The 69,949-nt window shown below is 34.3% G+C and overlaps 4 protein-coding genes and 3 pseudogenes across 4 annotated transcripts; 4 read left to right on the top strand and 3 right to left on the bottom strand.

Moving 5' to 3' along the window:
- Window positions 1–21,810: 21,810 nt before the first annotated feature.
- Window positions 21,811–23,065, top strand: LOC120123003. The gene is made up of 4 exons (XM_039142025.1): window positions 21,811–22,107; window positions 22,356–22,448; window positions 22,533–22,600; window positions 22,688–23,065. The coding sequence occupies exons 1-4, from the start codon at window positions 21,811–21,813 to the stop codon at window positions 22,905–22,907; spliced, it is 678 nt and encodes a 225-aa protein (XP_038997956.1). The 3' UTR covers window positions 22,908–23,065.
- A 311-nt stretch (window positions 23,066–23,376) lies between these two features.
- On the bottom strand, window positions 23,377–25,552 carry LOC120123002 (wall-associated receptor kinase-like 20). Its single transcript, XM_039142024.1, has 2 exons — window positions 24,571–25,552; window positions 23,377–23,660 (listed from the first exon to the last, which is right to left on the bottom strand). The coding sequence occupies exons 1-2, from the start codon at window positions 25,433–25,435 to the stop codon at window positions 23,608–23,610; spliced, it is 918 nt and encodes a 305-aa protein (XP_038997955.1). The 5' UTR covers window positions 25,436–25,552; the 3' UTR covers window positions 23,377–23,607.
- A 2,506-nt stretch (window positions 25,553–28,058) lies between these two features.
- LOC120123107 lies at window positions 28,059–29,449 on the top strand (annotated as a pseudogene).
- Window positions 29,450–32,263: 2,814 nt separating this feature from the next.
- On the top strand, window positions 32,264–37,597 carry LOC120122935 (asparagine synthetase [glutamine-hydrolyzing] 3-like). Its single transcript, XM_039141972.1, is given in 15 exon segments — window positions 32,264–32,576; window positions 32,661–32,799; window positions 33,216–33,311; window positions 33,450–33,591; window positions 34,174–34,269; window positions 34,447–34,541; window positions 35,379–35,478; window positions 35,481–35,539; window positions 36,084–36,164; window positions 36,251–36,383; window positions 36,386–36,471; window positions 36,601–36,735; window positions 37,100–37,180; window positions 37,353–37,438; window positions 37,523–37,597. Coding segments are annotated over 14 exon segments (1,389 nt in total). The 5' UTR covers window positions 32,264–32,496; the 3' UTR covers window positions 37,419–37,438; window positions 37,523–37,597.
- Window positions 37,598–44,604: 7,007 nt separating this feature from the next.
- Window positions 44,605–45,351, bottom strand: LOC120122970 (annotated as a pseudogene).
- Window positions 45,352–47,496: 2,145 nt separating this feature from the next.
- Window positions 47,497–48,209, top strand: LOC120123106 (annotated as a pseudogene).
- Window positions 48,210–65,151: 16,942 nt separating this feature from the next.
- LOC120122989 (probable trehalose-phosphate phosphatase H) lies at window positions 65,152–67,629 on the bottom strand. The gene is made up of 10 exons (XM_039142011.1): window positions 67,427–67,629; window positions 67,054–67,331; window positions 66,833–66,973; window positions 66,669–66,740; window positions 66,469–66,561; window positions 66,162–66,320; window positions 65,932–66,079; window positions 65,646–65,716; window positions 65,463–65,555; window positions 65,152–65,341 (listed from the first exon to the last, which is right to left on the bottom strand). Exons 1-10 carry the CDS (start codon window positions 67,428–67,430, stop codon window positions 65,273–65,275), a joined length of 1,128 nt encoding a protein of 375 aa, XP_038997942.1. The 5' UTR covers window positions 67,431–67,629; the 3' UTR covers window positions 65,152–65,272.
- Window positions 67,630–69,949: the final 2,320 nt, after the last annotated feature.

The following is a 69,949-nucleotide window of genomic DNA, read 5'->3' as shown; positions in this document are numbered from 1 at the left end:
CCTTTAAAAAATCCTCTTATTTCTTAATATGATGTCCAAGATTGTCCTTATACAGTTTAGATACAGCTTAGTAAAGTAATATTTTTTGAGTGGTTTTGTAGATCGAATCCTCATTTCAAGTTATGTAGTGCTTAAGCGAAATATAGGGGGTGGGGGTCTGGAAATTCTAAATTCCACTTGATAACATTTGCTTTTAGCATTGCAAATAATTGTATTCTTTTCTAAATTCCACTTGATAACATTTGCTTTAGTAGCATTGCAAATAATTGTATTTTGTATCGACATATGATTACAATATTTTTTATAACTTAATGTGAATATTGTATGCAAATGGATTGTTTATATATAATGATATATATTAGTATTATGAGGCATTAAATGTGATTTAGTTGTTATTTGTCAATCTACAATATATATATATAATTTACGAAATACAATCACGACACGAATGTGTGTCATCTCATTTATGGGGCTTCAATGACGCGCAATGTAAGTCATACATGCGTGTCATAAATTTATGACACACAAATGTGTGTCATCTTCATTTGGTGGGGGCTTCAATGACGCTCAATGCACGTCATAGATTTATGACACACAATTGCGTCATCAAAATCATGTCGGTGACTTCAACGACAGGCATTTGTGTGTCATCCGCACCCATATGACGCGCAATGCGCGTCATTAAAGGGGTTTTTTCTAGTAGTGAAAGGAGTTCACAATGCGAGGTTGAAGTAACTTTGGTAAACTTTCGGGTTAGTGAAGCATATTCTGGGCTAGTAGTATCGGTACCGGTTGAGAAAATTCCAAGACTACAAGGTAAAATATGTGATAATTATGCGTAGGGTATCGATATTGCAGAACAATATCGATACCATAAGGCAAAAGTAGGATAAATATTCATGGGGTATGATACTGAAGTAATAGTATCGGTACCATGGGTATCGATACCAATGGGGAGGTATCGGTACCATTCTGTAATGAAATTACAGAATTTAGAATGAGTATCGATACCGTGGTATGGTATCGATACTACTAGTATAGAGGTATCAGTACTGTGTTTGTAGTACCAATACTACTTAAGTTGGAAATTAGACCAGGTTTCCGGCAGTGATCGCACCAGGGACGGCCATTCTTGACACAGGTGTCACCAGATGAATGGGTATTCATGGAAGAACTTTCAATGGATGGCGGAAGCATCAGAGAGCAGCGACTTTCTTCGCGGCGAACTTCAGAAAACAAATCGTGAAGAGACAGAAGAGGCCTGATGCCTAGAATCTGGCCACGCACATCATTAAGAGAGACAGACAGCCCGACAGGAATTGAAAATACGTCGTCTTTCAGCAGCCCTTTGTAGAGTTTGGCATCTGCATTGGTTTGCCAAGCGGGAGGATCAAACAAATCAATTTGCTGCCGTAAGCGAGACAGCTGAGTGAAGTATTTCGTAATAGTGAGATCGCCCTGCTTCAAGTCGTTGATCCGGCATTCAATGGCAAACAGAGCGGACGAGTTTTACTGATTGGAGTATGTCTCCCTGGCAGCGTTCTAGATTTCCGAGGCGGTGGTGTAGAGCATGAAGTTCGCGCTAATGTTAGGCAGTATAGAGTTGAGGAGCCAAGACATAATTGTGGTGTTCTCGATGAGCCAAGTGTCGTATTAGGGATCAGAGGGGTCGGAACGGCATATTACAGAGATATTGTTGTTTCTTGCGACTTGTGATGAACAGACGCGCAGATTGAGACCAGGCAATGTAATTATCGCATGGAGGGATTGTATTACGACCATTTAGCATGTCAAAACGAGGTACTTATCACGAAGATTGGTATAATATCATAACTGAACTAGAGTAGCTATGGGTTAGAATTCTGCATGCAAAGTATAAAGTAAGAACAATTTCCCCGTCTCAATTTGTAAGCATGGGTGCTCTCGTCTTTGGAAATTCCCGAGTTCAATAAGGGACAATATTAAAGAGGGAATAGGGAACGGATCAATGGTTGATTTCTGGATGAATAATTGGCTAGGTGTATTCGGGCCGTTATGTAATGCTGCTATATCAAACGGAAATGTTGTGGCGGCTGGCTCGAGGGTTTCGGTTTGGGTGAGAATGGACGGTGAGATGAAGTGGGGCGCCATGGCTGCGCTGCTTTCGACAATATCTCTTTCTCACATTGCAGCAGTTCCTCCGCCGATCTCAATGGTGTGAGGATAACCAGGCTAGCGATGGGAGAATAACCGACGCTTTACGACCAAAAGTGCGTATCGTAGATGTGTGATACATTAGCCGATCATGATATAATTTCTTGGGAATTCTTAAATAAGTATAAAGGTCTCCCTCGAATTATGATGCTTTCATGGCTGGGTTTGGAAAGAATGACTACTATCTAATGAAGAGAGAGCTCGAAGACACCTCACGACCAATGGGTTGTGCATTGTGCGGTGCGGTGCTGTGCTGGATCGACATCGCCCGTTCTGAGAGTGCCCGGTGGCGAAGGCTACGTGGAAGAAAGTCATTAAATTGTAGCGCCTTGAGGAGTTTATGAATATGGACTTATTCTCTTGGATACATCGTAACATTATATCTTTGAATTATTTCCAAGGAATGAGGAAATTGGAATATACAGTTTGGTGCTATTTGGAATTTATGGGCGCGATGTAATGGGATACTCTTTGACGAGAAGTTTATCGCAGAGAAAGGCATTCTCAATTGTAACAAGAAGTTGATAAATGAGCTAATTACAAGCCAGCTATACTCTACGTAAAGAAAGGTCCAAAGTTTGTTACCGAATCAGCATATGAGTTAATGGTAAATACTAGCTGGGGTGGCTTAAATTGAATACGGATGGTGCACGATCGAACAGGTTAGGCACAACGTTTTGTGACGGGTGTTCCGAGATGCTGACGGCGAATGAATTGTGGGTTATGTGAAGTACATAGACGGGTGCTCAGTTCTTGATGCAAAATTATGGGGAAATTTTGGAAAGCCTTAAATTCTTGAGATTTGCAATTTCGTAAAGTAGTTGTTGAAACGGACTGTCAAGAGGCAATCGACATATTGAAGGAAAAGCTATGCATAGAGAGCTTCATCATTGCTGCCACACATCACGGATTTGATTAGCAGGGATTGGACGATTAATTTTATCATGTTCCTGGACGATGCAATATGCTAGCAGATAATTTAGCTAAAATGGCTAGATCGATGCAGCTTGGAGTTCGGTATTTCCAGAACCCACTGGGGGATGCTGCTATGGTGTATGCCTAGAAGGTTCTCGATTGCAGGCTGAAGATACTATTTTTTATCCATATATTATATTATTATTATTATTAATATTATTATCATTATTAATATTATTATTATATTATATTATTCTTATTATTATTATTTTACTATTATTAATATATTAAATCCATATAAATTACAACCAATTACAATTAAACCGGCCCAGTTACAAACCAACTAAAACCGGTTCAAATCCAACCAGAAACCCTAATATTGGGTTTCCAGTTAGGGTTTCCTAACCCTAATTTGATCAGCCGCCTCAGCTCACAGCCGTTGGATCTGATAAGATCCAACGGTCCAGATGATGCCAGAAGGAACCCTAGGGTTTGATACCCTAGGGCCACGCGGCTGCCGACAGCCCTCGCCGCCTCCGCCGCTGCCACATCCAACGAAGACTCCAGAAGATCATATACCAGCCGTCCATGCAAGGCTACGGGGTGAGTCACCACTGGTAGTCCGGTGACTCACCGAAGCCCCCTCTTCGGACCGTCCGAGACGAACCCGGTGGTGGCTATAAACCACCACCCACCTGCGAAAAAAAAAAAAGAGGAAAAAGGAGACAGAGATATACAACGAGACAGAGAGACAGAAAAAAAAAAAACGAGAAGAGATATAGAAAAAAAAAAGAGAAAATCCAAACTATTACCAACGATCTCAGCAGCAAGAAACCAGAAAAAAAAAGAAAAAGGAAGAGGACTTACCGAGGAAGCCTCGACCACCGGATCTCGTCAGAACCAACAAAACCGAAGGTATATTTGTAGATTTGCTCCGATTGGGAGCTTCTTAAGGAAAAAATACGGAAACGTCCTTAAGACGTCCGATCTATTAATGGTGTCAAAATACAATTTTCCGGCCCGGATACGGTGGCCGGCGGTGATAATCACGGCGGCACACGGTGGCCGACCGGTGACGGCTTCCCCGGTGAGGGAAGCTAGAGAGAGGCGAGAGAGTTTTTAAACTCTCGGTTTAGAGAGAGAAGGAAGAAATGAAGGTGGCCCTTCGGCCAGCCGATTGGACTCTTATAGTCCTTCCCGAACGACGTCGTTTCGGGAAGGACTATGCGCGTAAATTATGAAATAGTTAAACCCCGTCCGCAGTCCTTCGTATTTGTAATTTTACATTTTTAGTCACTAAATGAATTTATAATATTTTAATTAGTCTTCGAATTTTAATTTTATTATTTAGTCCTTCATATTAAAATAATATTTAGGATAAATTACAGATTTAATCCATAATTTTAATAATAATATTTTAATCCTTAGTTTATATTTTTAATTATTTGATTCTAATATCCAATTTAGAATTTTATTTTAGTCACCAAATAAAGAAATAACATATTTAATCCCTATAATTTAGATTAATTATGAATTAGATTTTTAATTTTATTTTTAGTTATTTTATATGTTTTCATTTTTTTATTGTTTTTAAATATATTGTTTAGTATATTTGATTTTTATATATTATTAAATTAAATATTTTAAAATATAATAAATAGTATTTTTTTAAATTTATTTTTATATCGAGAAAAGGACAGTCTTAATACAACTGGATGTCCTATTTGATATTTTTAAAATTAAAAAGTAAACAATATTATTAAAATTATATTATCAATATCAAAGAAAGAGCTGTCTTAAGGCACCTAGAAATTCTTTTCAGATATTTTTAAATAAATAAATATTTTTTTATATAATTTTGAATAATAGATTATAAATTAATATATTTTGAATTTTTAAATTTTAATAATAGAGACAATTTATAATTAAAAGTACCAATTTTGGGCGTGTAGGGTGCTAATCCTTCCCTAAACGTAACCGACACGAATCCCTTTTTATTATTAAAAAGAACGAATTTTTGGTTATAACGCAGATCAGTTCATTTTTAATTGACGTTTCTTAAAACTCTTTTAAAAAAATATTTTTTAGGTATTCGACCTACCTGCCCAAAAGGCCGATGGCGACTCCCAAATTTTTCAAAAATATTTATTAACATCAATTTCCCCGCCAAATTTAATATTTCGCCCGGACGAAAACCGGTTACGACAGCTTGGCGACTCGCTGGGACTTGGTCAAACTTTTAAAAAAAAATCAATTATAAATTGTCTATTAATTAAAAAATTAAAATTTATATATTTAATTTTAATTTTTTCTTTTCAAAATTTTTATTTACTTATTATTTTATAATATTATATGTTTTTATTTGCAATTATTTTATCATTTTTATTTGTTTCTGTCAAAGGTTTGAACATTTCTCCTCACACACAACACTTGCATTGCATTACATAAAGCTCTATAATTGAGTTGTCCCTTTTAAGTGGGAGTGAAAGCGACGTCTTCGTGAGAATTTATTCTCCGTGTCAGACCTAGCAAGTACTTCCGGGGTTCTATATGTCTTCGTGAGAATTTATTCTCCGTGTCAGGCATAGAGAAATGTATCCCCTCGAATTGAACTCGATCCACTTTAGTCTGTGATGGACTAGGATTGAGGGTTACAACCAAGGGGCACTAACAAAGACAATTCGGGGTACCTTTATTCTAGATCTGAAACCTTGCATAAAAAACCTTAGAAACTCTTCCGATCAGAAGTCATGCCGAAATTTGTCCAAATAGGTGTACACACAGGAGAAATGAATTATCTTTCTGTTAATTTATTTATTGTTTAAATTACATGTTTATTTAAATTTAAATAGAAAGCATGTTTAAATTAAATAAATGTTATTATTGAATTTTTATGTAAACTAATTTATTTTCTTTTTGTGTGTTCTTTATTTTTCTGTTTGCATTGCATCATACAGGATAAAAGACATTGATCCTTGTTAATTGTCTCATTGGAAAGCCTTCATCTATGGATAAAAGTGTTCAAGTCAAGTAATTCTAAACTCAGAAGTAAGACAGTGGGCTGAAGATTTACAAAGACAAGAAGGAGACAGTCTGCAGGATGATTATGTATCTGACTTGGTCAGTTATGCTTCAGTTTCACTAAAAAGAAATGATATGCAAGATTTGCGAAGCATTTGGGAAAGTTGGGATTCAAACAAAAAATTGCAGTTTTATCAGACTTACGAGACATCCATATTTGCTCTATGTTGAAGTTGATGATGAATTACTCAGAGCCCTAGTTCAATTGGAATCCAGGGTACAATTGCTTCACTTTCAAAAGGAGGACTTGGTCCCTACTATTGAAGAATATACAATTTTTGTTACATCTTGAAGGTGCTTTGGAGAATCGAATATATTCAAAGTCAATTAAACTCACCCTTTCGAGTTAAATTGGCAAGATTGCCGGGGTACGAGAAGAATGGGTAGCATCCCGTACAAAACAAAAGGCGAAAGCGAAGGCATAGCTTGGACCAACATCAGAGAACTTATTCAAAGCCATCCAGATATTAAAGTACGATTCGATCTATTGCTCTGGGTATATGGTATGGTCTCTTCCCAAAAGTATTGGGATATGTTGAAGCTGCAGTGGTAGACTTGTTTGAACAGCTACCGAAGAAGATTAATCCTGTTTCTGCCATCCTAGCAGAGACCTTCAGATCGTTAAATGCTTGCAGAAGGTAGGAGGTGGACGATTCTCAGGGTGTACCCAGTTGTTATATGTTTGGATCCGTAGTCATTTCTGGAGGACGGAAAAGGTTTCATACCGACGCTTCAATACGGATTATTCACCATTAAAGGAATTTCTGGAGCAGGAATGGCCTAAAGAAATTAAGAAAGATATGTGGATTAATGCCTTTCGAAATCTGCAAAGCAATGACGTTGTTTGGCGAGCCCCGTGGCAGATACAAAGAGAATTCTTTTACAGGTGTGGTGATTACAATTGGATAATGCTGCTCGGATTATGGGGAGGAATTGGATATGCACCACTTCGGTTATAAGACAGTATGAAGGTCGTCAATTTGTACCTGTCACTGCTGGACTACAGTCATCTGAGTTCGCATTCCACAGCAAAATTATGAAAGAAATATCATGGAAGCCGTTACAGCTTGGAAAACAACTTTTTGTATCCGAGCTAAAGCAGCAAAAGAAATGCTAACTCCTGATTACGAAGATTGGAGATCTGTCAGAAAAAACGAAAATATTCCTCTACCAGATCAAATGAGGATATTTCTATGGAAGATCGCATTAAGGTGGTTCCATCAGAGATTGAAATCTTGAGAGCTGAGTTTGAAGCAGAAAGAGAAGGCTGGTCGAAAGAATTAGAGCAAATGAGACAAGATAAAGCTATGTTGGGGGTAGACATTGACTTTCATTCATCACAATGTGCAATGTTGAGAAGAGATAAAGAAAAAGGTGAAGATGAGTACAGAGCCTTACAGAAAAATTACAGGAGTTATATAAATCCCGAAAAGCATCAGGACCCAGCCAATCGACGGTACAGATGACCAGAGAATTGAACATTGAGAAAGACGAGTTGAAGATCTGAAAGGAAAGAATAGTCGTCTACTCAAAAGCCTGGAAAAAGGAAAGCAAAAAATGGAAGATTTCGAGGTCGACAGAAGAGAGCGAATTATAAAACACAAGGCTGAACACCGTGAGATCATGAATGAAATGCAAAGAGAAAGAGATCGAGCCAAAGATTTAGAAGAGATGAAGAATGACATCTTTGTTAAATTTGAAAGCGAGAAAAGTATATGTTCAAGGGATTTGAATCTGAAATGAACCAGTTGATTGCTGAGCTTGAAGTCAGAGGCCAAAAGATGGAAGAATCCAATGTTGAAAAGAAAAATGGAGTTAGAAAGAAAAATTTCAATACCAGACTTGAGGTAGAGCAGGAAGTAGCTAGCAATTGGATGCAAAGATGCAGAAACAAAGATGTTCAAATCCAGAAGCTTAATCAAAGAACGCAAGAAGCACGAACAAAACTGGAAGAGGATCGGATCAGTCTAGAAACAAAAACTCAGTTTAATACTTACATTTTACAACTTGAAGAATCATTGTTTCAAGAAAAGGTTCGTCTAGGACTAATGATCTCAAGGAAAGTAATGAGGAAAATGCTTCACTGCGAAGACGCATTAGAGATCTTGAAAAAATTCTGCACAATTGCCAAGTCAGAATCACTGAGTTAGAGCAAACTCTTGAAGGAACGAATGAGAAATGGCAAAAGTCAACTGAGTTCTATATTGAAAGAAGTGAAGAAAGAAGTAATATGGTGTTCGAGGCCATGGTTCAAATGAGCGAGGTTGCCAGATATGTTGGGGAACTAGCTGTTGAAGCCGAAATAATTGAGCATCAAGTTGATCCAGTTTCTAAGTGCGGAAAGAAGGTGTCATGGTTAATGAAAGAAATTATAGAGCTTAATAGGAAAGCTATGCCTTATCTGTAGTTATGAACTATTATAAAGAAACTTTTGTATGCGATGAAAGTTGTTCTATGATAGTTAACTTTTGGGATCATGTTTTTACATACATGCATTTTGCATACATTCATCATTCATTTCATAATTTTCGCTATGAATTATTTTATTTAAGTTAAAGTTCATTAATTAAAATTTGAAAAAATAATATTAAAAGATTTCAATCGCAGTTACTCTGGCCAAAAAAAAATACTACATCACTACGGTACTAGACAAGCTACTAAGAGAATTATGGATGATAAAATACAGCGTATTGAGGAACAACATCATAAAGAACAAGAAGAAATGAGAATGAAGCTGGAAAAAATTGAAGCCAGTATTGCAAATTCACAAGACAGTATGATGAAGAAGATAGAGGACATGTTTAAAAGGCAGGCTATCAGTGGAAAAATGCATGAAAATCCTGTATCTTTGACCAAGAATCTATGTATCCTCTAGGTTTTTCACCAAACCAATTTATCATTCTGGTACTACACCTATACAAATCAATGCTCGTACATCTGCATTACAAGAAGCTAACCACATGAAGATCAACAAGTGGATCCCGCATCTTCAAGCAAAAATCCGCTTATATCAGATGTGAAAATAGGGGATCTTAATACTGATCATTTGATCCCGGATTTGAATGAGCTGAATGAGAAACAAAAAGTAAATGAAGAACTGACCAGACAGATCAAGAACTTAGAAGAACGAATGAAATCTGTGGAAATAACTGAATCATTCTATGGATTTGATGCTAGTGAGTTGAGTTTGGTTCCAGACCTAATCCTCCCTATCAAGTTCAAAGCTCCCGAATTTGATAAATATAACGGTACTACATGCCCTTCATCCCACATTACTATGTTTTGTCGAAGAATGGCAGGATATGTGAAGGACGAAAAAATTGTTAATTCATTGCTTCCAGGATAGTTGACAGGACCGGCTTTAAAATGGTATACTCAATTGACCAAAGCCAACATTAGATCCTGGAAAGATTTGGCTAAAGCATTTTTAGAGCAGTACCGCCATGTGACAGACATGGTCCCTGATAGATGGACTCTCCAGAATTTGGAGAAAAAGAATAATGAAACATTCAGACAGTATGCCCAGAGATGGCGTGACACTGCGGCCCAAGTTCAACCACCTTTGTCAGAAAAAGAGGCCACAGTGATGTTTGTCCATACATTGAAGGCTCCTTATTTAAACCATTTAATGGGAATGCAACAAGAAATTTTGCAGATTTGGTCATTTCTGGAGAATTAATTGAAATGTCTTGAAAAGTGGCAAGATTGAATCAAATGATGGGTCTAGTTCCAAAAGACCTACGTACCGGAAAAAGGAGAATGAAATCAACAATGCAAATTCTTACAGCAAGGATTCATCGAAAAGTGTTACAATAACCCAGCCAAGGGTTAAGAAAGAGGAAACAAACACGAATCGAGCAGAATCCAGAGGATCTCGAAAAGAAAACGAAAGGTTGTCTTTTACACCTTTACCAGTACCATATGCAGAGATCTATGATTCGCTGTTAAAAGCAGATGTTATACGGCCCTACCCTTTGGTTCCCATGCAACCACCATTCCCTCCTTGGTATGATACAAAGGCACACTGTGTTACCATGAAGGAATTACAGGACATTCTATTGAAAACTGTCTAGCATCAAAAGGGTGGTTCAAAATTTGATCAACACTGGGAAGTTGGAATTCAATACACCATCCGCATCAAGTCATCCATTGCCAAATCATGGAGATAAAAACGTGAATGCAATTCAGGAAGAGAATAGAAAGAAAGCAAAGACTGACATTTCTGAAATTAAATCTCCGTTTGTTTGGATATTCCAACAACTTTCTTTAGCCGGTATAATTCCACAACAATTCAGGCCAAAGCAGAATGAAGGCAAGAATTATTGTGAATATCATCAGGAGAAAGGGCATAAAATTCAACTATGTCCTGAGTTTAGAGATTTGGTGCAAAAATTGATGAACAACAGAGAAATAGAATTCTTTGAAGAAGAACCCGGGAAAAAAGAAGATGATGTTTGCTCATCAGAGGATTCTAAACCAAATCAAAGAATAAATAATCCTGTGATCATTAATGTGAAATCATCTACGGTGATTCCTGCACCAATAAGGCCAAAAGTAGTTATTATCACTCCTCTACAATTTCCATACAAAGATACCCGCAGGGTACCTTGGAATTATACTACCAATGTTTCAATGGTAGGAGGATCTGATTCTCTAGATAAAACAGAAGAGAAAATACAGAATTTGAGTACTACATCGACGTCTGAAGCAGTGGGCGAGGTCGGTTTCTTTACAAGAAGTGGGAGATGTTACTCTCCCGAAACATCCAATGCTTCAGAACAAGTGAAAGCAAAAGGAAAAGCTGTGGCAATACCTCAGAAGGTATTTGAAGATGAATCCCTTCCAGCATTCAATGAGCCTGTGACAGAAAAACAAGCTCAAGAATTTTGAAATTCTTAAACATAGTGAGTATAGTGTGGTGAACAACTACACAAACAACAAGCGAGAATTTCTATTCTTGATCTATTGATGAATTCAGAAGCGCATAGGAATGCTTTGATGAAAATTCTCAATCAAACATTTATCCCCGAAGATATATCCCTCAATAAACTTGACAGAATTGTAGGACATATAGCCGCTGACAATTACATAACGTTCACAGATGATGAAATACCGGAAGGCGGAATGGGGTCAGTAAGAGCTTTGAACATCACGACACACTGTCATGGTCATGTATTGCCAGGAGTATTGATTGACAATGGATCTGCTCTCAACTTGATGCCTCTAGTTACACTTCAAAGAATGCCTCTGGATCAATCACACATGAAGAGTTATCAGAATGTGGTACGAGCATTTGATGGTACTCAAAAAGAAGTGCTTGGGAAAATGGAAATACGTTGTTAATTGGCCCAGTCGTGTACAATATTGATTTTGTGGTGATGGACATCCACCCCACATATAATTGTCTCTTAGGGAGGCCATGGATTCACTCAGCAGGAGCCGTTCCTTCTTCATTACATCAGAAATTGAAATTTGTTGTTGATGGACAACTAATATGCGTCAATGCTGAAGAAGAAATCATTGCGTCTGTAACAAGCGATGTTCCATATATCGACACCAATGATAAGGCTCTTGAATGCTCTTTTCGAGCTCTTGAATTTGTAAATGCAACCTTTGTTGCAGAAGGAAGGAAAATTCCATATCCCAGATTGTTTGATTGCACCAAGATGACGGTACAACAAACTTTAGGCATCGGAGCTAAAGCTGGAAGAGGTCTAGGAAAGAATCTTCAAGGGATTTCAGTTCCTATCAGTATAAAGATGAAAAAAGACCGTTTTGGGCTAGGGTTTAAGCCTAATTTTCAGCAAAAGAATAAAGAGATGAAAAGAAGATGTGAAGACAGAAAGACAAAATTGAAAGGGGGAGAAATCTTTTGGAAACACATGTCTTTCCCACAGTTGAAGACAACATTCAGATCAGGGGGAACAATTAATGTGGAACAGCAGCTTGTTGAAGCCTTTAAAGAAGAAAAGTTGACGAAAGATCAAGACATAGTTGAAGAAGCTATGAATGGATTATTTATCAACATGATCACAAAGGATAATAAAAATGGCAAATACTTGGATAGGATTCGACCATGTCTTCCTGGAGAAACACTCACCAATTGGACCACTGAAGATCTTCCTATAGTTTTTAATATTAATGCAGAGTAATATTCAGAACTAATCTTTATGTTTAGCTCAAAAATATGAAAACTTTTTGTTATCTTGTAAAAGAAATTATGTTAAATATAAGGAACTTTCTTTAAAATTTTCAGATGGCAATCATTCTTTACATTTTATTACATTTTTACATTTCATAAATTTACTATATTCTTTCGTAAATATGTCCGATTTAAATTTGCAGGTGTCACAGTGTTAATAGCATGTTTATTCCTAGATTTAATCCAGTGATAAATTTAGAGCAGCCTATATGTCTGGAAGAGATCAATGGTTGTGAAGATGAACTGGAATGTGATATTCCTACTGAACTATTAAGATTGGTAGAAAAAGAGGACAAACAAATTCTACCACACAAAGAAGAGGTTGAAACTGTGAATTTGGGAACAGATGAAGAAATAAAAGAGGTGAAAATTGGCACTACTCTGACAATCCAGATAAAGCAAGAATTGATAAATCTCCTTCAAGAGTTCAAAGATATCTTTGCATGGTCTTATCAAGATATGCCTGGTTTGAGCACAGATATAGTGATACATAAGCTTCCAATCAATCCAGAATATAAACCGGTCCAACAAAAGCTCAGAAGAATGAGGCCAGAAATGTTGTTGCAAATCAAAGAAGAAGTGATGAAACAAATCAATGCAGGTTTCCTACAGGCATCTAAATACCCAGAATGGGTAGCCAACATTGTTCCCGTACCAAAGAAAAATGGAAAAGTTCGAATGTGCGTGGATTACAGAGATCTCAACAAAGCTAGTCCGAAAGATAGCTTTCCATTACCCCACATAGACACATTGGTGGACAATACTGCAGGGCATGCATGGTTTTCATTTATGGATGGCTTTTCAGGATATAATCAGATAAAAATGAATCCTGAAGACATGGAGAAAACAACATTTATAACCATGTGGGGCACATTCTGTTATAAAGTGATGCCATTTGGATTGAAAAATGCAGGAGCAACATATCAAAGAGCCATGGTAACTTTGTTTCATGACATGATGCACAAAGAGATTGAAGTATATGTAGATGACATGATTGCCAAATCCAAAACGGAAGAAGAACATATTCAAAATCTGAGGAAGCTTTTCCAGAGATTGAGGAAGTATCAATTAAAGCTTAACCCTGCTAAATGCACTTTTGGGGTAAATTCTGGGAAACTTTTGGGATTTGTGGTTAGCAAAAAAGGAATCGAGATTGATCCAGATAAAGTAAAAGCAATTCAAGATCTTCCACCACCCAACACAAAAAAAGAAGTTCGAGGCTTTTTGGGGAGATTAAATTATATATCTCGGTTCATTTCTCAATTGACTGACAATGTGATCCAGTGTTCAAATTACTTCGAAAGAACAATCCTGAAGTCTGGAATGAAGAATGTCAAGAAACTTTGGATATTATTAAGAAATACTTATCCAATGCCCCAATTTTAGTATCACCAATGCCTGATAGACCATTAATTCTCTACTTGACGGTCTTCGAAAATTCGATGGGATGTGTACTAGGACAGCATGATGAATCAGGAAGGAAAGAAAAAGCTATTTATTATCTGAGAAAGAAATTTACCGATTGTGAAGTTCGATATCCACCAATACAAAAATTATGTTGTGCTTTGGTGTGGACTACTCGAAGACTCAGACAATATATGTTATACCATACTACTTGGTTGATATCCAAACTTGATCCTTTAAAGTTCTTAATGGAATCACCAGCTTTGACAGGCAGAATGGCTAGATGGCAGATGTTATTATCTGAGTTTGATATTGTATATGTCAACCAAAAAGCAATAAAAGGAAGTGTCATAGCTGATTTTCTGGCCAGTCGTGTATCAAATGATTATCAGCCTTTGAACTTCAATTTTCCCGATGAAGATTTGTTGTGCATATCCATGAATGAAGAAGTCAGAACAAATGATGAATTGGCAACTTGGAAGCTTTACTTTGACGGAGCATCTAATGCTTTGGGACGAGGAATCGGGGCAGTGTTAATTTCTCCAGAAAATGTTTATTATCCCTTTACGAGTAGACTGGAGTTCTTTTGCACCAATAACATGGCGGAATATGAAGCTTGTGTCATGGGATTGAAAGCAGCTATCGAAAGAAAAATCAAATTTCTCAAGATATATGGAGATTCATCTTTGGTGGTGTATCAATTGCGAGGAGAATGGGAAACAAAAGATCCCAAATTGTTGGAATACCGAAATTTTACCCTCGAATTAGTGAAAGAATTTGAGAAAGTTACATTCAATTATCTCCCTCGGGAAGAAAATCAAATGGCAGATGCTTTGGCTACATTAGCTGCTATGTTTCAGGCAACTAAGAAAGTTGATATGATGCCAATCAAAATGCAAGTATATGAAATTCCAGCACATTGTTATAGTGTGGAAGAAGAGGTAGATGGTAAACCATGGTATCATGATATCCTGCAATATATCAAAAATCAAAGTTATCCACCAAATGCATCAGAAATTGATAAAAGAACCTTGAGAAGAATGGCTGCTGGATATTTTCTTGATGGAGAGATTATGTATAGAAGAAGCAGTGATCAAATGCTGTTGAGATGTTTAAATACCAGTGAAGCTCGAAACGTCATTGAAGAAGTACACAGTGGAATATGTGGAACACATGCAAATGGTCTTTCTATGGCCAGAAAAATAATGAGATATGGATACTATTGGGCTACCATGTACACAGATTGCATTGATTATGCAAGGAAATGTCATAAATGCCAGATATATGCAGACAAGATTCATGTACCCCCATCTCCTTTACATGTAATGACAGCGCCCTGGCCATTTTCTATGTGGGGAATAGATGTCATTGGGGCAATCACACCAAAAGCATCGAATGTACATTGTTTCATCCTTGTGGCAATTGATTATTTTACCAAATGGGTTGAAGCTGCTTCATATACCAATATTAAGAGGTCCACAGTCTGCAAGTTCATAAAGAAAGAAATAATTTGCCGGTATGGTTTACCAGAAAGGATCATTACAGATAATGCTCTGAACCTGAACAACAAAATGATGACCGAACTTTGTGCACAGTTTAAGATCAAACATGCAAATTCAGTGGCATATCGTCCAAAGATGAATGGGGCAGTTGAAGCAGCAAATAAGAACATCAAGAGAATCATTACAAAGACTACTGAAACTTACAAAGATTGGCACGAGAAGTTACCTTTCGCTCTATATGCATACCGAACTACTGTTCGAACATCTACTGGGGCAACACCATTTTCTTTAGTCTACGGGATTGAAGCAGTCTTACCAATTGAAGTTGAGATTCCATCGCTTCGAATATTGAGATAAACAAAATTGGATGAATCTGAATGGATCCAAGCTAGAGTTGATCAATTGAACCTTATTGAGGAGAAAAGATTGAAAGCTATTTGCCATGGACAGATGTATCAGAAACGGATGATGAAGTCTCATGACAAAAAAGTACATCTAAGAGAATTCCAAGAGGGTGATCTAGTATTAAAAAAGATCTTGCCTATACATAAAGATTTCCGTGGGAAATGGATGCCTAATTGGGAAGGGCCATACGTTGTAAAAAAGGCCTTTTCCGGAGGAGCATTGATCTTGGCAGAAATGGATGGAAAAATTCTGAAAAATCCAATAAACTCAGATTCTGTCAAGAAATATTATGCTTGAAGAAAAAAAAAGAAAAAAAAAAGAAGAAAAAAAAATAAGAAAAAGAAAGGGGGTCAAGGTGAAAACCCGCAAAGGGCATCTTGTAACCAAAGGAAGGATTTGAGTTGAAAACCTGAAAAGGTGGCTCAAATGCAGGTTGATATTAGGCATCTGGCAATTGAACTCTCTTAAGATTTTGACAGTTTGGGAGAAACTTCACGTCTACAAGCATTTTGACAACGTTTGAGATCTTCCAGACAAAAGCTTACATCATTACTCTAAATTGTGTCAACTTGATTAATTTAGAAATACTTATGCTTATAATTTGTTGAGACATTTGAATTTTTATTATTCTTATGCTTGCCATAACTTTGAATACAATTCTATCTATTTCAAGTTCAATTTATTTGAGATTCAATTTATTTTTGAAAATTCAATTTATTCTTTTCTATTGAATTAACATAATTTTGAAATAATTTAAAGATTTCTGAATATCACTTTATGTTAATACTTTTAAATACATGGAATACAAAGTAGTCAAATCATCACTAGCCTAGAGCCATGAACGTCAAGATTGTTACAAGTGGTGCTACCGACAACGAGGTCGAATTCACCAAATCTACTCATCAATTGCTCCAACCAATCACCATTCAGTTCTTGCACATCTGTTTTCAAAGATATACTAAAACAGTAGAAGATGATCTTTGCAGTACTGATTCCAGCAAAAAACAAGACATTGATATCACTAGGAAACATGTTTCTATACAGATCCTTGTATATGGTTTTTAAGGAAACCTAGAAGCATTTCCACCTCATCAGGTTCAAGTGGAGTAACTTTATTCCTTCCAACCCATACTAGATTCCATTTTCAGCACTCATCAAGAACATACTTCTGGACACTCGAAGGTGGCTCATTGTCATAAGCTTCAAAAGCCTTACAGATCCTTTCTGTCAATTTGGCACTTCATGTACATGTTTATAAACAGTTCAACTTTGTTCTAGGATTCCAAGAAAGCCATCATTTCTTTGTCAATGGAAAAGCATCAGCACATGGATGAAGCATAATAAGAGAAACTTTGTTTTTAATTGGCAGAATTATATAGCCCTTTTCAGTGTAATAGCATGGAAATGCTTCAAATCTACAAATTCTGGCTCTACATCGAATAATTACTGTGATATCCCAGTCAAAACATTAAATAGAACAAATGAATATGTTCATAGCATCTTCTGGAAGTGTTATTTGAGTTATCTGATCTGGTTGGACATAATCAATCATTGAAGTGGGAAAATGAATATGTTCATAGCATCTTCTGGAAGTGTTCTTTGAGTTATCTGATCTGATTTGGCAGAACCAATCATTGAAGTGGGAAAATGAATATGTTCATAGCATCTTCTGGAAGTGTTCTTTGAGTTATCTGATCTGATTTGGCAGAACCAATCATTGAATTTGGAAGAAGAATGTGTCATAGCATCTTCTGGAAGTGTTCTTTGAGTTATCTGATCTGATTTGGCAGAACCAATCATTGAATTTGGAAGATGAATTTGCCAATAGCATCTTCTGGAAGTGTTCTTTGAGTTATCTGATCTGGTTGGACATAATCAATCATTGAAGTGGGAAAATGAATATGTTCATAGCATCTTCTGGAAGTGTTCTTTGAGTTATCTAATCTGGTTTGGTAGAAATTACAGAACCAATCATTGGAATTAAAAGATGAACTGCATGATCGTCTTCATTAAGAAGTTTCTTTTCAAGATTCTTTTGCTTATTCATTTCTCAAAAATCATAGCTCAAGTTTCACCTTTTCTTATAATTGGGATCATTACATAATGACTTCCCATTTTTTACCAGAAGAAGTGCATCAGCAGCCTTAGTCATTTGAGAAGCACATATAAAATTTGTCAATTCTGCAATTGATGAATCTGGACCACATTCCCCCCAGGGCTATTTGAAGTTTCAGCCTCTGAGAATCCCATTTTTGTCAAATATAACAGTTTATTCTCTTCATCAGAATCAGAATTCAAGATTTCTTGGTATTAGAAGAACTATCGATATCTGTGAAATCATCTTGAAAGGTCACTTCATAATCAGATGAATTGTTATCAGAATCAACATGTTGCCTGAATGCAAGCTTTTCAAGAGCCTATACTATTGAGTTTTATTCTCAAGAGGTTTTGTGACATTATATCTATATTTGTATTTGTCAAAGATGATAGATTCTCTGATTTGAAGAAGAAAGATCTATTGTGTTTCTACAACTGAAGAAATACTCAGTTCACCAATCTGAAATCAAATAACTTAACATTCATGCATCATATTTTAGTTGTTTACAAAAATAGGTGCATTTTCATTCATTTTTATTCTTGTTGAATTTTTAACAGGAATTTCAAAGATTTTAGCAAAGATTCAAATCTATCATTTGAAAGATTAACATTGCAAGGTAGAGTTCATAATGAGAAGAACTCATCTGAAGAAGGAAGAAGAAGTTCATAATGAGAAGAATTTGTTCAACCTTTTACCTGAATCCATCATTTGGTGGATCATCTTTTCCAGAGAAAGTTCATAATGAGAAGAACTCATCTGAAGAAGGAAGAAGAAGTTCATAATGAGAAGAATTTGTTCAACCTTTTACCTGAATCCATCATTTGGTGGATCATCTTTTCCAGAGAAAGTTCATAATGAGAAGAACTCATCTGAAGAAGGAAGAAGAAGTTCATAATGAGAAGAACTTGTTCAACTTTTTGTTTAAATTCATCATTTGATGGATCAACTTTTCCAGAGAAAGTTCATAATGAGAAGAACTCATCTGAAGAAGGAAGAAGAAGTTCATAATGAGAAGAGCTTGTTCAACTTTTTGTTTAAATTCATCATTTGATGGATCAACTTTTCCAGAGAAAGTTCATAATGAGAAGAACTCATCTGAAGAAGGAAGAAGAAGTTCATAATGAGAAGAACTTGTTCAACTTTTTGTTTAAATTCATCATTTGATGGATCAACTTTTCCAGAGAAAGTTCATAATGAGAAGAACTCATCTGAAGAAGGAAGAAGAAGTTCATAATGAGAAGAACTTGTTCAACTTTTTGTTTAAATTCATCATTTGATGGATCAACATTACCAGAGAAAGTTCATAATGAGAAGAACTCATCTGAAGAAGGAAGAAGAAGTTCATAATGAGAAGAACTTGTTCAACTTTTTGTTTAAATTCATCATTTGATGGATCAACATTACCAGAGAAGGTTCATAATGAGAAGAACTCATCTGAAGAAGGAAGAAGAAGTTCATAATGAGAAGAACTTGTTCAACTTTTTGTTTAAATTCATCATTTGATGGATCAACATTGCCAGAGAAAGTTCATGAATGAAAAGAACTCATCTGAAGAAGGAAGAAGAAGTTCATAATGAGAAGAGCTTGTTCAACCTTTGTTTGATATTATCTGAAGAAAGAAGAGAAAGTTCATAATGAGAAGAACTCATCAAGAGCTTATTCAACCTTTTGAATGACTCTATCACAGAAAGGAGGTCATCATCATCCCCAGCAGAAAGTTCATAATAAGAAGAACTTATTGGAGAGAGAAGAATTTACTCAATATCTCAATTATGATCAAAGTAAAGTCAAATGGATAAAAAATTTTATTATCTTTTCATCTTTGCCCTATTCTTGTTAACACAAGAATGGGCAAAGAGGGGCAGCTGAAGATACTATTTTTTATCCATATTATTATTATTATTATTATTATTAATATTATTATTATCATTATTAATATTATTATTATTATTATTATTATTATTATTATTTTTACTATTATTATTAAATATATTAAATCCATATAAATTACAAACCAATTACAATTAAACCGGCCCAGTTACAAACCAACTAAAACGGTCCAAATCCAACCAGAAACCCTAAATATTTGGGTTTCCAGTTAGGGTTTCCTAACCCTAATTTGATCAGCCGCCTCAGCTCACAGCCGTTGGATCTGATAAGATCCAACGGTCCAGATGATGCCAGGAGGAAACCCTAGGGTTTGATACCCTAGGGCCACGCGGCGCCGCTCCAGCTTCCACGCGGCTGCCGACAGCCCTCGCCGTCTCCGCCGCTGCCACATCCCAACCGAAGACTCCAGAGATCATATACCAGCCGTCCATGCAAGGCTACGGGTGAGTCACCACTGGTAGTCCGGTGACTCACCGAAGCCCCCTCTTCGGACCGGTCCGAGACGAACACGGTGGTGGCTATAAAAGCCACCACCCACCTGCGAAAAAAAAAGAAGAAGAAGACAGAGATATACAACGAGACAGAGAGACAGAAAAAAAAGAAGACGAGAAAGAGACATAGAAAAAAAAACAGAGAAAATCCAAACTATTACCAACGATCTCAGCAGCAAGAAAACCAGAAAAAAAAAAAAAAAGGAAGAGAAGACTTACCAAGGAAGCCTCGACCACCGGATCTCGTCAGAACCAACAAAAACCGAAGGTATATTTGTAGATTTGCTCCGATTGGGAGCTTCTTAAGGAAAAAGAATACCGGAAACGTCCTTAAGACGTCCCGATCTATTTAATGGTGTCAAAATACAATTTTCCGGCCACCGGATACGGTGGCCGGCGGTGATAATCACGGCGGCACACGGTGGCCGACCGGTGACCGGCTTCCCTCCGGTGAGGGAAGCTAGAGAGAGGCGAGAGAGTTTTTAAACTCTCTCGGTTTAGAGAGAGAGAAGGAAATGAGGAATGAAATGGTTGGCCCTTCGGGCCAGCCGATTTGGACTCTTATAGTCCTTCCCGAACGACGTCGTTTCGGGAAGGACTATGCGCGTAATTATGAAATAGTTAAACCCGTCCGCAGTCCTTCGTATTTGTAAATTTATATTTTAGTCACTAAATTGAATTTATAATATTTTTAATTTAGTCTTCGAATTTTAATTTTATTTATTTTAGTCCTTCATATTAAAATAATATATTAGGATAAATTACAGATTTAATCCATTAATTTTAATAAATAATATTTTAATCCTTAGTTTATATTTTTAATTTATTTGATTCTAATATCCAAATTTTAGATAATTTTATTTTAGTCACCAAATAAAGAAATAACATATTTAATCCCTATAATTAGATTAATTATGAATTAGATTTTTAATTTTATTTTTTAGTTATTTTATATGTTTCATTTATTTATTGTTTTTAAATATATTGTTTTAGTAATATTTGTATTTTTATTATATTATTAAATATTAAATATTTTTATAAATATAATAAATAGTATTTTTTTAAATATTTATTTTTAATATCGAAGAAAAAGGACAGTCTTAATACAACTGGATGTCCTATTCTGATATTTTAAAATTAAAAAGTAAACAATATTATTAAAATTAATATTTATCAATATCAAAGAAAAGAGCTGTCTTAAGGCACCTAGAAATTCTTTTCAGATATTTTAAATAAATAAATATTTTTTATATAATTTTGAAATAATAGGATTATAAATTAAATATATTTTTGAATTTTTAAATTTTAATAATAGAGACAATTTATAATTAAAAAGTACCAATTTTGGGCGTTGTAGGGGTGCTAATCCTTCCCTAAACGTAACCGACCACGAATCCCTTTTTATTATTAAAAAGAACGAATTTTTGGTTATAAACGCATATCAGTTCATTTTTTAATTGACGTTTTCTTAAAACTCTTTTAAAAAAATATTTTTTAGGTATTCGACCTACCTGACCCAAAAGGCCGATGGCGACTCCCAAATTATTTTCAAATTTATTTATTAATATCAATTTCCCCGCCAAATTTTAATATTTCGTACCCGGACAAAAACCGGTTACGACACTGGTCATGGAGGCCCATGGGGTTACAGTTATGAACGTTGTCGGGATCAGTTACGGCGGCTTCGTCGGTTATAGTATGGCGGCGCAGTGTAAGGACAGAGTCGAGAAGTTGGTGCTATGTTGCGATGGGGTTTGTTTGGAAGAGAAAGATATGGATGAAGGGATGTTTCAAGTGAAGAGCGTGGATGAAGCTGTTAGTATTTTGCTGCCCCAGAAGCCCGACAAGATGAGGGAATTGATGAAGATTTCGTTTTATAAGCCTGCTAAAGGAGTTCCTACTTGTTTTCTGAACGATTTCATCCATGTAAGTGAAGCTTCTCTAATTCTTTTGAATCATTTTTTTCTTCGAACTATATCCCAATATGAACAAATAAATGCCGTTAGATTATATTTCTGGGTATATTTTGAAATGTTTGGTCCAATAATGACTTGGTTTTGTTCATATATTTCTGGGTATCTTTTGATGTATGCAAATGAAGCAGAGTACTCTTTAGGTCCAGTCTTATAATATGATCGTCTTAAGTTGGTATCAAAATTCGAGTTTATTTGCAGGAAATGTGCACAGAGTATTTTCAAGAGAGAAAGGAATTGATCCAAGCATTACACAAGGACAGAAAGCTGTCGGATCTTCCGAAGATAACCCAGGTTACTGCAATTTGTCTGGAATTTTAGTTAACATAGTCTTTAGTGTAAGTAGTTCTTATGAGTAAATATTGTTCTTATGTGCAGCAAACACTAATACTCTGGGGAGAATATGACCAAATATTCCCCTTGGAATTGGCACACAGATTGAAAAGGTAACTGATACTGTATTTCGTTTTCCTTTATCTTTGGGATTCTTGATTTGGTTGGAGTGTGATAGTGATGTTAAGCTGCTAGCGCAGGCATCTAGGAGACAATGCAGAACTAGTGATCCTAAAGAATGCAGGGCATGCTATCAATTTTGAGAAGACTAAAGAGTTATCTAAGTACTTCAAATCTTTCCTTATTGATTCACTTCCTCTTTCGAAACCCAGAAACTATAGCAATGGCTGTAAACAGATTGAAAGGTATGCAAAAATCCAGGAATTGCCTTATTATCACCATTTATTTTTGTTGGATTAGATTGCAGGTGATCCTTCCAAGTCATTCATACTCAGATGAAGGAATTTATTATACAGATTAAGCATGCTTCAAATATTTGTAATTTATGTATAAATTCTCGAATCTTGAGCTTGGATTGGCGTCAATGGGAAGTTGTTTTTAGAGCAGAGCTAGACATTTGCAGATGGTTTTAGATTATTAATCCGTGCAACTCTTTGCATTCTTGATCCAAAATGTTTGCTTTTCTTAACATCATTTATATGGTTTTTGATCAAAATTGTTTGCATTTCTTTATCATATATAAAATATCAATGCAATGATCATCACCAGAACATTGCTGCAATCTTTGATATTGGTTTACATTTTTGGTGGGACGATTTCTTATTGCGTCTTTTTGGAATGAAAATCAAAGCCTTTCACGTTGTTATTATCTGATTTTCTTCAAACCCTAAGTTCCTCTTTTGTTTACTGTTGTATTGTTCATCTTCTCTTCTTTTCAGATTGTTTCATCAATGATTAATCTGAGGTGCATGTTTCCGATCATCGTGACTCTCTAACATTGAACATTGTGTGTACTTGGCTATCTAATAAACATATTATGCTTTAATTACAAATTTTCCAGGCGGGGTAAGGTTCTTGAAGTTAATAGTAAAGCTTACAATATTCAAATGAAGATGGCATAAAAAAAGAAAAGGAAATCAGACATTGGTCATTGCCTTCTTCAAGCAGCAATGCAGAAAACCAGACCAACCCAGAGTCGCAGCCAGATCTTCCCTGCAATAAATAAATAAAATCAAGGTTTTTCTCTTTCTGCTTTTTCAAAAAATAAATCTTGAAATACTCTCTCATTTTGTTTTAAATATAAAAATCTACAACTTTTAAAAAAAAATAACTAATATATATATATATATATATATAATATATATCATCTCATATCATAAATTTAATTGTTTCAATATTCTGAGTTTGTGATTATTTTTTCCCAATAGTGATACAATTATACCTTCTCACATCAAAAGTGACAAAAAATTTAGCACACGAATTTATTGAAATAAAATCATTTTTTCAAAGATATATTTTTAAATAATTTAAAATTAGACGTAAATTCTTAAATAATTTTTTCAAACATGATAGTTTTAAAAAAACCCTAAAAAATCATCAAAAAATAATTATAATTTTTTTGAGTGATTTGTATTTCCTTTCAAACAACTCTAAAGCTTTATATATAAGGTATCCCTTTTGATTTCATTTTTATTTCGGTATACCTAAAAAAGAAGTTATACCTTCAAGCGCCAAGACAAATTCCAATGGCATATATACCACCCAAAAATTAACATAAGTGGCTTATCAAAACTGTGTTTCACTCACTTTCTAAAAGCATAAGCATCTGTAACCAAAAAACGCATAAGCATCCGCTACCCCCATCTACCCAGTATTATATCTTTTTATTTACTATTTTATACAAATTTTAATATCACAAGTTCCTATTATATAATTGTAAGATAATGTGTTCACATGGTGTTTTGTATCTATATTTTTATTATCGTGTTTTGTGTATATCATATAGTTTTGTGGCGTCTAATATTGTTGATTTCCTACCATGCATCACATGGATGATAAATATCATAAATAAAATAAATACTCTAAATAAAAAGGGAAAAATAATAAGAAAAGAAGAACTTACAGGTTGATAAAGATGTGGAACTTCCAAGAACATCCTCATACCCCTGAATCGGATTGAAGTTATTGTAGCAATCCGTGCTGGTATTGAAACCATTGTTGCAGATACATAGGAACGAATTACTAGGAGGAGAATAGCCGCAGATTCCGCCGCTATCCTCACAAGTGTTACATTTGTTGTTCATATAATAATCATCGAAACCTCCATCGGTGTACTTCAACGTCACCCCATACAGCCATTTACTAGGGTCCGTCGGAGAATCTTCCAAGGAAGCAATCGACGTATACCCTTTGCATTTCATTTCCCTCAAGTCCAACTCACCTTTGCCGTTGAAATTCGCCGGCGAGTACACGCAGCAGGTGTTGGTCGGGGGGAAAAGCGGCATCCCGAGGTTGACGACGGCAGGACAAGTGTAGAACGTGGCGCAGAGGTGGGTGGAGGAAGGGTCACAAACGGGGGAGCCCTTGATGGTGAGCGACGACGTAGGGGGAGTGCATGAGAGGAGGAGGAGAATTGATGGGCCTAGTTGGAAAGGGCTGGCCCAGTCGAGCCCCAAGTTGGGAGATTGTTGCATGGAGTTGCATGTGGACATGGCCGATGGAGTGATCGTGACGGTTGAGTCTTTGTAGGATATGGCGGTGATTAGGTACGAGCCAGTGTGGGTTGTCAGCAGGAGCTGGTTCGAGTTGCAGGCTACATAGGGTTCGAAACGTGGGGAGCCACAACCGTAGCCGGTGCCGAAAGGGTACTTGATTGGAAGTGAGCCACAGTTGGAGCGGCATGGTGTGGCCGGCGCCTCGGAACTGTGCGAGGCAGTGATGGAGGCGGTGATCAAGAGGATGATGAAGGGAAGACGTTGATCATCCATTGGTTCAAGCTTTGGGTTTTGTAACTGATAACTTTAAAGGGAAATGACTCAATGAGGGGTTATATTGGGATTTGGGTAGTTTTTGGTTTCTTTTGTTAAGTACTTTGAACTAGACAAATACTAGACGCTTTTGTGATGTTGGCACCGTCTAGTCATAAGTAAAGAGAAAATAATCTCAATGATAGAAAATAATGTCAGTGATAAAAAATCTCAGATAATATACGATTTTGATCAATATTTTTTAGATTTACGAAAATGACCAACAAAATCGTAATGCGATCTCCATTATCGCAAATTCGTGTTGCATTTCGCGTTGCGATAGTTAAAAATCGCGTTAAAATTTTTCATTTCGCGTTGCGATAGTCTACAGTTATCGTTACGATTTTCAAAATTCGTTGCGATAGTCTACAGTTGTCGTTGCGATAGTCTACAATTGTCGTTGCGATTTTCCAAATTCGTTACAAAAATTCGTTGTGATAGTTAAAAAAAAAGATTTTGTTTCTTAAGAATTTTCTCTAAAAAGATAGTATCCGAGCGGACGAGTCGAAGACACGTATTACCACGACCACGACCCGAGACGAGACGAACGGCGGCGGCGCGCGAGAGTCCCCCTTGTTCTCTATCACTCAACAAGAAAGTGGGAAAGACAAGCCTTAAATAGCATTCCCAATAGTGTTTCCAATACTATGTGGGATTTGAGCATTACTAACACTTGTTCCCAATACTATGTGGGATTGAGCCTTAAATAGTGATATTATTTTTGAATGTTTTGCTTAAAATTGCAATAATCGCGATTGATTGTAGATTGACTTTTAATTATGACATATTTAATCGTATAATACTAATGCAATTGGTTGCTGATTCAGTTGTTTTAAGGTTCATGATTGTTAATTGTTTCCTGAATAATCACATTGTATTGGAAACAAGTGTTGGTAATGCTCAATCCCACATAGTATTGGAAACACTATTGGGAATGGTATTTAAGGCTTGGCTTTCCCACTTCCTTGTTGAGTGATAGAGAACAAGGGGGACTCTCGCGCGCTGCCGCTGCCGCCGCCGTCCGTCTCGTCTCGGGTCGGGTCGGGTCGTGGTCGTGGGTGTATTCGACACGTCTGCCCGGATATTATCTTTTTAGAAAAAATTCTTAAGAAACAAAATCTTTTTTTTAACTATCACAACGAATTTGGAAAATCGCAACGACAACTGTAGACTATCGCAACGACAACTGTAGACTATCGCAACGCGAAATGAAAAAACGCAACGCGGTTTTCAACTATCGCAACGCGAAATTTGCGATAGTGGAGATCGCAATGCGAATTAGAGATCGCATTGCGATTTTGTTGGTCATTTTCGTAAATCCAAAAAATATTAATCAAAATCGTATATTATCTAAGATTTTTGGTCACTGAGGTTATTTTCTCATAAGTAAATATCCTACAAGGCTATGGTAAATAGAATTTTGTTTACCATTTCTAACACCATGGCCCTGTAAGCCCTGTTAGCTTATATAAGTAAACACCGAATTAATTGATTCTCGTTTTAATGATTAAACTACTCGATCCAATTTTGAGGATCACGATCATTTTTGCAATAAAAATGGTTATTCCTTGTTCCCATATGTAATGGGGTAAGGGGATGTAAGATAGTAGATTGCCTCCTACACCAAGTTGAGAACAGCTTCCGTAAAAGACCTCCGAATTATGAAATACCCTCCGTGGGACTCAATCCCACGACCTCAAGGTTAAGAACCTTGTGCTCTACCAACTGAGCTGGATAGTCATCTCATAATTTTTGCAATCATATCTTAAATAAACATGATATATAGGACCAAAAACACAGTGCTTAAAATCTTAGAACTACAGGGACGAGATTATAAGAGATTAGAAGCTTTTGCATGGAATCGAATGTGAAAAACATAAGGTACAATATATCTATGTTTAAGAGAGAATAACCTTTGTTGGGAGTTTGCTTAGCTGAAAAGCCAACCAGAACATTTATATGTAACCAACTATGGTGCTATCTAAGATTCTTGCAGGATAATTAACTTTAAAACCCAAATAAAGTTGTGGCTTTAAGCTTCCGAAGTAGGGATTGAGGTAGAAAATTTTGGTTTCTGCAATAATTTTCAAAGAAGTTAAAATATTTAAAAAGTTTGATAAATTAATATATGTATAGTTATATGAAAAGTATTATATAAAACAAGTAAAATACTAATTAAAATTAAAAGTACGTCTTCAAAAGAATGATAAAGGATATGAAGAGTAGATTCATCCATAACACCACGAACTGGATAAGTAGGGTCATTGGACAGGCCTCGTGAGCATCTATCCATGCCTCCAATAGTCGCTCTGTTTTCCGGGAAAACAATCAGGCTTCTTACTCTTCAAGGGGAAGAAAATGAGTGCTTGCAAGTCTTACAGAGAAATATAAGACAAGGTGGAATAGGATGAGTTGGCATGTGGTGGTATCATGTTCAGGTGAATTTCTAAAAATTTAAGAGGGGGCAAACATATACAATTTTAAGAGGGGGGCAAACATATAAAATTTTAGGAACGAAAATAGATTATCAATTAAAAATACAAAAGAATATCTAAATGTATATATTAATTTAAAAATTTTAGGGATGGCTGCCCCATCCATCTTCTTTGGTCCATCCCCGATTCCTCCTGTTCAAAAGGAAGTATCTTCTAGGTGTCCAACTATTTGTATGAAATTTTATGATTTCCTTGCTTTTGTTCAGAGATTTAAAATGGCTAAACTTTGTACTTGCATATACAAGTGACTGATAATTATGTGAACTAGATAGGATTTTGAGGAAGCAGTTTTTGGAGTTGATAAGGAGATGGAGATAACCCGACTAGAAAGCTGTGGAACATGTAACGGGTCTGGTGCAAAACCTGGAACAACAGCGTCGAAATGTACTACGTGTGGCGGGCAAGGCCACGTGATCTCATCTGCAACGACTCCGTTAGGTGTCTTCCAGCAGGTAATGCCCTGCTCTTCTAGCGGTGTAACGGGAGAAGTTTCTACCACGTGCAATACATGTTCCGGTGACAGGCGGGTAAAGAGAATAAAGAGGATCACTTTGAAAGTTCCGGCTGGTGTGGATTCCGGTAGTCGTTTAAGGGTCCGGTCTGAAGGGAACACTGGAAAGAAAAGCGGGCCCCCTGGTGATGATATCTTTGTTGTTATTGAAGTTATGCCAGACCCTGTCCTTAGACGAGACTAGACGATGTCAACATATTGTACACCCGCAAAGTGTTTTACATAGACGCAATACTGGGAACAACAATCAAGCTTCCAACTGTGGATGGTATGGTCCATCTGAAGATACCAGCTGGGACGCAGCCTAACAGCACCCTTGTAATGGCAAAGAAAGGTGTCCCAGTTCTAAACAAAAGCAACATTGTTTGCGTAATTGATAAATTGAACGGGACCAAAACAACATTTATTCCACTTAACAAGGGGCATGTGAACATTAAACAAAGGATCCCAACAGACACATTACATTGTCTACGGATGATTTCTTATTATTAAATCAAAGAAGAGATTTCAAATCAATTTTTAATTAGTTAAAAAAAAAGTAATATCACAATAAATAGAATTAGGGACCAGCAATGTAAGACTTTTGGATCAACTGCCGCTACAAATGTTTGTGTAACAGTATCATAGTAATGCTTCGCCTTTCTCCTTTGACTTCACTACTCCCTTTGATTCCCCCCCCCCACCTAACACATTAGTGCTTTTAATTCAATATGGGGACCATTCACAATTTTCTTCTTCTTTTCATACTTTTAACAAAAGCAAACAGTTTATATGGTCTGACACATATAACCTAACGTTGATTCTTGGTTTTAATGAAACCGAGGGCTTTTTTCTTATAGAACCAAACATTCATTAATGAAAGAATTAACATGTTTGCAGCGTTCTAGTCAATTGGATGGGCATTCGACAGTGGTGTGGGAGAAAGTGATGGGTGGTGATGGGATAGTTGATGTCCACTGTCCCCCATGAAAATCCCCACAAATAAAATTTGCTATATAAAATCCTAAAATATCGATCATATTATGCTATGCCTGCAATTTCTTTCTACTTACCGACAAATGATTAAAAACAGGATTTACAATAATACAGAAGCTTGAAAACAATTAACAATGCTTTATTTTTCAAGGGTTGTAAAAGTGATCACCGCAGCTGCATTTCCAACCAAGAGGCTTATAATTGGAGTATTGGTTACCTGATGGTTCAAAAAACTGCATGGGATTCGTGACTGCTGCTCCTGGTTTGAAGCGGTCGTGGCTGCCGGGCGATGTGGGAACTTGAACCGCCATGCAAGGGTGGCAGCCGTTGCACCTGTTGTGGCAGCTTGGAGGAATCGATCCCAACCTTGTTTTCTCTTCAAAAGATGAACCTGTTGACAAAACCCCATGCCTCAATTAATCAACGGAAGGTATGAAAACATGAAAAGAGAGAACGTGTGTGTGTGGGGAGTTGGATGCTAACCGGAGCAGGGGAATTTGCAGGTTGAAGGGAAGATGCTGAAGAAAGGAGGAGAGGAGGAGGATAAGGAGGGAAGGAATAAGTGAAGTCATGATAATGATGATGAAATTAATAACAGTAAAAAATCTGTCTTTTATTGCAAGAACCGAGAAAAGGAATCAATGGAAATCGCAACTGCAGAGTACAACATACACAATACAAACAAAGCAAGAAAGAGAAGAAACTGAACTCACTTGCAATTCATGTGTATGATTTACACATTTAAATTCGAGTCTGAATATATAAATATAAAAAAATTAGGTATGGATTTTAAATGCATGTATCTTAAAGGTAAAATGGTAGTTCAATGTTAAAATATTTATAAATAGCAAGTTCGATTAATGTTTAAATCAGATGTTAAGATACCCAAATCAATTTACTTAGTAGTTCAAATTGTTTGAACTTGACAATAATTAAATAATTTACCATCACAAAGTATCTCGTTTATACTAATATTGAAGAACAAATATGAATGGTCAATAAATAGGGTAGTTGGTGGTCTGACCTCAAAATGAGAGTGAAAGGCACAACACAGAAAAGGCAAGCAATTTGGGAGAATCCAATCACAGAAGAAAGGGGACCCGATAGGCCTATTTCTTATCTTTATAATTTGATTCCACTCTTCAATAATTAATACTGTAAACTCACTTTTGATTCCAAAAGTGAGCTTCACAATTTTGGATTAAACTAATTTTAAATCTATGTGATGCAATGGGTTTGTTTTTTATAATAATAATTTATCAGTAATTATTGTTGTCTTATAACATAAGGTAGTTATCTAACTCTTACTTGATCCGATAAATAGAGATGTAAATGAATCGAATTTGAACAAACAAGATCATGTTCGTTTAAAATTTAATATCATATTCATGTTTGTTTGTTTGTTTTTAAGGTATTCTTGTTCAATTCATTTAGCGTTCGTGAACATATTCGTTCAGTGTCTGCTAACATGTTCGTTTAGTGACCGTGAACATGTTGGTTTATATTTCATAAAATGGAAAAATTATACCTATAATCCTTAAGCTCCATAGGCTTCACAACTTGAACTATAAACTTTGATATGTGTTCAATTTAATCACTATCTTCACCAATTTAAAATATAAAAATAAAATGAAGGATAACACGTAAACAAGCTTATAATTGACTTGATAAATGAACTTATAAATGAGCCAATAAACGAACTTTTCAAATGAGCTTGTTCGTGAACATAAATGAACCAAACACCCCTATTCGTGTTATAGTATTATTTAAATGAACATAATTTTTTCATACTCGTTTATTTAATATAACAAATGAACATAAATGAACAATATATAAACCATTCCTTGAATGCTTAGTTCATTTTCACCCCTATCTATGAACTTACTTGATTTGATAATATCGTATAAAATGATTAAATTGATAAAAAAAATTTAATATGAGGAATTAAATTTATTGAATTGTTTTGAATGAAGATAAATTCATATAACATATGTATTTTGGGAGTAAAAATTTATTGAATTGTTATAAGGGCTAAATATTGCATGAGATATGGAGCTTAGGGATGTTGTGGTCGAAACCGATAGTAAGGATGTTTGGTCCTTACTCGAGCGAGGTAAGGACATGGAGATTATCTCCCATCTGGTTCCGCACATTGTCGAGCTTATTGAACGAGATTGAAGGTTGAAGTTCCTTCATGTACCTTGCGATGAAAATGGTAGCGGACGATATGACGAAGTAAGCATAGAGCCTTCAGTTTGGCACTCAGACATTTCAATCTTCACATGCTGAGTTGAGTTGTTAATACAAGAAATGTCAGCCCGTGCAAGGAGCCTATCGTCATAGGATAGCAATTTTTTATTATTATACTATGCCACATTAGAAATCGATTTTAATTTTAACGATGAAGTAACATCTTTGTAACTTTTAAAAGAAAGAGATTTGTTTATTATCAAATCCATTATTACGTGACCTTAGAGGTAATTTACCCTGAAAACAATTACTATTTGATTTTAAAGTAGTAGTATATTTTATCTTGTACAGTTATTTAAAAAATATATTTCCATCAAACCAAAAAAATGAAAAGAGATTCCATTCGAATCTCGCACTATGTTTAATACGTTAATTAATATAATAGAAAAGAAATGAACCAAGTCGCTGTTGTTATGTTCCAATACATCGCAACTTACAAAAACCACTCGTCTGATGATCTGAGTGCAGCAAATAGATAATACTCCACGTAGTAGCTAATAATTGTACCGTAAAGATCCAAGATTCCAATTCCCAACCATCGAGTGACCCTACCATCCACAATCCATAAGAAAAAAAAATGCTCAAAATTTCAAAACCCTAATAAAGAATTTATCTCTAACAGTCGGTGGATTTGATGAGTACGCAGAAAGGGAATCCAAGCAAAAAGCTAGTCAAATTCAACGGCTGTGATTAAAGGACTTTTTATATTTAAATTACAAAATCCACTCCCATTTTCCTACAGATTCCTTCCTCAGCAGCCTCCGCGGGCCTTCCATTCCATAACGCCAACCATGTGTGGAATACTTGCAGTTTTTGGCTGCGTTGACAACTCTCAAGCTAAACGCTCTCGTATTATCGAACTGTCTCGAAGGTGATTTAAGAATTTCGATTTAACGTTTTTGGTTTTTCTATAGATGAAACTCGTTGTTGATTTTGATTTAAATGGAGAGTGTAGATTGAGACATCGAGGTCCTGATTGGAGTGGACTACATTGTCATCAAGATTGTTACCTTGCTCATCAGCGTTTAGCTATTGTAGATCCGGCTTCCGGCGATCAGCCCCTTTATAACGAGGATAAGACTGTTGTTGTCACGGTATACTTTCTTATTCTTTTTTCCGAACAGACATCGGTAATGGTTGGTGCAATAATCATGGAAATAAATTATCTTTCTATTTTAGTTTTATAATATGCTATTTGTTTTTAGCGTAAAATGTTTATGTTTTTCAATAATTAAAGTTAAGGTTATATATTATTCAAAACACAATGCACAAGTTATGTTGTAATTGGTCTTTCATTTTGATATAGAGATTAATATATGATTTTAGTTCTTTGTTTATTTATATTATCAATTGTTGTTTTACTTTCTGGCACTTGCTTTTGCTTTATATTATAATTTTGGAAAATAAATGTAAATAAAAAAATAAGTAGCAACAAAAAAGAACAATCAGATGGAGCCATAGTTAGAATGCAATGTTTGATTTTACTTTCACGTTTGGTTGATGATTATAGGTTAATGGAGAGATATATAACCATAAGCAATTGAAAGAAAACCTGAAGTCCCATCAGTTTAGAACTGGAAGTGATTGTGAAGTGATTGCTCATCTTGTAAGTACTTGAGAGGTTGGATGTTAAAGTCCGTTATTCAGAACATTTCTTTTCTTGCGTTTTTTTTTTTGCATCCCATGGTGTCATTTTACTTAATTGTATCCTGTATACCAATTTTGGCTACTTACTTTTTTCCAGTATGAAGAATATGGAGAAGATTTTGTGGACATGCTGGATGGCATGTTCTCATTTGTTCTTCTTAACACTCGTGACAAAAGTTTCATTGCAGCTCGAGATGCTATCGGAATTACCCCACTTTATATCGGATGGGGCCTTGATGGTATGCAGTTTTCCTTCTTATAGGCACCAGCTGTTAGACCTTTTGAATTGTACTTTTAGGGCATTATAGACTTAAGAAGTTTCGTTTTCTCTACTCATTTTTGTCAAAATTTGAGCAAATTTATTTTATTGTAAATTTTCTTTTAACTGATTTTATTCAAATGTATAACGTACAGCAAAAACTAGGTATTATTAGGTTAGTTAGGCGGCCATTTTGTGAACCCGGTCTTCGTTCGACGATTGTCCCACCTCCTTAGGACCACTTTTTTTTTTCCTTTTGAAAAGCCTGATATTTGTCCCCTGAAAAGTTTGCAGAATAGGAAAATGTATGTCCTGAAGAATATCTTAGCAACCTTTTCCATTGCCTTCTTGAAATCTTTTGATATCTTGATGTCAGATATAGTAAAGACTTAAGAAACATACATAAACTAGCTTGAGTTGCCAGATTTGTTTATTTTGTGGATGGATTGATTTTGTGCTTGGCTTTTTCTTTTGCTTGATTAATACTTTTCCATTTCTGATTCTGATTTTTATACTCCTTGTAATGGATGCTACTTCTAATTAACGGTTAGTTACTTTGCAGGTTCTGTGTGGTTTGCTTCTGAGATGAAAGCTTTGAGCGATGACTGTGAACGATTTATGTCTTTCCTTCCAGGGCATATATATTCGAGCAAGCAAGGTCTTTTTTTTTAGATATTAATTCCTAACTGGCTTAAAAACTGTTTACACAACTTAATCTGAAATTTTTATGGTATATGATATTCATCTCTTGTCAGTAGTTCAGCTATGAATTTGCCTTTGTTTGTCGGTGTTCTATGCTATGCCTTTTATTTGTTGCATTTCGAAATGTCTGCAGGAGTGATTAGAAGATGGTATAACCCCCCATGGTTCTCGGAAAAGATACCATCAACCCCATATGATCCTAAAGTCTTACGGGAGTCTTTTGAGAAGGCATGCTTTAAACATTTTGCTTCGATTCTTGTTTTTTAATTTTATTCTTTTGCTGTTAGCACTTTGGAATTGTATGTCATTATGTCTCAACTTTTACCCAAAAAAATGGTGAAAATTATAGCACTTGAAACTATTTTGTGAAGTAAGCATTATTGACCCAGTAGTCACCATGTCATTACTGTGTAGCACTCCCATGCTTCTGCAGTAAAACACTTTTGAAAAAAATATAGGAGAGCCTTTGAGGGGTTAAAGCCTTTAAGTCTTTGTGATTCAGGCTCTCACTCCCCTAATTGGCAAGGTCAGCTTAGTTTATAGGATTTCTTTATTACCATGTTCCTTTTCTCGATCACTTTTTTGTTAGGAAATTGTGTTGCAAGAGTACAGCAGCAGAGCTCAGTTTACGGAGTTCTCAGTTTTCTTGTTTTATTAATATACTCTCTGCTTTTAGGATATCTCCCACCTATGTTAGGACCTAAGACTTCAGCTTGACCTCTACTCTAGAATTGGAAGCTTTAACCCTAACTATATGACTCTTTCCACAAATGTTTCTTCTCCTTTTCTATAAGTTATTTGCCTTTCTGACCACGTCTCTATTGTCTATATCATCCTATTTAGTCATGAAAGGCTCAAGCAAAGAAAATTGTCAACACAACTATTTTAAGATTCTTTTCATTGTTTTGGTAGATCAATTATCTGAATACTTGAAGACTCTATATGGATTTAAATTTGTAATTATTCCCATGTTAAATACTTAAATTAATAAATGTCTATATTACTTTCGTGCTATGCCATTTACGTTTCACCACTAGCTTTTCCTTGTGAATTTATTTCATATAGGCTGTGCTTAAGAGGCTCATGACAGATGTACCATTTGGAGTGCTCTTATCTGGAGGGCTGGACTCGTCACTTGTTGCTGCTGTAGCTGCCCGTTATCTAGCTATTCAGAGGCTGCTTGCCAGTGGGGCTCACAGTTACATACCTTCTGCATTGGTTTGAAGGTATATATTCCACGTCCTCGTATTATACTGGTTTCCTGCCTCCCTGGGTTATTATTTGTTGTGTAAAAGACATGCCTGTTGATTAGATATGTTTGTATTAGAATTCAAGCAAAAGATGTCTTTGGTGGAAAGGAAAATGGCAGAAATGAAAGGGAAAATTAGAAAGAAATTAGGAACATTTTGTTATATTCATTATTGGGATACTTACTAAGTGGGCTGATTCTTTATATAGATTCCAGTTACAATCTACTAACAAACTGTAATCTCTAATATTCTAACAGTTTGCTATTACCTTGACCACTATGATTGTGGGTTAGGTAACTGATGGATAAACCAAATTATTAATTGAAGAATGCCTGTACAATTGCATTATGAACTGCTGCTACGAGTACTATGTAAATAGTCTATGCAAAATATCTAGATCCGGTCTCTTTCTAGTTATGATAATTTCACAACTTCAGATAACACTCTCTCTTGATATTGGTTTTGAAATAAACTTGGCTTTATCACTTCATTTATAATATTTTGACATTTTACTGTTCAGGGGTCTCCTGATCTTAAAGCTGCTAGAGAGGTAGCAGATTACATTGGAACTCGTCACCATGAGTTTCATTTCACAGTCCAGGTAATTTTCTGCTTGATTTAAAAAAGGATAGCTAAATATGTTCTTCCAATTTTTTATGTTATTCTTCTCCCATTTTGATCTATCAGGAAGGGATAGATGCTTTAGAGGAAGTTATATACCACATTGAAACATATGATGTGACGACCATCAGAGCCAGCACCCCCATGTTTCTTATGTCAAGAAAAATCAAATCTTTAGGAGTGAAAATGGTTCTTTCAGGGGGGGTTCCGATGAAATCTTCGGAGGCTACTTGTATTTCCATAAAGCTCCTAACAAAGAAGAGTTTCATGAAGAAACATGTCGAAAGGTATTCCGGATGACCATTACTTTCTTTTCCTGGATTTTATGTTTTGGGGTTATCATATTAGGCATGATCACTTGATTATCTATTATATATTGTTCACGTTTTGATGATGGTATTCTAATAATTCAACAGATCAAAGCTCTTCATCTTTATGATTGCTTGAGAGCAAACAAGTCAACTTCGGCATGGGGACTTGAAGCTCGTGTACCCTTTTTAGATAAAGAGTTCATCAACGTTGCAATGAGTATAGATCCTGAGTGGAAAATGGTACGGTGTTTCTAGATTTGTCATTATGTTGGATCATTACTTTAATGTTGAGAAGAGGCATGCCATGTCCATCCATACTGGAATAAGCTAGACAAACATTTTTCCCTGCTTGTTATCATTTCTGGTTTTACCTGTCCATTTGCGGGGATAACATTTCACATTGCAGGGGCGCTGTCAGTTTTCTAGGTTCTTTTTTTCGATAATGAGCTGATGCAAATGATATGTGGTGTCAGTTACTTGACCACTAGTAGTTACTATCTCATGCTGGTTAAAGGAAGAGTTTTAGAATTTAGTTACATACTTTGACCCCTTTTTCTATAAAGGAATGTACACTAATGGTTAGTGTCATTCAACTTTGTTGCAGATAAGGCCAGATCTTGGGAGGATTGAGAAGTGGGTCTTACGTAATGCATTTGACGATGATCAGAAGCCATATCTGCCTAAGGTTGGTGTATCTTCTTTGAAATATTCCTGCAATTTAGAAAATTTACTGGGTATTATCATTTTATCTGGTCCTCGTTTCTTTGATCATTTTTCTTCTGTGTATTAATGTTTCAATATGATTTGTTATGGAAAACTTCCTGGAAGATTGAAACTTCTTATTCCCTCTGTTTCAGCACATTTATACAGGCAGAAAGAGCAATTCAGTGATGAGTTTGGATACAGTTGGATTGATGGTTTGAAGGACCATGCCGAGAACCAGGTAGGCATATTGTCTATGGTTCTTGTGGGAGACATTTTCAATTTGGCAGTGTAGTAAGAACATTTTGTTTTACTAACTTGACAGGTCACTGATGCAATGTTGATGAATGCGAGCTTTATCTACCCAGAGAATACCCCAACCACAAAGGAGGATACTATTGACTATCTTCGAGAAGTTTTTCCCTAAGGTATACCTCTGTTCACCACTTCACCTCACTGTTTTTTCCGTGTATTTTCTGTTTCTCTGGTTATATTATTTTATTTTGTAGTATGTAGAACACGTCACGAACTGGGATAGTGGGATGCTGCTTGGAAACCTTACAATTCTGAATATGGCACAATTGACTGACATGATAAAAAATATTTAAAGAAGGACAAGGCAAAATAAAATAATGTGAACACCATTAATAGAAGAATGTGCCACAATCTATATAACAAATTTATTAATATGTTAAAATTTATATAATATATAACACCTTAAAGACGAAAAAAATTAATATGAACATGACACTAAGTACACTGTTTGTCAGTCTGCTTACTTAACGTGTGATGATATAGCCAGGCCCAGGTATTGTGAGATTATGTTTATGAGCCCTGTGAGACTAATTACACCAACAAGGTTAAAAGCTCTCCAAGATTCAAGGGGCCAGTCTTCCGTTTTTCAGCTTTTAATAAACTCCTGCTGGATATGCCAACAAACGGGAAAAGGTTATTGTAACAAATCATCAAACCATCTGATAGTCGATGATCGCAGGAAGAAATAAATAACCTCTTTCTCTCGAAGGGGTTTTACCATCGGCAAATTCCAGGCATCTCCGTTCTACTTAAAGCAAGTATTTCCTCATATTTGATCCATATACAAAGCCCACACTGTGATTTAAGGATAAATCATTGAAACTTGTACTGTAAGATGCATCTTCATGATCATATTACAAACAAAGCAAATACGAATTCATGAAGCAAATAGAACAGTGATATGGTTGTTGAAGGAAAATGAGAGAGAGATGGTAGGGCATCGTGCATACCTCAATCTCCACTTCAAAATCTTTGGAGAATGCAAGACAGGGGTTTCCGTAGGTTTCCGAGAATGAGCTAGATCCATTCAAGCTTACATAAAATTTTGGACATGTTGAAAGCAGTGTTTCATTTAAAAATTTGGTGTGATTAATGCAATAATTCTATTTAAAAGAATGGACAAAGAAAACGGAAAATGGGGGAGAGGGACGAAGTCGATATTTTTATTTATAAAAAAAGATCCAGAGAGGGACAGATATCTCACAGATCACTATCCATAGAGTGCAAAATGGCCGCCACCAATGCCAGAAATTCAGTGGAACATAGAGTGAAATATCTATTTGCACCTGTTCCATATTTGCAGTTAGATATCTCGAGTTTACTCAGAAACCGTTATAATACCAAAGGGCACTGGAGAGCGAAATTCCCCCTCATGAGGATTAAATGTCATTTCAGCTGTCAATATACTATACTGTGGAACACATGCATATCTTCATTAGATAGTGTAGAAAACTCATTTTCATCTGGATTTTTTTTACTTTTTTATTATATATATATATATATTATAATATATATGATATATAGTTTTAAACGATTTTTGAAAATGTATATATATAGTTTTTAAAAAAACATTTGAAAACATATATATAATATATTTTTAAAACATTTTGAGGATAAACATTTCAAACAGGACAATCTTAAATGTGAAAGGCTGCAACCAAGAAGAAATGAGACATGATCGATTCCAAGGACCAGATCGACAGACAAACCACGAGACTCCATCCAAGAGATAAACAAAACTAATTCATATTGCATGCATCTTAGACATACTTAAGAGCATCACATTTATCATTTTTTGCATACATAATTTTTTGCAGCTTTTAGAGTCAGTTTCAACTTCAAGAAGAAAAATACTCGATTCAAAGCACATTCAGAAATTGATGGTGGTTGCTTAACTCAGCAGCGAGGAGCTACATCTCAACCAATTGACCTGTTGAAAGACCGACAGATCTTAAATCAAATTCAGACGGGTTTGGGAACCAATTCAGAACGGATTCAGTTCAGCTTAACTCCACAACGAGTGGCCAGTTTTCAGTTAACATTTTCAGCCAAATTTCAATCCACGACAGATGATATCTGGCTGACAACATTTATCACTGGGCTTCCCGTGAAGGGGAGTCATCTAAAGATTTACAATCATCTTGGGCCCATGAAGGGGGGCCATCATTCATTTAGAGGAAATTGACCGCACAACTAAAGTCGAGAAAAGTTGTCTATTAACAAACAACTTTTCAATTTCATTCAGTCAATTTCAACTTCACAGCGAAGGATATTGGACTCAAAACAACACAACTTTTACAAGATTGGATTTCAACTTCACAAAAGGATATCCAATTCAACACTCAATTCACAGTGAAGGAGTCATCCACGATTTCAACTTCACGACGAAGGTATCGTGCCCTAGTGGATTGACTTAGTTTCACAACAAATGAGTCATTTGCAACAATAGGGGTTATCTCCCAAGCCTATTACAGCATAGCTCAAGGCGAGAAGGTCTATCTGTCAACAAAGACCTTCGAGTTCGATTACATTCAGCTCAAAGACATATCAATTTACAGCATAACTCAAGGCGAGAAGGGTTATCTGTCAGCAAGACCTTCGAGTTCGATTACATTCAGCTAAAAGGCCATATCAAATTTACAGCATAGCTCAAGGCGAGAAGGGCTATCTATCAATCTAGACCTTCGAGTTCGATTATTCAGCTCAAAGGCACATCAATTTACAGGATAGCTCAAGGCGAGAAGGGCTATCTGTCAACGAAGACCTTCGAGTTCGATTCCATTCAGCTTAAGGGCTGTCAAATTACAGCATAGCTAAATCGAGAAAAGGTATCTGTCAACAAAAACTATCGAGTTCGATTCCATTCAGCACGATGACACATAAACCACATGGTAGCATCGAGAAACTACTTTCTGGTTGAAGCCGAGGTCTTTAAGTCAAGAAGAATATCTGGGGCAATCCCTCAAGTTCAGTACAACATAACTCAAGGCGAGATTACCTGTCAATAAAAACTTTCGAGTTTGATTCCATTCAGCTTGATGACACATCAACCACATGGTGGAATCAAGGAACTACTTTTCAATCAAATTTTCAAACAAAGGTCTTTAAACCGTGAAGAAGACCGAAATTGGCTACAATTTGGCAACGAGAAGCCACATTCCGATTCAAATTCTGAACTACAGCTTCAATTTTAAATCGTTTCAAGACGGACTCTACTTCGCGACGAGGAGTCATTCGCTACTCAATTTGACAGGGAGTTATTCCTAATTGCAATATAGGACTTAATTAGACTCAGGGACCCCTTCATACCGAACGAAAATTTGTGTCATTTTATCTTTGCCCTATGTTTCGTTCCACGAAAAAGGACAAATAGGGGCAGCTGTAGACACTAATTTTCGTCCAGATTTTTTTATTATTTTACTTATATATATATATATATATATATATTAGAGTTTGCAAATGATTTTTGAAATATATATATTACATAGTTTTAAACGATTTTTGAAAATGTATATATTATATAGTTTTTGAAAACATTTTGAAAATATATATAATATATAATTTTTGAAAACTTATATAATATATAGTTTTGAAATCATTTTGAATAAAAACTTATATAATATATAGTTTTTAAAAAAACATTTTTTAAACTTATATAATATATAGTTTTTAAAACATTTTGAAAACACATATATATATATATATATATATATATATATATATATATAAAAATATTTTTTAAAACATTTTGAAAACATATATATAATATATAATTTTTAAAAATATTTTTAAAAAGTATATAATATATAGTTTTTTGAAAAACATTTTTAAATATATATAATATATAGTTTGAAAATGTTTTTGAAATTTTGAAAATATTTTAGAATATATATATATATATATTTTTTATTTTTATTCGATTTTATTCTTTTGTTTTTTTCTTCTTTTCCAGGTCCAGCAAGGTCTAAGTCCAACAAGTCCAACCGGATAGCCTAACCCAACAGACCCGGTTCGACCCAAATGAATTAGGGTAACACACTTAGTCAGACGCCGCACAAGCAACGCTCGTGGCGGCCACACACCCAAATAGCCAACAGAGCCAAGCACGAAACGGTCGGTCGATATCTCGAGACTGACCCATCCCTGGATAATCAGTCTCACAACGGCCACGACTCCTCTTATTTCGGGCTCAAAATGGCCAAAATCGGTGCTAAAGCCCGATGAGGCCAAGCAATCGGGGGGAGAACATCGATCGACACAACGGGAACATCGAAACACAAAACCAACCAACAAAACACAAAACCACAACATCGAACAGTCAGAAAAACATCGACAATCGAACCCATCACAACACAAAAAACAGAACGAATACCAAAAAACAACCAACGCAAGGACTAAACGCGGTGTTGTCCCGGTTCGAAAGGGAAAATCCACCGGAAGTCAAAAAGTCACGAAAAAAGTAAGGACCCGAGGGTTTTTTTAGATCTACTTCGATAGGAGTGTTTTTTGGACGATCAGGCTTCAGATTCGTGTTTACGGGGTTAAGAGCGGCGATCGGCTTGGCTTTGAAACATTATCTATATTAGAACGAAACTATGTTTTAACCCCCACACCCTGTTTTCAAACCTTTAAGGGGATAATATCCCTTTTGGTCCCTCTAGGTTTGTAATCTGTTACTTCAGTTCAAATGAATGGAATATTATGTGTTTGAGCCTTTTATGTTTTTATTTTTATATTTTAGTCACCATGAATATGTTTTAATATTTGGGTTAAATATTTCATTGATTCCACAATCGTTTTATTTTATATACTCCTTTATTTTTTCATTTCATTTTGAATCCTATATTATCTTTGGGTTATTTGCACTTATAGTACATGAATTGTTTAATGTTTTCTTTGTTTTGATTGTTTAAAATGTTGTTTCATCCCTTTAACCTTCTGTTATTTTTTTTAATTTAGTATGTTTTTTTATTGTTTTAATTTCATTTTTACTATTATTTTATATCATTTTAATATTTTTTTGTTTTATTTATTATTTTTTAAAACCTTTTTTAGTTTTTCCCTTTTATTTGTTATTTCTTTATTATTTTTATTTTTTTAATTTAACTTTCTTTTTTGACTTTTTCAGTAATAATCTCAATCGTTCAAAGGTAAGTAATTCGAATTGAATTTTAAATTTCAATTTAAATTATAATTTTCACAATTAAGACAACTGACAAATTAATTGGTACCGAAAGGGCAGTACAAGGGTGCTAATCATTCCTTGACTATAACCGACTTCCGAACCTGACACATTTATGGTAAACAAGATCAGGTAGATGGTGTCCGATCAGCCTAATTTTTTTAAAAATGATCGTTGACGACTAAAATTTATTCACGTCGAAGCTCAATTCGGGCCCCAAAAAGACGGCCGCGACATATAGTACCTTTTCCAGCGCCATATACTATGATGTTTAATCAGAGAGGAATTAATACACTTAAGATGAATCAATATCGGACCAGACTCAATAAAATAATAATTCTTAGTTTTATTCGATAAAATTGAGATATAATTAAAAAATAATATAGAGATATTATTACAATAATCCTTAGATATATAAGTATAATTATATTAGTTTTTGGGTCGAGTAAGATTTTTCATCTTAAACTCGATCCGAACGTATTCTCTAAAAATTCGATACAACTTGACTTGAACTTGATTTTTTAATATAAAACATGACTGAATAGAATCAGATCAAAATACATCGAGTTTAAGTCTCCTGCTTATCCTTTAAGCGATGTTGAACTTTTAATTTTTAACTTTTGAAAAAAAACACTTTAACTCAAATTGTATTTTTTTATTTTTTTTGAATGTAAAAAAAGGTTAAAATTACAATTTAGCATTTAATACGCAAATAAGGAAGACCATAAGCATCTCTATGAAGGATACCATGAAACTCAGACATAGGAGAGTCATATGGATAGAGAACCGTTCTCGTTGGGAGAACATTTGGCCATGAAATCTGTCACTTCGTTTGTTTCTCTTTTGATTAGTTGAATGTCAACGAACCATGCCTTATTACAGAAATCGGCTGCTGCCCTTACTTAGAAAAGGGTTCTTCTCGAATGAGTGTCGGAGGAATTCAGTAAACATCGTTGCTGTCTGATTGCACCATCACTCACTCAAGTCATATTGCCACGCAAGTTCGAGGCCTTTACAGGCGTCCCACAATTCAACTTCTAACACGTCAGGAATCTAGGTAATTATTGAAAGCAAGAATGAGCTTACCATTGTATTGAAAATTTAAATTTAACTTTTAAAAATACTCAAATATAATAAAGTAATCTTAGAGTGGCTTTTAGTCTCGGACAAACATAGATCATTCTTTAATTTGCATCTAGACGATAAAAACATAGATAATTGCAGCAATATTATGATATATGGTTGGTCATAACTCATTAGCCATTTCATTATACTTTTTAACCAAAATGAACCGCTCAAAAACAGCGAAGTGAAAAGGAAAAATCCATTTAGTAATCATACGAATGGACCGCTCAAACCGTTTTATCAAATTGAGATAAATAATAAAAAACATACTAATAAGGAACTCGTGTGTTGGGAAATATATAATATCATTATTCTATATAACAAAAGGGTTGTCTTGTTTGGGTACTCAAAAACATTGAATATGTGTTATATTATGACAAGAAAATGGCAAGTGGCAGCCATGTGCTCCAACGCTATGAAACGAATATCACTATTCCTTTTAGTAATTTAATACTAATACATATTTAACAGTGTACATACTATATATACTCAAAGATATCTGATACTGATTAATTTTAATTTTTTTTAAATAATATAACACTGATTTCTTAAGATTCAATTACAATGCAATACAAATTCAATTTCACATAAACTAAATTTTATTTGGTTGATCTAATATAATGATAATATGAATTTACATATTTTTAAATTATCAGATTTTTAATTCAATTTTATTTATGTTGTCATTCAATCTGAAACATTGTTTATTAAATTCAATTTAACTAAAATAAATTATTTTTCGAAATTTTAAATCCTCAAATGATCACAATTTTTATTAATCCAAAATTTCACATTACACGACAAACATTACATGATGAAATGGCGCCGATCTATAGGAAGCCATGGTCACGCACCAACCCTCCTCTAACTATCATCTCCACCATTAATATCATAATCATTATTATTATGGTAATTAAATGCAAAAGCTCATCACACGCTAGAGATAGGCTTCCGAAGACGGCGACCATCGGGATATTCCGAGGGACAGTTGTTCCTGACGGCGGTGAGGTCGTAAGGTGGTGCATCGAGCGCTAACCACTGCTCCACCGTGAACTGCACCTTGCTACACGGTGTATGGACGCCGGTCATGGTGACTTCCACGTAGTTACAGTACCACCCGTGGTGTGGACCCGAACCGTCGGAGGTCAAGTTCATGGCACAAACAGGGCCATCCATGCAGCGTCCCCTACCCGAGAAAATGTCCAAATTACCCCTTTCAAAATAGTTGTAATCTGGCCCCATTAACCACCCCATGCTTCCAGATTGCGGATCTCCACCCAGTCGCTGTAGGCATCGTAGAGCCGTAGCCGATGATGGAGTCGGTTCCGGCTTTCCAGATTGATCCCGTCCTTGTGTAGATCGAGTAACGCAATCGTCATCGTCCTGCAAGTAAGAAAAAAAGATAGATCGAGAGGTTAGATGAGGGTATGGAGGAGATTATGGGAGTTATTGAGGGGCACTTACGGAAGTAACGACGGACAAAAAGGAGATGAGGAGGAGAAGGAGAGTACTAGCTGAGTTGGGGTTGCCATTGGGTTTTTCTTAACGTTTAGAAGCTCTCACTACAAAAATTACAGATAGGGGTGTCCTATAAATACATGGCAGAGCCACATGCATGACTGACACACTAAAAATCATGGAAAGTAATTCATTTATAAATTTTATTATTTTTTTGAAATCATAATATTACTTTTTAGATTATAACATTACATTTTTTATTAATTTAAGAGAGATTATACAAGTATAAACTAAAAGATGAAAATTATTGTTATTTTTTGGGATTTTGAGTTTGAACATCACAAACATAAAGATATAAACGTTTAATGTATATAATTGAAAATCTTTAAATAAATACTATTTATATTAATCTTATACTAATTAAAAAAGGATAAATCATATAAATTTATACTCTAACTTTAATATTAACTTATAAATTTAATAGTTTATTGGAATATAATTAATAATTTGTTATATATTATAAATAAATAAAGTATACTCGTGATTATTTAAATATTATTTATTGTTAATTTAGCTATCCATTTTTTAATTTTATGAAACAATTACCCTACCTATTTAGGTGTTCCAATCAATGAATAAGTTTTGGATTAATTAAGGGCGCGAACAGGCGTACGTCGGTACGTGGGGAAAGGTTTAGTGCGCTTACCATTTGGGCTAAATGTCAATTTTGTTATGGTTTACAATAAATGTTTTTGCTACGGTTTACGATAAATTTTATATATCTTGTAATATGATAAATTTTATATTAATGTCAGTTTCGATAAGTTATAGAAGTATGTACATTTTATAAAATGTATAATATTAAAATTAACCTCCAATGGTTAACCAAATAATTATTTTAATTTCTATTTTTTAAGTCTTTTAATTTTCAATGATTTATTTTAGGTTAAATGTTTTTTTTTATGAAAACTCATAGTTGATTAACGGTTAATGTTTATTGGCGACTAGACATATCCACATAGGATTGATTATTAACATGATAATATCACATGTAATTAATTGATGACATAATATAACATTGTACAAATAACTTTTTATCCATTAAATTAATTATATATAATAATACTTTTTGTTAAATTAATGCTAGCAATCAAAGATGACATATGCATTGATTGAAATTAAAATAGTGTTTTAGTAAATTGATTAATTTTTAACTCTAATAATGTATGGGCTAAACTTGTAAAATTATCATTAGTTAACTAATTTATTTTATCTAAAAAAGATTATTTGACTCAAAAAAAAAATATTGAAGCTAAAGTGTAAAGAAAAAATATGAACTAAATTAATTATTTGACAAAATGTTGAGAGTCAATTTTAATATTGTGCCTTTATAAATGTATTGATTGTGTTTGGTGTTTTGAGCTGATCACACACCAACTTAATTAGAAAAAAATGAAACTCTATTTTCAAGTAATGAATAAATATTATCATAAGAGGATTTCATATTTTAAGTAATAATACATGAAATTATGACACATCTAAACTTTACAAATGTGGTATAATCTAAGAACATAAAATAAATTTATTTAATATATATATATATTATATAATGAATCATATTTGAATTAGATGGACCAGATTTGCATTTTTTTAAAAGAAAACATTTTGGAAAGAAGATTTGAATTGAAATAAATCTCCTCATTAACGACGTTAACTAAAAAAATAGCGTTGTCCGAGTCAAATCGTAAACAGCCTTTAACCCCAAGGACAGGAACAAAGCCAATCATCGTCAACCAACAGCTTTACGTGGAAAACACCGAAATAACCGCTTGAATCCTATGCAAACCCTAAATCCTTTTCTTCAACGATTCAGTTTCATTGTCACCTTCGCACCTACAGGGCCGGGCTAGTACGTTGTTTTTTTGGGTGCAATTCTTAAAAAAAATAGATAAGCTTATAGATGTATCAATATTAATTATTGATATTTCTCATGTGACTTTAATAAGATTCGATTATATATTCTGTGCTTTTTGGCCTAAAAATTTTATCACTAATTCATACTTTATTTTCTTTTTCATTGTAACAATAATAATAAATTTAATTTTTTGGGACCCTTACAATTCTGAGACCATATTCTGTCGCGCACGTTAACGTCCAAGTTCGGCCTCTGGGCACCTAACTTTCATTTCTCCCCATTGGAGGAGCGGCTTGCGTACACCATGAAGGATCCTCAGTCGGATGACCATGGGCGTTTCACGGCAACCACCTCTCCCTCCTCCTCCGGGCCACCCCCAGGTCCTCCTTCGTTGGTCAGGTCCCTAAAGATCAAGTGTATCGCTTCCCGCCCCCGAGCACGCACAGATCGTAGAGGATTGCCGGAAAAAGGCGGCAGCGAGGAAGTCGAAGAGAAAAGTTCCGGTACATTTTCTTTTTGTTCGTCGTCTTGTTCGTGATTGCTTTATTAATCGGCGCGGCCATAGCAGTGGTTTTCCACAGTTTTAAGCCTAAAGCTCCCGCTTTCTCCGTATCAATGTCGTGGTCAAGCAACACAGGGCAGCCCCCCAACGGTCGATGTCAAACTGAAAATCAAGAACCCTAATCCGAAGATGGGGGTCAAATACGCATCCGAGGAAGACGATTCGAGGCTATCTTTCGGGAAAAGAACACTCGGTTGGGTCGATTTCCAGTGTTGGACATGCAAAAGGTAATACGACCCTCGAAATAAATGTAAATTTACAGGCGTTAAAGGTCAAACGTTGCCGCCGAGTGTTAAGAAGAGTATGAACGACACGAAAACCAAAAACCCAGTATCGTTAACGCTGGACGTCGAATCTCGGTTTGTGTTCAACGTTTGGATATTGAGGTTGTGGAGGAAGACATAGAGCTGAAGTGGAAGTTTAGGGTCGACACCATGGGTGTAGCATGGTATTAAATTGTAACTGTAACGCAGTGTAACAGTCGCATGATAACGATTTTAAAGGTAATTATTACGTAATGTTTGTGACATCCGCAACCGCATCAGATGCCACAATCGCTATTTTATACTATAGTGAGTGTAGGAACCAAAATTCTCAGCCAAGACTAATATCTATTGTCCTAAACGTCGATGTCATAGTGAGTGTAGGAACCAAAATTCTCAGCCAAGACTAATATCATATTGTCCTAAACGTCGATGTCAAAGGTGATTTGTACTTGAAGTTGTAATTGCATTTCTTTATTCCATTTATGATTGCCTTGTTTGCATTCGGAGAAAAAAAAATTCTTATGTAAACAAAGAAAAATGTGGCCAATATTGCTTTGTAGTAAAATCTTACAAAAGGAACGATAATGTGACGTTTGGTTCGCTGGAATGTTTATGGGAATTGAAATCCGTAAAGGAATTGAAATCTGTCAGGAATTGGAATCCAATTCCATATTCTGTTTGGTTCGAAGACATATAAGATGAATTTGATTTCAATAATGTAAAATGACAGAATTGCCCTTCTTATTTTTTTGCTTTATTTTAGTTTGTTTTACAACTTACATGTAGTAATATATTATAAAAAAAATAAAAAAATTAAAATTTTATTTTATTGATTAATTATTCATTTCAATAAATTATAAAAATCATGCTAATAAACATCATAAGTTAAAATCTTCGCAATCAAAATATGTTAATAAGTTACCAAAAGATAGAACATATTTCGATATTCTAATCGGAGTATGTTAATTAGTTACCAAAAAATATACCAAAAACTATTTTTATTCAATATATGAATTAGAAACCCGACCCGACCTCATACAAAATAATAAAAAAATATTTTTATTCAATAAAAACATTGACTTAATTGAAAAAATTATATATAGAGGGATATTATTGTAATTATTCCTAAATATATAAGGTAAAATTATATATATTTTTTGGGTCGGTCCGGTTTTTTTCACCATAAACCCGAACCCGACCCGACCCGAATATCACACTTAAAAAAATCCGACCCTACTCGACCCGAATATCACACTTAAAAAACCCGACCCGACCCGAACAAAATAAAGTTTCACCGACCCAACTCGAATATATGAATTAGAAATCCGACTAGGAATAATAAAAAAATATTTTTATTCAATAAAAACAATGACTTAATTGAAAAAAAATATATAGAGGGGTATTATTATAATTATTCCTAAATATATAAGGTAAAATTATATATATTTTCGGGTCGGGTATTTTTCACCCTAAACCTGAACTCGACCCGACCCGACCCGAATATCACACTTAAAAAAACCGACCGACACGACCAAATAAAGTTTCACCCGACCCAAATAATAAATTTTTTATTCAATATATGAATAAGTTACCAAAGATTGATGAGGGTAATATGGTCAAATTCAATTCCCCAACAAGAGAATTGAATTCCATCTATTCTTGGATGAAATTCACTTTACCTCATTTGATGAAAAGTTGAAGCCACGAGGGATTCTAATTCCCTTTGAAAACTTGGACCAAACATGGGAAAGTGGTGGAATTGGATTCCAATTCCCCCCAATTCCAAGATTTCATCCAACCAAACGACACCTAAGTGACTGAGATGATAAAAGTGTATTCTGTCGAAAAAAAAGAAATAGATTTAAAAAGATTGAGAAAACCAAAGAATTACATTTCTCCCAAAGCTAGAATTTTGATGACTATAGCGATTCAACTATGCAAAAAAAATATTTTTAGAAAGAAATTACGAGGAAAGTAACAACTAATCCAATTTTTCGAAGAAGAAGAACGAAGAAGTTAGGAAGGGCCCGATAGGCCACCCAAAAGTGGTTCTAGAAAACTGAAGACAGTGAGATCGGTGTTGGGGTGCTACTGCTAATATGACGAATGGTTGTAAAACCACTTGGGCATCCGGTGATAAAAGGAAATGCCGAAGAATTATGATGAAAGGTTATGAATAAAGTTTTATGTTTTATAGGTAGAAAATAAATAATACGAAATCAAGGTATGGTTCAATTTATTTTTCATAAATGAGGAAAACAATAATTCATATTCGATTACATCATAAAGAGTACAAATACGTAATATCTCATTTATCTCAAAATCTGATGTATACCAAAATATTATTTCAACATTTCTATAGAACTATGTTTAACATAAACTCCAAAAAATTATAAAGATCCAAAAAAAATTACTTACGTCTTTCCAAAATAATTCACTCCTATAATTCTAAAAGTTAACACAATTGCATATTTATATAATCAAAATATTTGGTCACCAAAAAAACATAATTTCATAAGATTTCTTCATAAAATAAATTTTTATTTATTAAATAATTAATTATCAAGTAATATTTAACTATTAATTATAATAAAATTTAATCTAACTACTAATTAAAATTTGAACTATATCTAACATAAAAGGGTGTAGGAGTTGGCAGCAGCGACGATAGCAACGGGGTAGATGGTGTTTAGATTGGTGGAGAGTGGAATAAAATTTGCATAGAAGAAGAAAAGAGAAAAAAAAAGAATGAGAGACATTAAGATTGACGAAAGTGTAAATATGCGTGATAATTTTTTTGTTATATTAATTAAAAATGAATTACGTCATTAATTTCATAATATTTAATAACATTAACTTGATTGACATAAAAATAAAAATTTAATTTTTTTAAGTAGTTGGTGTAATTATAAGATTAAATTTATTTAGAATTTTTTAAACTATCGACAACATAAACTATCTTTTAAAAAATTTACTTAAATCCAGATCATCTGAAAAGAAAAAACATTCTCTTTACCATTTAAATTGTTTAATGTATTCTCTTTCTTTTTTTAAATAATAATGGAGAAACAAATGATTGAAAGTAAACCAAATATTTGGAAGAGCAAGCCCAAGCATGAACGTTTTCAGGCCCAATTTTCGGACTACATTGCAATATAAAAAGAAAGCCATCTGTAATGATATGGGCCGATATCCACTCATAACCCATTTTTTATAGAAAAAATTGTTAATAGAGAAATTTAATGGATATTTTAATCTATGATTAAACTCAAGCCTATAATTATAATTGACGGAATTTTTTAAGTAAAATCAATACACCCTTACTTAGGCACTAAATAAAAGGAGATCTACAAATCCAAAAAAATAAAGGAGATCTGTGTGAAAGCATAAATAAAAATAGTCTATATTTTTTGAGCATATATATGTGGATAACTATTTAGCATATTAGCCATGTAAAATTTTAACTTAAAAAATGATGTTAACTATGGTGAATGTATTTTTTTTAAATAAATAACATGATATTATACATGTAAAATTAATTAAAAAATACTTCATGTAATATATTTAAACTAAAAAACTTGTAAGATATTTTTAAAAAGATCAACTGATCAATAAATTTGAAATGTGTAAAAGAAAATTAGGGCTATACTGTCATCATCTTCATCTTCTACTTCTGCATTTTTCGTGCTGAGTTTTCTATGCCATTTCGAGGAAGATCCTAGAACACAAACAAGCACAAAAGCTGAACAATAACTGTATGTAGGGCAGGGAGTGACTGTTTTCATTTGTTTATATAGGAAAAAAAGAAAAAAGAAAATTGGTTTAAAGTGCTTTGAAGCAGTGTTGGATTAAAGGTGGAAACCTTGAAAAAGAACACTTCACTGTTTTTTATACACAACAAATGGGTGTGGAACTTTACAACGGTCTTTTGCTTCCATGCGTTTGTCGTTGTTGGACGGGATACACACTCTATTTACTTTAAAATTTTGGTATCATAATTTTAAATTACAGTTTTAACATGTTATGAGAAAATTAAGTTTTAAATATTTATTATAATTTTTTTAAAGTGAAGTCAATTTTTTAAAAGTGATGTCATTTTCTCTTTTTAATATTATAAAAATAACTACTTAAATTAATAAACTAAACCACACATCAAGTTGGGGTTTAGTGTTTAATTATTACAAGTAGTTAAACTGTTTTTCCAATACTTTCTAAAAGCAACTTCTCTTTAAACTGGCAATTCCCCACAATCACCACACGAATAAAGAAATTCATATGATATATATTTACATGATTAACGTAAATCACGTTAGATAAGGTTGCACCGAAAATTATTTGCTTTATATTTTATGAAGTGTAAAGACTTTGGCATATGGTCTAAAGAAGGAAAACGTGGATCCATGAGATGAACCAAAAATTGCCTACTTTTTTATTTTAATTTTCTCTTATTTGTATAAGAATAAATGGAGAAACTCTACGTTCAAATCTTAACAAAAAATAATAAAAATAAACGTGAAATGAGTATTAAAAAATGAACTAGCTTTCATGCATGTTACTGCAGAGACAGTTACAGGTTGTAACTTAATATTTTTGTCCATAAAAAAAAAGTGGTTTGTATTGCGTGGAAAATGTGAAGTGGACCAATGAGGCATCAAAACATCGGCAACTATTCGTCTCTTATTGTATCACCAATCTCTTCATGGCTTCATTGAGATGCTGACACAGTTTGAAGAAAGTAGCCAATTCCCACATCGACACTACCCATTTATTCCCATAACATAAGCATATGGCCTACATGGATTCCCATGTGACCAAGAGTTGCCCACGTACCTCCAATTCAATTTGGAAAATACAAAGCTATTTCAATGATTTGGAAAATACAAAGCTATTTCATGATTTTGGTACATAAGTAGATGGACATTACATTTTCAAGACAAATGCTAAGACTCAAATCATGGTGGAATAACATGAGCATCTTTAATCACTCAATCAAAATAGAGACTTCTTAAGGATATTATTAACAAGAATCAAATAATTAATTTAGTGATGATATAAATAATTAAATTAATCAATCGATTTGATATATTAAATCAACTAAATGAAAAATAGATTAATTCATAAATTAATTAAATATTAATTTTATAAATAAATTATTAAACGTAGGGGTGGGTGGAAACCATATTATAAAAAAATGAACATTTCTCTATCATAAATAAAAAACTATCAAAAAAACTATATAAAAATAAAAAAAACAATCAAGAAGGCAAGAATTTTTAACAAAAGCCACAATTTATCCTATTTTCCCTCTTCTAAAATAGTCACTTTAACTATTTAAAATATATTTTCCCTCCTCCTATGTATATCATAACTATATTTAAAGTATATATATATATACATATTATGAAAATGTATGTACATTGTTAATGTATAGTATAATATAAACCACTGCCATGGCTCGACCCTCAAGGTGTATTTTAATATATTGCCAAGTATTCGACACGTATTGGCATAGGACCATTTCCTCTCTCAATCGATCTAACATGAACTCTGACAACTCAATGCCCCAAAGTTCCACTCCCTTTGGTACCTTATGAACTCTGTTTTGAAAATCGGATTGGATCGGTCGGTTCAACCGGGAATCGTTGTTTAGTTCGATTCAATCTAAATCGGTTGAACCGTTATTAATGAACTGGTCAGAACCGCTGAACCGTTCAAACCGGACCGGCTGAAAACTGAAAAAACTGGGAAAATCGGGATTTTTTTGTTTTTTTTTTAAAAAAAAATTAAACCAAACAACGTCGTTTGTTAAACGAGCCAAGTCGAACTCGAGTATTGCTGAGCTCGACTCGAACTTGAAAACTTTAAAAGTAAGCTCAACTCAACTCAAACTCACAAGCTAAAAATTATCAAGTTCAACTCAAATTCGAAATATAATATTGAAACTTGAACTCAAAAAGGTTTGAACTCGAATAAAAATTAGAAGCTCGATTGAAGCCTAAAATTCGAGCTTGATTGAAGTGAAAGAATAGTTCACTCAATGCTCACCAAAAGGCTATATGATTTTGAATGCCAAATTACCTCTATTTATAGAAGTTAGTTGTGATGCGCTTCTATGTTTTTAGCAATGTGAGATTGTTTTGTTCTCATATTTTTACTCTTTAGACTTTCGGGATGCTCTTCTATGTTTCTTAGCCATGTGGGATTATTTTTAAAAAAAAATTAAACCAAACAAAATCATTTTGTTATGATATTTTAACCCCAAATTTATTTTTTAATTATAGTTATATAATTATATTTATTATTTAATATGTTTTACCTTAAATATTATGTTGTAGTTAATTTGAATCATTTTGTTTCACTTGATTTTATGTTTTTAACTTATAGATGTTATGACTTGCTTTGAATATGACTTGTGATATAAAAAAATTATTTTTATAAATATTTTTGGTATTTTATTTTTTTTTAAAATAATTATGACGTCGTCCGGTTCTTCCGACCGGTCGAACTGGTTCGACGGTTGAACCAGTGAACTGGTAGCATGACCGGTTCGCTAACCGGTCCGGTTCTGAAAACCATTATGAATATAGGCTATATTTCAATAACAAATACTAAAAGTAATTATACATGTATCGCCATTATGACGAGTATGGCCTTGTTATTTTAATGCTCATAGGGAAAGTAGTACTATCTATTATGAGTACTATGGCCTATGCATGCATTCGGGATCATTTTAAATCCACCCCCAAAGTTTTACCTCTTTTAAGACTTCCTTTTTCTTTTTCCCTCAGCAACGTATGATTTTAATTAAAAATAATAATTGAACAAAATTATTTCATGTCTCGTTAAAAATATTCTGCCAATTAAAATAAGAAAAAGAATACATAATGGTGATCAATGTTACAGAATAAACATCTACACAGACATATACTAACAGCACCCTCAAATACAAAAGCAAAACCTAAAGTATGCACAAAGACGCATAACCAAATACAAAAGTAACGACAAAATCATGATCAAAAATCAATGGTTCATAGATAGATTGGTGTGAGATGTTATTATTATTATTATTATTATATTATTATTATTATTATTATTATTATTATTATTATTATTATTTATTATTTTATCCTTCAACTCATATTATATTTGAACTATAAAATTTAATTGTTTATAATATGTGATAGCATTGATTCAAATTTTAGTTAGAAATTAATTTAAATTTTTGTGTGCTTCTACAGCTGGTTGGAAATTACTTAATTATTAGTTTATTTAGTTAAGAATTGTTATGAAATAATAATTCTGGTGACCAAATATTTGACTCTATAAATAGAATATGTTGTAGTCTTTAGACTTATAAGAGAGAACTATTTGAAAATATAGAATCCTTTATAATCTTAAAACTTTTAAGATTACCTTATATAGATGAGTTTTAGGATAGATAAGATACCATGTATGTTTATAATATATTCTTCTTCTTCTCAATTATAAAAGTAGATAAGACTAAACCATGTTAAATCTTTGTCTCTTATATATGCTCTATTTATGTTGATAGATCTTTAATATCTCTACTCTTACAAATTCCAAACGCGTGATGTAACAATAATTTGCATCTGTTAAAGACATGAGTTGCCCTAAAAAATGGTAAGCAACCAAGAAAAAGAAGACGAAAAGTGTCTCGTTGTTCCCGCCATTGTCAATAATTTAGGCTTTACCAAGACATATTTTAATTCAGTTAACATACCAATCATGGGGATTGGATCAATCTGGTGGATTCCATCTTTCCACGTACATAAAGAAGTGAGTTTGCCCCAAAAACCCAAGCAACCATGTTCATGTCCATTGTTCACGAAATCCATGTTCCCCCCCCCTCTCTCACATCAAACATGTCTTTTAAGTGGATTCCAACTCCTTATTCAACACAAATGATTCCCATCCTTAGAAGTGGCTTTCCCTTTCAAAAACCTAACCCTAAATATTATTATTTCTCCTTTCTAAACAAAGGGAGCCCTAAATAACAACAAATTGTGGGGCTCCAACAAATCTATGTACTCAATGGAGTCACCCATGTTGTTTAAATGGCTGTTCTTCCCCCACACAGGGATCAATTATGTATTTCATCATCCTTTTAAATTTATCTTTCGAATTTAGATTGAAATAACTTGTAGTATGTATTTAATATCAATTTTACAATGCCAACTCAAGTCCTAAAAGAGTATGAGATTCAAGAATTTGAGTTTGTATGCCCAAGTTTGAATCTACCACGTCACTCTTGGTAACAATCTGTAAATTCCTATATAAATCTCAATTGGGTGTTAGGTATGCCCTGTCCTTGGATTGAGGGAATCACCTCTAACCTAAACTTTTTACTTACTAAGAAAAAGAGTATCCCATATATAAAATAAATTGATCTTTTATCTATCTCTTGTGAAAAAGGGTGTATGTAGGTCTATGGTATGTGAAAATAGTGGCAGCTAATAATAACAACAATGTGGGATGCAATTAATCCTCTCACATGTATAGTGTCATCATAAATGACAATAGTTTACCCTTCCTTTTTATATATATATATATATATATATATTTAAAATTTGTCGATAATTTAATTATATTTAGAACATATACTCATATTTGACATTCAATTCGAATGTAATCTTATTTTTATTCCGTGTGTATACAACAATTATTGATCTAACAAATTAAGTTTCACATGCATGCAATATCTTTTTAGCATTGACCAAAGCTATTTATTTCTTCATATGATTTCATTGTTCCATACATTTATTACTCTCTTTAAATCCCATGGTGGAAAGGAAAGGAATCAAAGAGAACCATAAAGAATCTCACATGCATCTCAATTATTACTTATTTGATTTAAATAAAAGAACAACAAAAGTGTTCCGGTAAGAAGCAGGCAGATGTCAGAAAAAAATGGTGATAATTGATCCTGAAAATGGGAACTGCGAACTGCCAAACCCTCCATGACCCAATCATTTATGATTGTTGTCATCTCACCTCCGATATTTGTTGATTCATCACTAAGCTACAACGTAAAAAAAATGAAAAATGCTCCTCTTCAAATATGTTTTAACACTATCAAAGTTCAAATTTCATTATATTTGTCCTGCATTTTACTCTTGCTTAGTAATTATTACCCTTTCAAATATATCAAAAATTTAAAATCATTAGAGTTTTGACTAGAATTTCATTTGATCTGATCCCTATAATACAAATCTTGTTATACATTTAGCTCATACATAAATTTACTTTTTAAATTAATTAATTTTATTGAAAATAAAAATTCGTATTAAAAAATATTCTTTATAATCTAAGATTTCTTTCTCATCAAGTAATTATCTATATAAATAGATAACATGGATTAAAGTTATTGATTATGTTTGACATGTCAAAAAAACACTTGTGTTTGCAAGGCTCTTGTAATTTTGACTTTATTGAGTATTTCTCTCCTTTGCCCATAAGCTTTTCTTTTAGAGTTTTTCATATAAATTCGTCTCATTTTTATTGTTCAATCGTTTGTTTATTATTATCATTTGCATAACTCATATCAAACTGGTATCAAAGAGTTCAGTTACTTGATTCAATCATATAATAGTGTACTGTAAATATAATATTTCATTGTAAGATCGCAACACCGGATTTTTATTGTGACAAGTAAAAAAGCAGACAATTCTTGTACACATGAATTTGAACGATGCCCTATTAGGTTTTGGTCAGATTCCTTCGTCTTGGACATGAGGAGAGACAACATAAGGATTAAAGAAAAACACTATCTCAAATTCATATGCATCTATCAAATCAAATAGTACAAGATTTATTGAAGGAAAAGATTATTGATGCGTTATGGTTTAGGTTGGAGTAACTGTGCATAGTAAAAATCCTAATCATAAAGTTGCATATGAAGCAACAACTCTATTCTCATCGGTTGGCAGAAGGTTTATCTTTGGTAGATCACTTAGTCTCTTCATGAAAATTGTCTTAAGTTTAGAGATTAGTAGGTTAAGTATGTCAAAAAAATTAAAAGTTAATTCTATTTTATTTGTTATTCTTTTCTTATTCAACTTTTTAGGATGTTATAACATCTTCGAATTTTGAATTGAGATATTTTTAGTTTAGAGATAAAAAAACATTTAAATAATTAATTTATTAATTTTAAAGGTAAAAACCCTTACCCAATAATTTTTGTTCATTAAATTAAGCAGGTGCCCATTTTCAAAAATTATAGATAATCGAAAGTGTAAGATAGCTAGTAGACGATCAATTGATAAGTATTGCATGGAATTTGAACCATGACTAGATTAGTGGAAATGGATGGAACATTTATATATTATTATATTAAGATATACGGTATGTTTATATTATATGTATTATAAAAGTCTTATATTTCGCGTGAGTTAATAGTTTTCGGCGATGAGATTGTCATTACCTCTTTCATGTCAGATGCAGACATTATTATGATTTGGAGATGACAAAAGAGTTACACATAAAACATCAATTAATTTAATATATCATTCAAAGCATTCTGGGCAAAACAACTCGACTGCATCTCCAAAACATCTCCAAATTTTATGGTATAGTTATTTGTTAATAACATTAAGGTGGAGATTGTTAGAGGATGCGACAAGAATTCTATTTGATCCGATTCTGTCATAAGAATATTATCACACATCCAGTCCATACATGATTACTTTTGATTGAATTTGGGAATTTGTATTGAGGAAAACTCTCTGTAATCTAGAATTTATTTTTCATCAAGTAATTAATTTTATAAATAAATAATATATTAGAGTTATTGGTTAAGCATGAGAAATAAAAATACATACAGCCGTAAGTATTTTGTAATCTTAATATTATAATGAACTTTTCTCATGTGCTTGTAGTTTCTTCCTTTTAATTTTTTTAACGTAAATTTATGTTTCATTTTTATTGAATTAATATTATTTGTTATTATCCTTCATGTAACTTATAACAAAAACTTATATACTGGGGTGTAAAATAAGTATATGTACCAAAAACTCCAAATTGGTTAAATGGGATGCCTTTGAATCTGTGCTGGATTGCTTGCAGTTTCATAGGCTTTCTGTTTGATTAACAAATAATTATACCATAAACAAAAACGTAGGCTTAAAAATGCCAATTATCTAGGACTTTAACTTTCCAAAACACTTGTCAAATACAAAATAGTTGTGCGATAATGTAAGATCAATAATGGAGGAATAAACGTAGCTAAATTATAAGCTATATATATATATATATATATATATATATATGCTGTCAGAAGTTGATTCCCTTATCTCCTGTTCCTCATAAATGACACAAAACTGAGAAAAAATTTCTATTGAAAACACTTCTTTTTCCCTCTTTTATTAAACAGAGAACTTGTTGATTTACAAGTGTTGTGGAAGACGGCTATCGGATAGAGCAAAATCGCAATTGATAATTTGAGAAAATAAAAATGAAGATAAAAGAGACACAAAATTTACGTGGAAAACCCCTAAATAATATAGGGTAAAAACCACAGGCAATGGAAGAAGAATTTCACTATGAGAAAATAGAAATTACAACTTCTCTCGATCGACCAAAGAGAAAACAATGATAATTCTCTATTGATAAAAAGGAGAAAACAACTCTAAAAAAACTCTCTAAATTCTCTCTAGTATTGGAAGAAAGCTAGAATGCTTTGGGATGATTTTGAAGCTAAATGAGCTAGGGTATTTATAGTTGAAGCTTAAGGACTAATATTGAAAATACCCTAAAGTACAATGACTAAATGTGAGCTTTTACCATTGCCAAAAATTCAGCAAAAATTGCTACCTACCATTCGGTGCATTAATGCACCAAAAACACTTTTGACTTTCAACAATCTCCCACTTGAAGATTTGATTGGAACAATCATATTTTCACATCATTCTTTCTACCTTGTACCTTCATGTTGCTTACGTCTCTGACAGGCCACAGGAGGATCGACACAAGGTAAATTTATCAGCGTTGATCGCCTTCGTCATGAAATATGCTATGTTGTCTTTGGTATGGATCTTCTGCATATATATATCGTCATTTCTTCCACCTTTTCACGAATGAAATGGTACTGAACTCGTATGTGCTTTGTTCTTGAATGAAATGATGTATTCCTTGCTAGATGCAAGGCGCTTTGACTGTCACAAAACAGAGAGACATACTCTTGATTGTGCCCAAGCTCCTCCAATAACATCTTCAACCAAATTGCTTCTTTACTGGCTTGTGTAGCTACTACATATTTTGCCTCTGTTGTGGATGTAGCCACAACTGACTGCAATTTTGAAACTCAGCTTACAGCTCCACCAGCAACTTTAAACACATATCCTATAGTAGATTTGCTTTTATCCAAATCCCCTACATAGTCAGAATCAACATACCCATTGATAAGTAAGTTTGATCCTCCGTAACATAATGCAACATTTGAGGTCCCTTTGATGTATCTCAAGATTCTCTTTACTGTATTCCAATGCTCTTTGCCTGGATTCGCCATGTACCGACTAACCACTCCCACTGCTTGTGCAATGTCTGGTCTTGTGCATATCATAGCGAACATTAAACTTCCCACTACTGATGCATATGGTACTCGAGACATCTCCATCCTCTCTTCTTCACTGCTAGGACTCATACTGGAGGATAATTTGAAGTTAATAGGAAGAGGGGTAGAAAATGGCTTACAATCTTGCATGCTGAATCGTGACAAGATCTTCTTCAAGTAATTCTTTTTTGAAAGCCAAATCTTCCTATTACTTATGTCTCTGTGAATTTGCATCCCTAGAATCTTGTTTGTTGATCCCAAATCCTTCATTTCAAATTCCCTAGCCAGTTGTGCCTTCAATTCTTCAATATGATCTTTGTTGGATCCTGAAACCAACATGTCATCCACATACAACAACAATATAACAAAATCGTTATCACCAGACCTCTTGAAATAAGCACAAGGGTCAGCATTAAGTCTGTTATATCCAAGACACATAATGAAGGAATCAATCTCTTATACCAACACCTCGACGCCTGCTTTAGACCGTACATATTTGTTCAACCTGCAAACTAAGTTCTTATTTTCTTTTTCTTCAAAACCTTCAAGCTGGAGCATGTAAATCTCTTCTTCAAGATTTCCATGAAGAAAAGCTGTTTTAACATCTAGTTGCTCTAGATGTAAGTTCAATGTAGCACATATTGCCAAAACTACTCGAACTGTTGTTATTCGAACCACAGGAGAAAATATTTCATTGAAATCAATACTTTCTTTTTGAGCATATCCTTTGACCACCAGTATTGCACGATACCTCTCAACTTGATCATCACCATTTCGCTTGATTTTAAAGACCCATTTGTTACCAATTGGCTTCATTCCTTGTGGTAGTGGCACAAGGTCCCATGTATTATTTTTATGAAGGGCTTCAATTTCTTCTTGCATCGCCATCATCCACAGTGAAACATATGAGTTGTTTATTGCCTCCTGATATGTTGATGGCTCACCGTCCTTTGTTAAAAGACAGTATGCAATATTTCCTTCTATAACATAATCTGAGTTCCATTTGGGACGTCTTCTCACACGATCTGATTGACGAGTTGTTGGAGCTTCAGAACTCTCTGGTTCTTGATCATCATGTGCTGGTTCTGCTTGAGAAGAATCTCTTGTTCAACCTCCTTTTCCACATGTATCTGTGTAGTCTCTGACTTTTCAGCGCTATCATCATCTTCTTTTCTTTGTAGCTTATCTTCTACAAAGATAACATCTCTGCTGATGATCACTTTGCGATATGGGATCCCACAAGCGATACCCCTTTACACCATCATTATACCCAAGAATTTGCATTTCCTGGATTTTGGATCCAGCTTTGAGATTTCTTGGGAGTTGTACATCACGTACACAATACTTCCAAATACATGGAGGTTTGAATAATCAGCTGGTTTACCAGTCCACATCTCCATTGGTGTTTTCAGCTCTATTGCAGTTGATGGAGCTCGATTCACCAAATACAGGCGGTATTGACTGCTTCTGCTCAGAATGATTTTTTTAGGCCTGCATCCCTCAACATTGCTCTTGTTCTTTCTAACAAGGTTCTGTTCATCCACTCTGCCACTGCATTTTGTTGAGGAGTGTTCGCCACTCTGAACTGTCTTTTGATGCCTTCTTTCTTGCAAAAGTCATCAAATTCTTCACTTGTGTATTCTCCTCCATTATCTGTTCTGAAACACTTGATCTTATTTCCAGAATCAAGTTCCACCCGCGCTTTGAAGTTTTTGAAAGTTGAAAACACATCTGACTTCTTCTTAATAGGGTACACCAAACATCTCTTGGAGTAGTCATCAATAAATGAGACAAAGTATTTTGCTCCGCCTAGGGATATAACTGGTGCTTTCCATATGTTAGAGTGAACCAATTCTAGAACACTTTTGCCTCTAGAATTTGATGTGTTGAATTTCAACCGGTGCTGCTTACTTGTTATGAAATGCTCACACAAAGGAAGTGATATATTTGTTAAGCCTGCATGTAGCTTTTGCTCCATAAGGACTTTTATTCATTTTTCTGACATGTGTTCAAGTTTCTGATGCCATATCATTGCAGAATTTGAACTACATGAGGCAACAGAGGTTTCTGCTTCTAGCAAAGTCTCCCCCTTCAGCATGTACAAGTTTGCAGCTATCTTTTCGCCTTTCAGTACCACAAGCGCTCCACGGAACACCTTCATGATTCCTTTCCGTGTTTCAATCTTGCTTGCATTATTATCTAACAATCCGTAGGATAATAAATTTTTCTTCAGGCCTTTCACGTGCCGCACATCTCGAATAACTTTAATTGTTCCATCATACATCTTCAATTTGATGGTTCCCACGCCAATGATCTCTAAGGCATGATCATTGCAACTATACACAGATCCTCCTGAGACAGATTCATAATGATGGAACCATTCTCTTCTTGAGTTCATGTGATATGTCGCTCCCGAATCAATGAGCCATATATCTGTAAATATTTTTCTGCCTTCCACGGTGGTTGACGCTTCACAACATAGAGCATCTCCATCATTTGAAGTGCTTTCGTATTGCCTTGTAGATTGGAGTTTTTATTTAGACTCTAACAATCATTCTTCAAGTGACCATTCTTACCACAGTTGTAACATTTTAAATTCTTCTTGTTCCTCGACTTCGATCTACCATGTTTGTGACTGCTACTTTGGCCACGTTCTGTTGATCTCCCTCTTATTGTTGTCATCGTTTCAAGTTGATGATGAGTTGATCATACGAATCAGGTAGACTTTGAAGTAGAAGTTCATCACGTTCTTGTTCTCCTATTTTACAGCTTAAGGATTAAGCTGAGAAAATAAAGTGTTCAGTATATTAAGTGCTCCGTCATTGAAGTAGATTCTGGCATACGAAGAGTGTAACAATTTTCTATTAAGAAAAATTTATTGTGCAGCGATGTAGCCTCGTACAATTTGGTGAGATGATCCCATATCTCCTTAACTGTTTCTCCTCCTAGATGCTTGACAATACTTCATCTGCTAATGCTAGATGAAGTTTTCCATAGCATTCTCATCCATTTCGATCCATTTGTTGTCATCTATGAAATCCACCGGCCTTTCACTGATAGCTGCTAGACAACCGTCTTTCCTCAGGATGGCCTTCATCTTCAATTTCCACAATGAGAAATTTCTCCCATTAATTTTTCAATATCAAATTTCGTTGCCATAGCTTCTTTTACAGATAACTCCCACTATTTCACTATTGTGAATAGTCCTCTGGAACCTTCAAAGAATGAGTAATAACTTCTTACTTTCTTATGTTGGAGGATCCACCTTTTGGTGGCAATCACAAAGACAATAAGCAGATATTACACACTCTAATCTGGCTCGGATACCAATTGTTGCGGAAGACGGCTATCGGATAGAGCAAAATCGCAACTGATAATTTGAGAAAATAAAAATGAAGATAAAAGAGACACAAAATTTACATGGAAAACCCCTAAATAATATAGGGTAAAAACCACAGGCAACAGTAGAAGAATTTCACTATGAGAAAATAGGAATTACAACTTCTCTCGATCGACCAAGGAGAAAATAATGATTATTCTCTCTTGATAAAAAGGAGAAAACAACTCTCAATAAACTCTCTAAATTCTCTCTAGTATTGGAAGAAAGCTAGAATGCTTTGGGATGGTTTGAAGCTAAATGAGCTAGGTATTTATAGTTGAAGCTTAAGAACTAATCTTGAAAATACCCTAAAATACAATGACTAAATGTGAGCTTTTACCATTGCCAAAAATTCAGCAAAAATTGCTACCTACCATTCGGTGCATTAATGCACCAAAACACTTTTGACTTTCAACAAGAAGTGAGCGGTGGGATTTAAAAATAGTTCTTATGGTGTGATTTTGATAACATCGATTATGTCTGCAATTATGATCGAAGAAGTGTTATGAGAGTTTTCTGGAGTCCATATCCGAATCCATTCTATATTTCACTCCAAAAAGAAAAAAGAAAAAACCTGGAATATTCTCCCTACCTTCTTTTGAAAAAGGTGATGCGAGAGATTCTTGTTAAGGAACTTATGAGATACCCCTTCTTTCCCAGGTGGATGTATGAAACCCCATGCATTTTAGTATGAATCTAAAGGGAAGAAAATGATTCACAATCAATTATATATAACAGCATCGATTCAGAGGCTGTCCCGTTCATTCGATACCTTCAGAATCAACTTTATATCTTCCTCTACCTCAAATAATGCAACTTGATCTTAGCTTTAGCTGTGGACCAAACTTAATGCTGAAAGTTCTTAATATTTTTAAATCTGCATATCCATATGCAGATCAACTGAAATTATAAGGGAATTCCTTAATCACATGGTCTGAATCTGCTTTAATATTTCCTGCCATTAGGAAGTTTCACCCCCCCTTTTTACAACCCAATTCATATTTTAGTTAAAGAATTGCAGATGCTCGAGATTTATGGGATGTCATATGGTAAGGGTGAGTGCATGAACCATTGGAGTTACACGGTAAGATGTCAAAGCTATATGTCTTTTACCCTTGTAATTAGGAAGTTACAAGATGTACAAGGCTTTCAAGCCAAAATCAAGACAGATTTCGTATTTTTTGTTCCTTCTTGTTCATCTTTCCTTAATCATGTTGAACAGGAATTTACTACATAATCTAATCACCACCCTTTTACAGTCCTTAGGCCAGTGGACAAGTATTTTTCCCCCGTATCTACTTGTCTTTACATTCTGGATTGAGCTCGTAAAGATAACTGTTTCCATTCTGCCAAGCGCCGTAAAAAATCCATCACCTGCAGCAAAAATAAGACAAATTTAAATTTAATACTTCTGCCACGATGTTACAATTGTTGTTTTACGGTCCGATATTTATGTCTGCAACGTAATAAATGTGATCTCTGGTTCGGAACTTACCTCATCGGGTTCTTGTAATGAATACGATGCACTTGTTTCCTTAGGAAACTTGGAGACCAGAATGCCTAAACCTTGTCCTCTGTCTCTCAATATCTAAAAACCAATGGAATTCAAAGTATTAGTAGGATCCACTAGTTTACAATTTAAACAGATGCCTCGGCTTTGGTTTCGAGCATTGGATACCTTAAATGCATCTTCATCCGTGCGATCATCCCCAATGTAGACCGGAAAAACGTCGGTACAGTTGGCGAATCCTATGGAGAACACATTTTATAATAATGGTTAGTGATCAGAGAATATCATGTCATGGTTTTGCTAGCATTAACAAATTTAACTGAAATAAAGTAATCAAGTGGTGGAGATGGCTGCTGTTTAAACACTTTATGGGTTATATATAATATATATACACTTGCAGACATGAAGTGTAGATGTTCAAGAATCAAACATGTAATAAAGTAGTAAATCTTACCAAGAGATTCTAACAAGAATTCAAGGGCTTTCCCTTTGTCCCATTTAATCGTAGGACGGATTTCCAGAACCATTCTCCCTTGAGTTAACCGGAGTTTGGGGTATTCCTTTAAAACTGATCTAACCTGCTGTGCCAGTTCACCCCATTTCTACAGTTTTGATCAAGAAAATCCTATGTAAACAAACAGTGATTTCTGATAATGACATGGTAATGGTATGTTTGTTGTTTACCATTTCGTCCACGCATCGGAAATGTACCGAAACACAGAACTTGTTGTTCTCAACCTTAGCTCCGGTAGTCGATTTTGTAGTATCAACCAGTTGTCTGTAAACCTCATCTATCATGGGAAGGAATTCACTAGCTGGTTGGAAAAGAACAGATTCACTAACCTGAAGTGTAAAAGCACAGAGTTAGGAAATGTTTAGTTTATGGTGAAAGTAGTAAGTAAAACGAGGGATTTAATCGAATCTCGATATATGTAACTCTTTTCCTTATCATCTCGTAAAAAGAAAAAGATTACCATTGCGGCTCACTTACTTTGTTAGATTTAGAAAGTTTCTCTGGTCCTTTAATGTCCATGCCATGACTTCCAGCATAGTACAGCTCATCTAACTTGACAAATTTATACACCTATAATTTGCAGAACAAGGAAACAATTATGTATTGTAAAAACATAAATGGAACAAAAAGAAGACAAAGGGTGATCATGAAAAACATTTTAAGGCATGAAAATGTACCTTGTCTCTACATCTGCCACTCACTATAGCAGTGGGAAAACACTTGGCAAGCTTTCTCACAGTCTTTCTCATCTGGTTCATTACACAAACTTGAACAGTTTGTTAAGAGGGAAACTGATTATACAAAACACCGTCTGACTGTTTCATATAAACAAATAGCTTACCTTCTTGGACATGAAAGCTCGATCCGGATCCTCGACGATAGGTGAAAGAGTTCCGTCGTAATCAAGAAACATTACTATTTGTTTCCCTTTCGACGCATCGATTATCTGCTCAAACATCTCAAGGGCAGATGGATGGTGTTGCTGAAAAATTTCATCAAAGTTTAGAATGTTATATTTGTTGTTAATACCAAAGACACCACCCAGATAAGCTTAAGGCTTACATTCCCGGAACCTTGGTCATCAGCAAGGGAAGGTGTGGATTTGATATGAGTAGGAGAAGAGGCTCTCATGGAATCAACCCATGCATTAACTCTTGCCCCAGCACTGATTTCAAGGTTTTTCAGCAACTTCTTCCTGGAAATGGAGATATATCCATGAGGTGCCGGTGGCTTCTGTGCCGATACGGTCACGGTGATTGCCATGTTGAGGACAGATTTTGGATCACTGATCACATTTTGAGCGGCGGTCATAGTCTTTGCTCTTTCTTCAAAGAAACTCACTACAAAAGAAAAAAACAACATTTTTAGTAAAGAGTTAAAGGCCACAGCTTCTGAGAGCATGTCCCCCCACCCCCGAAGGAAAAACAGAACTTACCCATTTGGGTAAATTAAGGTAGTTAAAAGAAGATGTGGAACTGAAGCAGTGTTGGGGATGTTAAGTTAAAATTCCAAACTTGAAACAGAGTACTCTGTTTCGTTTCTGAGGAGAAACCAAAGGTTATTATGAAAGCAGATTAATCGACTTGAAATGATGAAACATTCAGTCTTGAACAAAAGGGAGGAAGGAGAGATTAATGAGATAATGTGTGCGAGAGAGACGAGAAAGGGTGGGAGCATTCAACCCCGTTTTATAGCCAACCCAAATGCCCACCCTTCCTCGAATACGTGGGACCCATTCAACCCTGTAGGTCCCACCATCCCTCCCACAGTATCCTCTTTTTTATTTTTATTTTCCCTCCAGATCCCCTACTTTTTGATAGGCCTAAACTAATAATAACAATATTGTTTCTTTTAATGGTGCGTGATGATTATAAAATAGTATAGGTTAACCTACTAATAATATGAACACTTCCTCTAGACGTTGATGCTTAAACTAATTTATAATAATTGTAATAATGAGATAACTAAATTGTGACAAATTAAAGTATTGAAACTAAATTCATAATTTAAGCATTGTGTAAGCATGAAAACTATAGTTTTAGCCTTTTGTTAAAAAGAAACTTCGCAATAGGCATATGTATGAGAATGTATATGAAAAGCAGACTAATATAAGGTTAGAAACGGTGTGATAGAAAATTTAATAAGATAATTAACAAATTCGGTAAAGTGTTATCGGAAATATTGATATGCTCATAATGTTGTAGGTGGAAAACACGAATAATTATTTAAAAATTCGATAACCAGTTAACTTTGATTATCGGTAGGTATCGATACATATATATATATATATAAGTATTCAAACTTACTTCATTGTGGAAAACATTAATTTATGGTTACTTTTTGAGTGAGTTTTAAGATATTAATTTAGTAATTATAAGTGTCTAATGACTTATTTTTATGTTACGACATATATTATTATTAAATTAAAAATGATAAACATATATATTACATATTTATATTATCTTTAGTTAGAATTGTTAAATTTAAATTCTAAATAATATTTAATAAAAAAAATCAAATAATCAAATAATTTTTGTGTCTAATTGAAATTATTAAATTAATGTTGTACGTGGAAAACATGAAGAACTATTAAAAATTTTGAAACATAAATTGCACAGCTTTTGTATTCATACTTACTATAAAAAAATGAATATTATTTCGACAGTAAGCTATGTCCAACTATTATCCAGAAAAATATCAATACCTATACTATATATATAGATACTTATATTTAAAACTTAATCGGTTAAAATAAAATAGACGGTACCTATTATGTTAAACTACCTACCGGTTTGTTTGAAAGTTACTAATAATATAAACAGTAAAATAAAATAGGCGCTACCTATTACGTTAAAATATTCATTGGTTTATTTCAAGGTTACTAATAATGTAAACAGTAAAATAAAATAGACACTACCTATTACGTTAAACTACCTACTCGACAATAAACACTCAATCATCTTTACAGACGGCTTACTCAAACCCGAAACCTTTAGCGATAACAACTATTGCTTTAACCACTGAGATCGCTTAATTCGTGTACGTTTTTATTTAAAAAATTAAAATAATAGTTATTATAAAAAATCATATTGAAAAATCCTTAACATTATAAAAATTAAAAAAAATATCTCCACTGGACAAATCTTCAATCTTTTTTCAATACCTCAAGTATGTCATCTTTTCTGAAATATATTTATGATGAATTTAGTCTTGTATTTGAAACATAATGGCCTTCTAGACTAATTCAATTTTAGATACCAATAAATTTAAATGTTAATAAAATTAAGTCTTTGTCACCCTCTTTTTTTTTTTTTTTTTGCTTTGTTTAAATACCTTTTGAGTTCTGATGCAATTTGCCCCTCCTCAAGATTCAATCCTAATTTCATCCCTAAATCATCTCCAAGGTTCGAACTTAGTTTCTTCCATTGTTAGTTTGAAAAAAAAAAATGCCTTAACCATAAATGTATAGTTTGAAAAGAAAAAAAAAGTCAAAGCAAAATATTAGTGTTGGGCTTAAAAGATTGCGGTTGAATGATAACTTAACGTGAGCGAACAAACATTTTCTTCCAAGTAGTTGCAACAATACATTAATAACATAAATTATATTTTGTTGGTTGATCAAGTTGTTCATCTCTACTCTCTCATAACTCTTAGGTCATAGGTTTTAGAGCTAATAAGAGCACTCCTCTTCCTTTGATTTCATGTAATTAAGAGGTAAACTTCTAAAATTTTAGGGGATGATAAAAATTCTAAAGACGAAAACATATTATTAATAAAAAGTATCTAAAATATATGATAATTTAAATTTTTTATGAAAGTCACTGCCCTGCTCACTCCCATTTCTCCTCGACCCATGCTTGTCTGAATCCAGCTCAGTTAGTAGAGCACAAGGCTCTTATCTTTGGGGTCGTGGGATCGAGTCCCACGGAGGGCATTTCATAATTCGGAGGTCTCCTAC

Source organism: Hibiscus syriacus, unplaced genomic scaffold (assembly GCF_006381635.1).
Source record: "Hibiscus syriacus cultivar Baekdansim isolate YM2019G1 unplaced genomic scaffold, ASM638163v2 tig00110388_pilon, whole genome shotgun sequence".
NCBI lineage: Eukaryota > Viridiplantae > Streptophyta > Magnoliopsida > Malvales > Malvaceae > Hibiscus > Hibiscus syriacus.
Note: the sequence above shows the minus strand (reverse complement) of the source record. Positions and strands in the feature narration are given on the sequence as shown.

What these genes read in the sequence shown, in the direction of transcription:
- LOC120123003 (XM_039142025.1), top strand. Translation starts at nt 21,811, where the DNA reads ATGGAGGCCCATGGGGTTACAGTTATGAACGTTGTCGGGATCAGTTAC. An exon ending in ATCTTCCGAAGATAACCCAG is followed by an intron (nt 22,449 to 22,532) that starts GTTACTGCAATT and finishes TCTTATGTGCAG; the next exon opens with CAAACACTAATACTCTGGGG. An exon ending in TTGGCACACAGATTGAAAAG is followed by an intron (nt 22,601 to 22,687) that starts GTAACTGATACT and finishes CTGCTAGCGCAG; the next exon opens with GCATCTAGGAGACAATGCAG.
- LOC120123002 (XM_039142024.1), bottom strand. Translation starts at nt 25,435, where the DNA reads ATGGATGATCAACGTCTTCCCTTCATCATCCTCTTGATCACCGCCTCC. An exon ending in TTCCACATCTTTATCAACCT is followed by an intron (nt 23,661 to 24,570) that starts GTAAGTTCTTCT and finishes TATTTATTGCAG; the next exon opens with GGAAGATCTGGCTGCGACTC.
- LOC120122989 (XM_039142011.1), bottom strand. An exon ending in CGGATGAAGATGCATTTAAG is followed by an intron (nt 65,556 to 65,645) that starts GTATCCAATGCT and finishes ATTGGTTTTTAG; the next exon opens with ATATTGAGAGACAGAGGACA. An exon ending in CATTACAAGAACCCGATGAG is followed by an intron (nt 65,342 to 65,462) that starts GTAAGTTCCGAA and finishes TTTTTGCTGCAG; the next exon opens with GTGATGGATTTTTTACGGCG.